Source organism: Antechinus flavipes, chromosome 3 (assembly GCF_016432865.1).
Source record: "Antechinus flavipes isolate AdamAnt ecotype Samford, QLD, Australia chromosome 3, AdamAnt_v2, whole genome shotgun sequence".
Lineage (NCBI taxonomy): Eukaryota > Metazoa > Chordata > Mammalia > Dasyuromorphia > Dasyuridae > Antechinus > Antechinus flavipes.
In genome coordinates this window covers 391,213,461-391,285,549 of record NC_067400.1, presented here as the reverse complement: position 1 = coordinate 391,285,549, position 72,089 = coordinate 391,213,461, and positions in this window count along the sequence as shown.

Here is a 72,089-nt window from a genome sequence, read left to right as displayed (position 1 = left end):
GTGTGGGTCCTTTCCCCTTCTTTATAATTTCCTTGGAATATAGACCCAGAAATGGCACTGCTGTGCCAAAGGAATGGACAGTTTGATAGACCTTTGGACATAATTCCACATTGTTCTCCAGGATGGTTACACCATTTCATAACTCCACCAACAATGCATGAGAGTTCCATTTTCCCCAATTCCCTCTAAAATTTATCATTATTTCCAGTCATGATAGACAGTCTGAGAACTGTGAGATAGTATCTCAGAGTTATTTTAATTTCCATTTCTCTAATCAAGAGGGATTTACAGCATTTTTATATGACTATAAATGGCTTTCATTTCAGCATCAGCAAATTATTTGCTCATACACTTTGACCATTTATTAATTGGGAAATTACTTGCATTCTTATAAATTTGGCACAGTTTCTTATATATTTTTGAAATGAGACCTTTATCAGAAATACTGCCTGTAAAGATATTTTCCTGAGTATTGTACTTCCCTTTTAATCTTGTTTCTGTGGTTTTTGTTTGTTCAAGAACTTTTTAATTTAAAGTTATCAAATTTCTCCATTTTACTTTTTATAATGTTCTCTAATTCTTCTTTGGTCATAAGTTCCTCCCTTTCCCAAAGATCTGATAGGTAAATTATCTCTGATTCTTCTGATTTCTTTATGGTATCATCCTTTATGCCCAAATTATGTGTCCACTTTGACCTTATTTTAGTTTGAGGTGTGAGATGTAGGTCTATGCCTATTTTCTAACACATTTTTCTCAGTTTTCCTAACAATTTTTTTGGTCAAATATGGAGATATTATTCCAGCAGCTGAAGTTTGGGAATTTATCAAATACTAGATTGTTTTATGGCTTTGATTATTATGTCATGTTTATTTAATCTATTCCACTGATACACCATTCAATTTCTTAGCCAGTACCAAAAGGTTTTGATGACTGCTGCTTTATAATATAGTTTTAGGTTTGGTACTGCTAAGCCACCAACGTTTGTCATTTTTTTTTTCATTAATTCCCTTGATATTCTTATTCTTTTGTTCTTCCAGATGAATTTTATTATTATTTTTTTCTAGTTCTACAAAATAACATTTTGACAGTTTGATTACTATGGCAATGAATGAGTAGATTAATTTAGGCAGAAATGTTATTTTTATTATATTAGTTTGGCCTATGCATGAACAATTGATATTTTTTTCTATTGCTTGGATTTGATTTTATTTGTATGACAAGTGTTTTGTAATTGTTTTCATATAATTCCTGGGTTCATCTTTGCAGGTAGACATCCAAGTATTTTATTGTGTCTACCATAATTTAAATGCAATTTATCTTTCTAGCTCTTGCTGATAGGCTTTGTCGTAGCCCATATATAGAAATGTTGATAATTTGTGTGGGTTTATTTTATATCCTGCAACTTTGCTAAAGCTGTTAGTTGTTTCCAGTAAGTACTTGGATCATTGTCTAGGATTTTCTAAGTATATCATCATATCATCCACAAAGAGTGATAGTTCTATTTCCTTATTGTAGTTGTAATTCTTTTAATTTCTTCTCCTTTTCCTTATTGCTAAGCATTGCTAATACAATGATGAATAATAATGGTGATGAGAGGTGTCCTTGTTTCACCTTTGATCTTACTGAGAAAGCATCCAGCTTCTCTCCATCACAAATAATCCTTGCTATAGATTTTAGACAGATACTTCTCATTATGTCAAGAATAGCTATCTTTACTCCTATGCTCTCTAGTGTTTTTTTTTTTTTTTATTGAAATGGGTGCTGTATTTTGTCCAAAGCTTTTTCTGCATCTATTGAAATTATCATATGATTTCTGTTGGTTTTGTTATTGATATGATTGATGATAGTAATAGTTTTCCTGATATTGAACCAGCCCTGCATCCCTAATATAAATCCCACTTGGTCATAATGTATTTTCCTGCTGATAAATTGCTTTAATCTTTTTGCTCATATTTTATTTACAATTTTTTACATCAATATTCATTTAGGAAATTAGGCTGTGATTTTATTTATTATTTTTGGCACTCCTGGTTTAGTTATTAATATCATATTCCTGTCATAGAAGGAATTTAGTCATCTTCCTTCTTTACCCATTTTTGCAAATAGTTTACAAAATATTGGAATTAATTGTTCTTTAAATGTTTGGTAGAATTCACTTGTGAATTCATATGACCATGGAGATTTTTTTTCTTTCCTATTAATTTCTTTGTTTTAAAATGGGACTATTTAAGTAATGTATTTCTTCTTCTGTTAACTTGAGAAATTTATATTTTTGTAAATAATGATTTGGAGGACCTTTTTATGTGACTACATATAGTTTTAATTTCTTCATCTGAAAATTGTTTGTTCAAATCCTTTGACCATTTATCAATTGGAGAATGGCTTGAACTATTATAATTTGAGGGAATTCTCTATATATTTTAGAAATGAGGCCTTTATCAGATGCTTTGGATGTAAAAGTATTTTCCAGTTTATCGCTTCCCTTCTAATCTTGTCTGCATTAGTTTTGTTTGTACAAAAACTTTTTAACTTAATATCTATTTTGTGATCAATAATGATCTCTAGTTCTTCTTTGGTCACAAATTCCTTCCTCCTCCACAAATCTGAGAGCTTCTTCTAATTCTCTAATTTGTTTATAATATCATTCTTTATGTCTAAAATCATGAACCCATTTCAATCTTACCTTGGTATATGGTGTTAGGTGTGGGTTTGTGCCTACTTTCTGCAATACTAGTTTCCAATATTGTCAAATAGTTATTTCTTATCCCAAAAGATGGGGCCTTTAGGTTTGCTAAATACTAGATTGCTATAGTCATTGACTATTTTCTCAATCACATTTCCAACTATTCAGTGATTGCCTGTGGTGATTTTCTTCTTTTAAAATATAATGGTTCTTTCTGGGTGAGAGCAGGTTTCTCGGGGAGGTTTTCTGGAGGCAGCCTTAGTTTCGGTTAAGAGTAATAATCACCCAAAATGCAACCAGCTGGTAAAAATGCAAACATTTATTTTCTCCTTCCAAAATAGCCTGTTTAGTTGAGGCCTATCTCTCTGCTTGGTTCTAAGAGCTCTTACAGCTTTGTCCTTTGTTTCTGCCTCTGCTTTCTTCAGTCTCCAATTCAGCTCCAAGTTGAATCTGTCTTGCTTCCGAGAGAGGGCTTCTGGCTCTCAATCTCCCAGAGTGCTCTGTGTCTGCACCAGAGCGCTCCTCTCCAATCTAATTCAGCTGAACTCTCTTGACTGGGCTCATATATGCTGTCTTCTGAGAGAATGGGATTATGGGTTTTCTCCCAGAGTGCTCTCTGGCCCTAAGAGCTTCAAGGGAGATGTGAATTCACAAAGTTACAAAGTTTACTTTGTGAATCTCCCATACTTGTGAACTCCAATGAGTAAAGGTGTGAACACAAGCATTGTATCAATTAGTCCTACTTAGTACCTTGTTTCAGGTTCTGGCCCAAAACATTTCCTCATAAGATCAGATCAATAATCTATCAACTCTAATAAGTTAGCAGTTTGTAAAGATTCCAACAATTTCCTATCCGGAAATGTTCATAAATGGTGTTGATAAAGTTGAATTGTACATATTTTCACAATATAATAACATTTTTTATTACAAATGTGGCAAATATTAATTTGGCACAAATAGAATACAAGTATATTTCAGTCATATTTAATAGTACATTATAATTTTATGTCTATATGAATATTAGAAATTAATATTATTTACCATTTTAATGGCGTGTTAGTATAATTTGTTGATTTCATGTACCAAAGTGAATTTCAGGAAAATAAGATAATGTACAACACTGAATCTCTTAAGAGTTTGACCTCTAATAATCAGACATATATCTTCTATTTGAAGCTGGGTTAGATGCAAAACTATGTAACATGTCATAAATTTTCTATAGTTTAGTTGTTATTTTGTTTCATTTCCTCAGGAATTTCCATTAAAAGATGAAATACAAAAACCACAGCAAATATTATAATGACCCATGGAATAGATAAGTTTAGAAAAACAAACTAAAACTCAAGTGCAATTGGGAACATAGATATACATTGAAATCTATATGAAGGACAAATAGATGGTGCAGTGAATAGAATACCGGCCTTGAAATCAGAAAGACCTCAGACACTTAAAATTTCCTAGCTGTTTAATCCCAGGCAAATCACTTAAACACAAAAATCTCGCATCCTATACCAAACTAAGGTCAAAATGAGTTAATGATTAAGATATAAATGGTGATACCATAAACAAATTAGGATAACAAAGGATAGTGTACCTATCAAATGTTTGTAGAGGGGTAGAATTAATATCCAAAGAAGAATTAGAATTATTATGAAATGAAAATTGAATAATTTTGATTACATTAATTTTAAAGGTTTTTGCAAAAACAAAATCAGCCAAGGTTAGAAGGGAAGAAGAAAGCTTGTAAAGAAATTTTATAGGCAGTGTTTTTGATAAAGGTCTTATTTTTAAAATAAATAAAGAATTGACTCAAATTTATAAGAAAACAAGTCATTGCCTAATTTATAAATGGTTAAAGGGTATGAAAATACAATTTCCAGATGGATAAATTAAAGCCATTTCTTGTGATATAAAATTTTAATTTTTGATTAGAGAAAAGAAAATTAAAATAACTCAGAAAACCATTTTATACCTATCAGATTGATTAAAATGACATCACAAGAAAATGGTTAATGATGATGGGGTTGTGGGAAAATTGGAACACTAATGAATTGTTGGTGGAGTTGCGAAATGATCCAACTTTTCTGGATAGCAAATTGGATCTATATCAAAGGACCATAAAACTGTGCATACTTTTTGACCCAGATGTTTCACCACTGGGTCTGTATCCCCAGGAAATTATAAAATAATGAAAAAGATCCACATGTTCAAAAAAATTTTGTAGCAATCCTTTTTATAGGGGCAAGGAACTTAGAAATATAGAAAATGCACATCAGTTGGGGAATGACTAAATAAGTCATGGAATATGAAAATAATGGCATGCTATTTTTTTAATAAGAAATGATGAACACGTCTATTTCAGAAAAACATAGGAATACTTACATGAAGTTATGCTAAATGAAGTCAGCAGAACCATGAATAAATTTTACATAGTAACAACAAGTTTTTTTTATGACCAATGACCATGAGATAGACTTGACTTTTCTCAACAAGGCAATATTTCAAAGCACTTTCAATAGAGTTAGGATAGGAAAAAATGGTAATAAAAATGAGAATAATGTCAAAGGAAGTACAAAAAGCTAATGAGGAGAAGACTTTCTTAAAAAGTAAAATTGGCTAAATGAAAAAGAAAATACAAAATTTCACTGAGAAAAACAATTAATTGAAAATTAGAATTAGCAAATTGAAGCTTATGACTTTATTAGAAATAAAGAAACAATCAAATCCAAAAGAATGAAAAATAGAATACAATGTGAAATATCTCATTGGAAGAACAATTGATATGAGAAAATAGATCCAGGAGATATAATTTAAAAATCATTGATCCACCTGAAAGTAATTATCAAAAAGGGAATTGTGATATCATTTTTCAAGATTTTATCAAGAAAAACTGCCCTGATATTCTAGAACTAGAGGGTGAAATAGAAATTGAAAGAATCCACCAATCATCTCGTGAAAGATGTCAAAATGAAAACTCCAAGGAATATTATAGCCAAATTGCAGAACTCACATTTAAAGGACAAAATTTTGAAAAAAATTCAGAAAGAAACAATTCAAGTATAGTGGAGCCAAAGTCAGAAATGATGTTTCAAATAGCAATGGATCTAGGATTACAACCCAAAATCATTTACCCAGAAGAACTGAGAATAATCTTTCTGGGGAAAAAAAAGTTGGATATTCAATGAAATAGAAGACTTCCCAGCATTAGTGATGAAAAAAAAAAAAAAAAAAGCAGAGATGAATAGAAAATTTGATTTTCCAGTACATAACTCAGGAGAAGTATAAGACAGTGATCAAGAAAGAGATGTCATAATGAATATAAGGTTTATCTGGGCCCATTTTTATATGGGAGGATGATATTTATAAGTCATTAGAACTTTCTCATTATGGCAGCTAGAAGGAATCTATCTATCTATCTATCTATCTATATCTATATCTATATCTATATATATATACACACACGCAAAGGAATAGTATTTTTTTCATATAAGAGATGAGAGAGAATTGTACTGGTAGAATAAGAAAGGGAGAGGTACAGTGACAAACAATTTTGAAATAAGTTTCTCTAATGAAGTCCTCATTTCTCAAAGTTATAGAAAAATGAGTCAAATTAAAAAAGATATTACCCAATTGATAAATGATGAAAAGATATGAACTATGCCAAAAAAGTTGTAACATCATGCATATCATTTGATCTAACAATACCACTATTAGGTATGACTTCCAAAAGATATTTTAAAAATTAAAAAAAGAAAAAGGACCTATATGTACAAATATATCTATAACAGCTCTCTTCTGTTAGCAAAGAACTAGAAACTGAGGGGATTCCTCTCAATAGGGGAATGGTGGAATAAATTGTGGTATGTGATGATGAGGGAATATTACTGTGTTTTGAGAAATGATGAGTAGGATCCTCTCAGGAAAACTTGGAAAGTCCTTCATGAATGCAAAGTGAATGTACTCAGTAGAAATGTTGTAGAATGATCAGCTGTGAATGACTTTGCTATTCTCAGCAATACAATGTTCAATTACTATTCCAAAGGATTTATGATGAAATATCTATACCCAAAGAAATAACTGATTGTGTTTGAATCACAATTCAAAGCATATACTTTTGTTTGAAGCATACTCTTCATTTTTCTTGAAGGTGTTATTTTTGTGGGGTGGGTGGGGAGGAGATCCATGCTATATTTCACAACATGACTTTAATGGAAATGTTTTGGATAACTTCACATATGCTTTCTTAATGGGGTATGCAGGTGGGAAGAAAGGCAAAGAATCTGCAACTCAAAATTTTAAGAACAAATGTAAAAATTGTCTTATATGTAACTGAGGAATATTAGCAAAAAAAATTTGTACATATTTAATTTCCCATTTTGGAGGGTGAGGATGGAGAAAAATTTGGAACATAGTCTTACAAAAATGAATGTTGAAAATCTCTCTCTCTCTCTCTCTCTCTCTCTCTCTCTTTTCTCTCTCTCTCTCTTTATACACACACACACACACACACACACACACACACACACACACACACACACATATATATATATATATATATATTTGGGGAAAAAATAGTATTGAAAAGTTAAAAAATATTCAGTCCAGGGAAAAATAAAAACTTCAGTTAAAGAGAGTTGAAAGATGTCTCTAAATATTTGATGAGCTGGCACATGAAAGATGAAATAGGCCTGTTCTCCTTGGTTACAGAAGGAATAGGAAAAGTAAAGTGAGTAGAAGTATCAATGGTGTTGACAAAAGTTGATGTGGGTGCCTGAGAAGAGAAAAGAAGAAGTAATGGCTACAGAATCACTTCAGAACCTTTAGAATTAGGTATTGTGAAAGGACCTATTTTAAATTTCCTTTTTTTCCTGAAGACTAAAGGGGGAAAATGTCAACAAAATAATTGCTAAATTATTTCATATCATTTCTGGTAGCGTAGTTTCTAACAAAGGCAACCATGCAATTTTGATGTTTCAGATTATAATTCTATCAATTCATTGTTACAGAGATATCAGAAGAGAATTAGGAACTGGGGTGAAAAGCATACTTATACATGATTTGAAAATAAGATTAATTATTTATATAATACTTTAAGATTTGCAAAATGTTTAGGAAACTTTAATCCATTTTGTTCTCATGAGAGCATTGGCAATAAAGTGTTATTCTTATCTGTTTTTCATAATTAAGAGAACTGAAGCACTTAACTATAAAGAGACTTGCCCAAGGTCAAACAGCTAGTAAATTTTTCTGTTAATAAATTATGGCTTCTTTTCTATACAAACAATGATTCAAAATGAATTTTTGAAGTACACCGATATTTTCTGATTTTGTGATCCTAAGCTAAAAGGCTGAATTTTTGTAAAAACTGAGGAAAATACAATTGATTTTTTTTTAGAATGAGTGTCTTTATATACAAAACAAAAATTAATAAAATAATTTGCATTTAGACAGAAACACTCAGGCTACTGTGACCTCAAACAGTCTTACTATCACCAGATTATATTCAATCAAATCAATAATCATTTATTAGATGATTACTATGTAATGTAGTACTATGTAAGGTAGTAAAGCACCTTGTACTAAAGACTAGAAATACAAATAGAAGCAGAGACAATCTTTTCCCTCAAAGAATTTAGAAAATAACAGGAAAAAAAGATAATCAGAGGCTAAAAAGGTAGGGAAAGGAAGAGGTATGAAGCAATGGTTTCATGACAGGGCAGGAATAAGGAAACATTATTTTGATGCCTTAAATTTTAGTAGGAGTGTTCCAATGATAGATTCTAGCATCTTTTCCTTTTCAAATTGTGTTTGGGTTGCCAATTACATTGATCCATGGGCAGGTAATGTTCATTATCAGCTGCCTCGCTTATTGTGGATCCACTTTTCCAATTAAACTTCTTAATAGTGTGTTTTTTCATAGGACAGAACACAAATAACTGATATGTTTAGAAGAGAAAGTAATACTAAAAAATGAACACAACAGAGCAAACATTACATGAAATGTTCTCTATTTAAACTGCCTCATTAAAAAAAAAAAACATATTCAAGTTCTTTTATTAAAATTTTCTTGAAGCAAAAAAAAAAAAAAAAAAACAACAACCCTCTACATATTGCATAAGGCAGGGCGACATTTAAAATACATTATTGTGCACTTAATAAAAGGCAATTCAAAGGTTTGGTTCCCTCAGCAACCACAAATGACACCTTGAAAATTCAATGATTAGGTAAATAAATGCTAGCAACAGGTATATTGAGTTTTCACATTTAATGAGGTGTTGGGTTATATGTGTTATGGGAGATCTGCTTTAAACTTCTTAACTTCCAGCTCATAAAATATTCAATATAATGCTTCAGAGATAAAGTACACATTGTAATTTGATATACAAGATTGATGGACTGAATTTCTTTAGCAATTTCTTATCTGAAATGCATGAAAACACATGCATGTGACCTTAATCTATCAATGTACTTGGTAAAAGAAAATAGTCATATGTAGATTATTATAGAAATAATAATGCAATGGTCATTGTTGAAGGCGTGATCACCTCCTTTTTGATGTTTTCACCTCACTTCCTGAGAAGTCAGGGAGGGCATGACCACCTGTGTTCTAAAAGTCATCCATCCAACTACAATGGGATAGAGGATTGATAAAGCAAGTTGGTACAGTTTATAGAACTCTGACCATAGATAAAGGATTCCCTGAGTTCCAGTTTTTCACTGTTTACATCAGTTTCCTCATCTGTAAAATGATCCAGAGAAGGAAATGGCAAACCATTCTACTATTTTATCTAAGAAAACCACAAATAAGGTCATAATGAATCAGACATGACTGAAACTACTGAACAGTAGCAAATGGTACTGCATTTATGAATCCATTTGGATAGGAAACTTCTGTGTAAAGAAATTCCTTTTGCTAAAATAGGTCCACATTATCGTTGCAATTCATATACATAGAGAGTGGATTACAGCAAAGATTTCTTTTTTTTTTTTTTAAATAACTTTTTATTGACAGAACCCATGCCAGGGTAATTTTTTACAGCATTATCCCTTGCACTCACTTCTGTTCTGATTTTTCACCTCCCTCCCTCCACCCCCTCCCCCAGATGGCAAGCAGTCCTTTACATGTTGAATAAGTTAGAGTATATCCTAGATATAATATATGTGTGCAGAACAGAACAGTTTTCTTGTTGCACAGGGAGAATTGGATTCAGAAGGTATAAATAACCTGGGAAGAAAAACAAAAATGCAAGCAGTTTATATTCATTTCCCAGTGTTCTTTCCTTGGATGTAGCTGCTTCTGTCCATCCTTGATCAATTGAAACTGAATTAGCTCTCTTTATCGAAGAGATCCACTTCCATCAGAATACATCCTCAAACAGTATCGTTATTGAGGTATATGATGATCTCCTGGTTCTGCTTATTTCACTTAGCATCAGTTCATGTAAGTCTTGCCAGTCCTCTCTGTATTCATCCTGCTAGTCATTCCTTACAGAACAATAGTATTCCATAACATTCATATATCACAATTTACTCAACCATTCTCCAATTGATGGGCATTGATTCATTTTCCAGCTTCTAGCCATTACAAACAGGGCTGCCACAAACATTTTGGCACATACAGGTCCCTTTCCCTTCTTTAGTATCTCTTTGGGGCATAAGCCCAGTAGAAACACTGTACAGCAAAGATGTGAAACAGTGAAACACCTGGCTTGCATATGCAACTTCACAGTACTGACCAAGAGTAAAATCTATTTGGGAGATATTTAACAAAATACATATATATATAAATACATATATATATATATATATATGTGTGTGTGTGTGTGTGTGTGTGTGTGTGTGTGTGTGTGTGTATAGAAAATCACATATTAGCATTATCTATGTCTTATGTATGGGCATCCAATCAATTTCCAGTTTATAGCCACTACAAACAGGGCTGCCACAAACATTTTGGCACATACAGGTCCCTTTCCCTTCTTTAGTATCTCTTTGGGATATAAGCCAATAGAAACACTGCTGGATCAAAGGGTATGCACAATTTGATAACTTTTTGGGCATAATTCCAGATTGCTCTCCAGAATGGTTGGATTTGTTCACAACTCCACCAACAATGCATCAGTGTCCCAGTTTTCCTGCATCCCCTCCAACATTCCTCATTATTTTTTCCTGTCATCTTAGCGAATCTGACAAGTGTATAGTGGTATCTCAGAGTTGTCTTAATTTGCATCTCTCTGATCAATAGTGATTTGGAACACTCTTTCATATGAGTGGTAATAGTTTCAATTTCATCATCTGAAAATTGTCTGTTCATATCCTTTGACCATTTATCAATTGGAGAATGGCTTGATTTCTTATAAATTAGAGTCAGTTCTCTATATATTTTGGAAATAAGGCCTTTATCAGAACCTTTAACTGTGAAGATGTTTTCCCAGTTTGTTGCTTTCTTTCTAATCTTGTTTGCATTAGTTTTGTTTGAACAAAGGCTTTTTAATTTGATATAATCAAAATTTTCTATTTTGTGATCAGTAATGGTCTCTAGTTCATCTTTGGTCACAAATTTCTTTCTCCTCCACAAATCTGAGAGATAAACTATCCTATGTTCCTCTAATTTATTTATAATCTCGTTCTTTATGGCTAGGTCATGGACCCATTTTGATCTTATCTTGGTATATGGTGTTAAGGGTGGGTCCATGCATTTTCCAGTTTTTAGCCACTACAAACATGGCTGCCACAAACATTTTAGCACATACAGGTCCCTTTCCCTTCTTTAGTATCTCTTTGGGATATAAGCCCAGTAGTAGCACTGCTGGATCAAAGGGTATGCACAGTTTGATAACTTTTGGAACATAATTCCAGATTGTGCTCCAGAATGGTTGGATTCATTCACAACTCCACCAACAATGCATCAGTGTCCCAGTTTTCCTGCATTCCCTCCAACATTCATCATTATTTTGTCCTTTCATCTTAGCAAATCTGACAGGCATGTAGTGGTATCTTAGAGTTGTCTTAATTTGCATTTCTCTGATCAATTGTGATTTGGAACACTCTTTCATATGAGTGGAAAGAATTTCAATTTCATCATCTGAAATTTGTCTGTTTATACCCTTTGACCATTTAAATTGATAGCTTTTTTAATATGACTATAGATGGCTTTAATTTATCCATCTGAAAACTCTATTCATATCCTTCAACAATTTTTATTTGGGGAATGACTTAGAGTCTTATAAATTTGATATAATTCTTAATACATTTTAGAAATGTGACCTTGATCAGAAACACTGATTTAAAGATTTTTTTCCCAGGGCAATAATTTCCTTTTAATCTTGTTTTTGTTGGTTTTGTTTATGCAAGAACTTTTAAATTTAAAGTAATCAAAGTTGTCCATTTGGAATTGCAAATTGATCCAAACATTCTGGAGGGCAATTTGAAACTATGCCCAAAGATATATAAAAATGTGCATACCCTTTCATAATGTTCTCTAGTTCTTCTTTGGTCATAATTTCCTTCCTTCCCCAAAGATCTGATAGGCAGATTATCTCTTATTTTCCAAATTTGTTTATATATTATCCTTATGCCCAAATCATGTGTCCATTTTGACTTTATTTTGGTATGAGGTGTGATATGTAGGTCTATGTTGAGTTTCTAATATGTTATTTTCTAGTTTTCTGAGATATTTTTGTCAAATAGTGAGTTCATTTTCCAAAAAACTGGAGTTTGGGAATTTATCAAATACTAGATTACTTTGACCTTGATTTTTTCATCATACATATTTAATCTATTCCACTGATCCACCTCTCTATTTTTAGCCAGTACTACATAGTTTTGATGAGTGATACTTTATAATAAAGTTTTAAGTTTGATACTGCTAAGATATAATCCTTGTATTTTTTTATTATTCCCTTGATGTTCTTAATCTTCTATTCTTCCAGATTAACTTTTTTATTATTTTTTCTAATTCTGTAAAAATAACTTTTTGGCAGTTTGATTAGCATGGCACTGAGTAAGTAAACCAATATCATTGTCGTTATTATATTAGCTCAACATTCCCATGAGCAATTAATATTTTCCCAACTGGATAGATCTGACTTTTTTCTGTGAGAAGTAATTTGCAATTGTGTTCATATAGTTCCTGGGTTTTTCTTGTCAGGTAAATATCCAAATATTTTATTTTGTTCATAGTTCTTTTAAGTGGAATTTCTCTTTCTCTCTCTTGTAGATGGGCTTTGTCATTAAAATATAGAAATATATATAATTTGTGTGGATTTATTTTATATCCTGCAACTTTGCTATATCTGTTAATTGCTTTAATGAGGTTTTTGGATTATTTAATATGATTCTCTAGGCATATTATCATATTATACAAAAGTGATGGATTTATTTGCTCATTGCCTATTATAATTCCTTCATTTGTTTATTTATTTATTTTTCTTTTCTTATTGTTAAAGCCAGCATTTTGGGTATAAATTTGAATAATAGTGGTGATAATGAACATGTTTGTTGGGAATGCTTCCAGCTTCTCTCCATTACAAATAATGTTTGCTGTAAGTTCTCTCTCTCTCTTTCTCTCTCTCTCTCTCTCTCTCTCTCTCTCTCTCTCTCTCTCTCTCTCTTTCTCTCTTTCTCTCTTTCTCTCTCTTTCTCCTTTCTCTCTCCCTCTTTTTGTTGTTGTTGTTGAGGAAACTGGGATTAAGTGACTTGCTCAACATCACTTATCTAGAAAGTGTTAAGTGTCTGAGATCTAATTTGAACTCAGGTCCTCCTGACTTCAGGGCTGGTACTCTATCCACTGCACCACTTAGCTGTCCCACTGTGGTAAGTTTTAGGTAGATACTGCTTATTATTTTAAGAAAAACTCCCTTTATGTCATTGTTCTTCGTATTTTTTAACAGGAATGGGTGCTATATTTTGTCAAATACTTTTTTGGTATTTAGTAGAGATTGACATATGATTTCTATTCATTTTGTAATTAATATGATTGGTAATGGTAATGTTTTTCCTGATATTGAACCAGTTCTGTATTTCTGGTATAAATCCCACTTGGTCATATTGAATTACCCAGATGACAAGTTGCTGTAATCTTTGCTAATGTTTTATTTAAAATTTTTGCTTATTAATCATTAGGAAAATAGGTCTGTAATTTTCTTTCTCTGTTTTGGCTCTTCCTGGTTTAGGTATCAGTACCATATTTCTGTCATAAAAATAAGTTGGCCTTTTATGCCTATTTTCCTAACAATTTACATAATATTATGAAATTAATAGTTCTTTACATATTTGGGTAGAATTAACTTGTAAATCCATCTTCCTCTAGAGATTTTCACTTAGGGATTTCATTAATGGCTTGTTCAATTGATTTTTCTAAAATGGATCTATTTAAATAATGATTTCCCTTTTCTGTTAATCTGGGCATTTTATGTTTTTGTTAATATTTACCTATTTCATTTAAATTGGTGGATTTGCTGCCATACAATTGAGCAAAGTAGCTCCTAATTTTTCTTTAATTTCTTTTTCATTGTGGTAAATTTACCCCTTTCACTTTTGATACTGATAATTTGTTTTTTGTTTTTGTTTTTTTCTTTCCTTTTTTTCTAATAAAATTAAATAAAAGTTTATGTTGTTTTCTTTTTCATAAAACCAACTCTCATTTTTATTAATTAGTTCAATAGTTGTATTAGTTTCTATTTTATTAATCTCCTATTTGCATTTCTAATTTGGTATTTAATAAGGAGGTTTTAATTTGTTCTTTCTCTATTTTTTGTTAATTTTCAGGTCCAATATATTGATCTCTGCTTTTTTCTTTCATTCATGTAGCTATTTAGATATATAAAATTTCCCCTAAGGACTGCTTTGGCTGCATCCCTTAAATTTCAACATTTTGTCTCCTCGTTTTCATTCTCTTAGATAAAATTCTGGATTGTTTCTGTTATTTGTTTTTTGACCCACTCATTCTTTAGAATTAGATAATTTAATTTTCAATCCATTTTTAGTCTATCTTCCTCTGGGCCTTCATTAAATATATTATTTATTGCACTGTGGTCTGAAAAGGAACATTTACTATTTCTACCTTTCTGCAGTTGATTGAGAGGTTTTTATGCCCTAATACATGGTCAATTTTTTTGTGTACATTCCATGCATTTCAGAGAAAAAGGTGTTTTCTTTTTGTCTCAATGCAATTTTCTCCAGAGATCTATCATATCTATGTTTTCCAGAATCCTATTAATCTCTATAGTTTCTTTCTTTTTTGTTTTCTGTTAAGATTTGTCTATTTCTGAGAAGATAAATTTGAGTCCCCCATTAAGATAATTTTGCTGTCTATTTCTTCCTTTAACTGGCTTAATATTTCAATTTGTATGCTCTGCCATTTAGTGCATAGAGCTTTTTCCACCCTTCATGTCTTTTTCATTGATTTCATCACATCAGAATTCATTCACAACCACACCTTCAGTCCATGTGATACCCTCCTCTGTCTGCCTGCATGTAACAGATATCATTTTCCCATCTAGGAAAGTAAAATTTAAATGATACATATTTTCCTCTGTTTAACTTTATATGCTTCTTTTGAATCCTGTTTGTAGTTTAAAATTTCTATTTAGCTTTGATATTTTTCAATAGAAATGATTGAAAATCTCTTACATTAATGAAATTCTATCTCCTCCATTGAAAGATGTTGCTCTCTTTCACTGGGTAGTTAATTCTTAGTTGTAATCATAAATTTTTGCCTTCTGGAATATAGACCTTTTCCCAGAACTTTTCATCCTTTATTGTAGAAACTGCCAAACCCTACATAATCCTGATTGTTGCTCCTTGTAATTTGAACTGTTTTTATGTGGCAGATTGTAGAATTTTTTTTTTTCCCTTGAGATTGTAGTTCTGGAGTTCTACAACAATATTCCTGATGGTGGATTCTACCAATGACTATTTTCCACTCTGTTTCTAGAATACTGGGACAGTTTTCCTTAATGATCTCTTGAAAATACTATCCAGGCTTGGTTTTGGTCATGACCTTCAGGTTGACCAATAATTTTTAAGTTGTTTCTTTTGTATTTTTTACAAGTCAGCTGTTTTTTTTTTTTTTTTCCCAATGATATCTTTCACATTTTTCCCTCCATTTCTTCATTTTTTAGTTTGTTTCACTAGTTCCTCTTTTCTCACAAAGACATCAGCTTCCATTTGCTCAGTTCTTCTTCTTTTTTATACCTTTTTATTTACAAGATATATACATGGGTAATTTTTCAGCACTGACAATCGCAAATCCTTTTGTTCCAACTTTTCCCCTCTTTCCCCCCACCCCTTCCTCCAGATGGCAGGTTGACCAGTACATGTTAAATATGTTAAAGTATAAGTTAATTACAATATGTGTATACATATCCATGCAGTTATTTTGCTGTACAAAAAGAATCAGACTTTGAAATAGTGTACAATTAGCCTGTGAAAGAAATTTAAAAAAAAAAAAAAACACAGGCAGACAAAAATAGAGGGATTGGGAATTCTATGTAGTGGTTCATAGTCATTTCCTAGAGTTCTTTCATTGGGTGTAACTGGTTCAATTCATTACTGTTCTATCAGAACTGATTTGGTTCATCTCATTGTTGAAGAGGGCCACATCCATCAGAATTGATCATCATATAGTATTGTTGTTGAAGTATATAATGATCTCCTGGTCCTGCTCATTTCACTCAGCATCAGTTCATGTAAGTCTCTACAGGCCTTTCTGAAATCATCCTGTTGGTCATGTCTTACAGAACAATAATATTTGATAATATTCATATACCACAATTTATTCAGCCTTTCTCCAATTGATGGGCATCCACTCAGTTTCCAGTTTCTGGCCACTACAAAGAGAGCTGCAACAAATATTCTTGCACATACAGGTCCCATTCCCTTATTTAGGATCTCTTTGGGATATAAGCCCAGTAGTAGATCAAAGGATATGTACAGTTTGATAACTTCTGCTCAGTTATTAATGTATGATTTTCTTCAGTTAGATTTTTGTATCTCTGACTCTTAAAGGTGGTATTTTCTTCAGTGGATTTTTTTTTTTTTTTTTGCAATTGACCAATTGTGTTTAATTGTGTAATCTGTTCTAAGCTGTTGATTCTTTTATACACATCTTTTTTGTCGTTTTTTCCTTTTACTTCTCTTATTTGCCTTTTAAAATCTTTTATGAGCACTTCCAAGAAGATTTTAATTGGCCTTGAGATCAATTCATATCTGTCTTTGGGATTTCCTCTGTGGAAATTTTATTCTCATCTGAGTTGGGGTTTTTGTCTTCCCTGTCAACATAGTATGTTCTATGGCTAAGATTCTTTTCTGTTTTTGCTCATTTTTTTTTCCTTTTCTTTTCTTACTTCCTCCTACTCTTTATAATATAGATTTATTTCTGGTATAGTAGGCCACCTTCATTTGTATTTTTTTTAATTTATTCTCTTAAAATTCTTGATATTTAATTCTTCCAGATGAACTTTGTTATTATTTTTTCTAGATGTGTGAAATAATTTCTTTGGAATTTTATTGGTATGGCAGTGAATAAGGAAATAAATTTAGATAGTATTGTTATTGTTATTATATTCATTTGGCCTACCCATGAGCATTTGACATTTTTCCAATTGATTATATCTGATTTTGTGTGGAAAATGTTCTGAAATTGTGTTCATATATTGTAACAATTGCGCTAGCACCCAGGACACCCCAGAATCAGCTGGAGTCAGGATAAGCAAAAGTCTTTAATCTTAATTTTTGGTCCCCAGATGCAGTATTGAACAGAATGGAAGCAGATTCTCTGTGACTGCCTTCCCTCTCCTGTACTGCTGAGAGTGTGTCCCTGGCTAGCTTTACTCCATCCCCTAGTCCCTCCTACAATCCTCTATATACCAATCATTGAGCCAGTATGGATAGTAGAAAGGACCATTTTCCAAGCATATGCCCATAGAGTATCGTCCAATCAGCAGTTAGCCTCAAGCGCTCAGCAGTCCTGACCTCAGTGCATTGATTCAATAGTTTTAGCCCTCTACAATTAGTTCATGAGTTTGCTTTGGAAGGTAGACTCCCAACTATTTTATATTACCTACAGTTATTTTAAATGAAATTTCTCTTTGTATCTCTTGCTATTGGACATTGTTGGTAATATTAAAAAATCCTGATTATTTATGTGGATTTATCTTGTATCCTGCACCTTGCTAAAATTGTGAATGGTTTCTAGAAGTTTTTTAGTTTGTTCTCTAGGATTCTCTAAGTATACCATCATATCATCTTCAAAGAGTAAAAATGTGATTTCCTCATTGACTACTCTAATTTCTTTAATTTTTTTCTTCTCTTATTGCCAAAGCTAACATTTCTAATAAAATTTGAATAGTAATTATGATAGTGGGTAACCTTTTTTCACTCTTGATCTTATTGGAAATGATTCTAGTTTGTCATCATTACATATGATGTTTGCTGATGCTTTCAATAGATGCTACTGAGCATTTTAAGGAAAACTCCATTTATTCCTGTGCTCTCTAATGTTTCTGATATGAATGAGTGTTGATTCTGTCAAGTTATTGGATATTAATGTATTCATTTATGTTAACATTTTTCTTGCTATTGAACCAGCCCTGCACAACTGGTATGAATCCTTCTTGATCCTGATGTATTACTCTGAGGATGACTTGCTGTATTCTCTTTGATAATATTTTATTTCAGATTTTTCCATCAAAATTCATTAGGGAAATTAGTCATAACTTCCTTTCTCTATTTTTGAACTCACCTGCTTTCACCATATCTGTGTCATAAAAAGAATTCGGTAGGAATCCTTTTCCTGTTTATGTTGGTATGTTGTCTCATTATTGTCATTTTCTTGGATGAAATTATCTATTATGTTTATATTGTTGTTTCACCCATTTATTCTTTTGGATTAAATTATTTAGTTTCCAAATAATTTTTAGTCTATATTCCCTTGCTTTTTTCTTACATGTTATTTTTTTTTACATCATGATGTGGAAAAAATGCATTTGCTATTTCTGCCTATTTGCATTGGATTTTGAGGGTTTTATGCACTAATACATTGTCACTTTTTGTATAGTTTCCATGTACTGCCAAGAAAAATATATTCTTTCTGTCTTTATTCATTTTTCTCCAATGGTAGATCACACCTAACTATTCTAGAATTCTATTTACTGCAACTTCTTTCTTATTTATTTTGTGATTTGATTTATCTAATTCTGAGAGAGGAAGTTTGAGATCCCCCACTAGTTTAGGTTTGTTGTCTAATAATTTTTGCAGTTCTCTTAACTTCTCCTATAGGAATCTGGATGCTTTACCACTTGGTGAATTTATGATTGGTATTGATATTACTTAATTTTGTATGGTATCTTTTAGTAGGATATTGTTTCATTTTTTTATCTCTTTTAATTAAATATATTTTTGCTTTTGCTTGATCTGACATCAGGATTGCTACCCCAGTTTTTTTTTTTTTATTTGTTTGTTTGTTTGTTTTTACTTCAGCTGAAGTATAACAGATTCTGTGCCAGTCTTTTGCCTTTACTCTGAATGTATCACTCTTGCTTTCAATGTGTTTCTTGTAAACAACAAATTGTAGAATTCTGAATTTTAATCCATCTGTTATCCACTTCTGTTTTATGTGAAAGTCCATGCCATTAACATTCACAGTTAAAATGTTTAACTCTATTTCCTACCCTCTTGTTTTCTTCCAGTTATACTTTTCTCATTACTTTCCACCTTTTCATTTTCCCAATATTTTGCTTCTGACCATCCCTTTCCTCAAACAGCCCTCTTTTATAGCCCCTTCCCCTTTCTTATATATTCCTCTTACTACTTTGGCTCTCTCTTCAATCAATCTCCCACATTCCTTTCTCCTTTCCCTCCTACTCCCCTATAGGATGAGACAATCTTGTTTATGTAGCTAAATGTGTCTCATAATCTCTCTTTGAGCAAAATTTGATGAGAGTTAAGATTCACACAATGCTCTTTCCCCTATCCCTTCTTTCCCTCAGTTGTAATTGGTCATTTTTTACCTCTTCATGAAAGTAATTTATACCATTTTGAGTCCATTTTCTTTTTCTTCCAGAATCAGATTTTCTCCTCTATTTTTTTAAATCATCACAACAAAATCAAATTAAACCTGCACCCTTTAAATATAGCCATAACAAAGATACAGATCTCAAAAGTTAAACATATAATCTTCCCATAAAGGAATATAAGCTTTTTAACTTTTAAATATTTTTTTTTCTTTTTGCCTCTTTATGCTTCTCTTGACTTCTTTATTCGAAGATCAAATTTGTGGTCAGTTCTGGTCTTTTCATCAGAAATAAATGAAATCCACCTGTTTCATTGAATGTTCATTTTTCCCCTCAAAGACAATATTTAATTTTGCTGGATTGTTGATTCTTGGCTGCAGTACAAGTTCCTTTGCCATCTGTAATATTAGATTCTAAGCTCTTTGATTTTTTAAAGTGGAAGTTGTTAGGTCCTGGGTAATCCTGATTATGACTCTTTGATATTTTAATTCTTTCATTCTGGCTATTTGAAATATTTTCTCTTTGATTTAATAATTCTGAAATTTAGCTTCAATGTACCTTGGCATTTTCATTTTGGAATTTTTTTCAGGAGGTTACTTGTGAATTCTTCCAATGATAATTTTGCCCTCTGTTTCTTGGGCATCAGGGCATTTTTCATTGATGATTTCTTAAAAATCATGTCTAGGCAATTTTTTCATGATTTTCAGGAAGTCCCATAATCCTTAGATTGTCTCTCCTAGATCTAATTTCAGGTCAGTTTTTTTTTTTTTAATTAGGTATTTTATATTTTCTTCTTTTTTTTCTATTTTTTAGTTATATTTGACTGATTACTGAAATCTCATTGACTCATTCACTTCCATTTGTTCAATTCACATTTTTAGTTAATTATTTTTTTCAGTTATCTTTTTTTTTAATTTCCTTTTGCTTTTAGCCTATCAAACTTTTAAATGAGGTGTGTTGGTCACTGCATTTTTTCCCATTTCACAAATTTAGTTTTTCAATGAATTGGTTTCTTGTTCATATCAATTTCATAAGGAGTTACATATGCTTTTTTCTTCCCATTTAGGAGTTATATGCTTTTTCCATTTTTAAAACTTTCTTTTAAGATTCTTTTTGAATTCTTCCAAGAGAGCTTTGTGGAATAGGGACCAACTCATAACACCCTTTGGGGTTTCATCTGGAAATAATTTGCTATTAGTATCCATAGGATTTGAGATCTGTTCTTCATAAATGTTATTTATGATCAAAGTTCTTTTTTTTTTTGCTCATTTTTAAAGGTTGAGATCTGCTTTTAACTCAAAGACTACAGCCTAAAAAACTTTAAAAAACTAAAGTTTGTACTGGGGCTGGTGTTGCTGACTAATTTCTGGTGCTGGGTAGGCATTGAAAGGTCCCTCATTTGAATCACAGAAATCCTGATGCAATAAAATTGTTATTGTATCACGATGCTGTAAAAATTACAAGCAATAAAAAGCAAAGAAAAATAAACTAGAAATTAATTGGAAACTAGATAATCAAAATCTAAAGAATGAATGGGTGAAAAAACAAATCATAGACACAATCAATAATTTCATCCAAGAGAATGACAATAATGAGACAACATACCAAAAATTGTGGGATGCAATCAAAGGAGTTATTAGGGGAAATTTCAAATTTCTAGCTGCTTCCTGCATAACTTAGAGAAAGAGAAGATCAATAAATTGGGCTTGCAACTAAAAAAGTAAGAGAAATCACAAATTAAATTCCCCCCATTAAATGCCAAATATGAAATTCTGAAAATAAAAGGGGAGATTAATAAAATTGAAAGTAAGATAACAATTGAATTAATAATTAAAACTGAGTTGGTTTTATAAAAACCAAATACAACAACAAAAAAACAGCAAAATAGATAAAACTTTAGTTAATTTGATTAGAAAAAGGGAAGAAGAAAATCAAAATGTTAGTCTCTAAAATGAAACCGGAAAACTTTTCAACAAATGAAGAGGAAATTAGAGCAATAATTGGGAGTTATTTTGCCCAATTATATGTCAATAAATTTGATAATAGTTATATGTAAGAATACTTAAAATATACATTACCCAGATTAACAAAAGAGGATACAAATTATTTAAATAGCCCCATTTTAGAAAAAGAAATAGAACTAGCTATTAATCAACTCCCTAAGAAAACATCTCCAGGGCCAGTTGGATTTACATACGAATTCTAAGAAACATTTAAAGAACAACTAATTTCAATACTATGAAACTATTTGAAAAATTAGGGAAAGTGAGAGTTTTAGCAAGTTTCTTTTATTATACAGACATGGTACTGATATGTAAACTAGGTAGGGTAAAAACAGAGAAAGAAACTATAGACCAATTTCACTAAAGCATATTGAGGCAAAAATCTTAAGTAAAATACTAGCAAAGAGATTTCAGAAAATCATCCCCAGGATAATATACTATGCCCATGTGGGATGTATTCCAGATATGCACTATTAGCATAACTAACAATATCAATAACAAAGCTAATAAAATTCATATGATTATCTTAATAGATACAGAAAAAGCATTTGATAAACCAGTACTCACTCCTATTACATATGTTAGCTATGTGATTCCAAGTAAATCACTGAGTATCTCAGTATGAACAGGAAACTCTTTGAGACTATAAGTGGCAGTTAACTATCTACAGTGGTACAAAGACTGTCTTATATTATTGAAATGGGGCAATGAAGAAGGAGAGAAGTAGGATAGAAAGAAGGGAGAATAGGAAGGGGAAGAAGAATGGGAACCCAGGAATGAGGGAGGTTGTCAAAGAGAAAAGGTAGGAAAGGAAGTACAGAAGAAAAGAAGGGAGGAAGATGGGAAGATAAACGAAAGGAAGGGAGAGTTGAAGGAAATAAGGATGGAGAAAAAAGGAAGGTAGGTAGACAGGCAAGAAGGCAGTCAAGAAGGAAAGCAGGAAGGAAGGAAGGAAAGAAAGAATGAAGGAACAAAGGAAGAAACTAAGGAAGAAATTTTAAAAGTACTTATTAAGAACCTGCTATGTGGGCAGAATCCAGGTGGCAGAAAGTAGATGCATATTTATCTGAGCTTTTCATATTGTCTCTCAGATCAACACCAGATCTGTCCTCTGAACTGGTTTTAGAGTGACAGAACCCTCAAATATTTGGAGTACAACAAATTTCCAGAAGAATATACTTTGGAAGAAATTAAGACAAGATCTGTTTGAATCAAGCAGAGAGGAGGTGGTTGAGCTCAAGTGAAATGCAGGGAGCTGGGGCAGGGAATGGGTATATTGCAGCTTTTGGCACAGGGGAATCTACAGGAAAGCTCTTAGGCTATCCTTTCCTGGTTACAAGACAGTGGTTTATCAAGTTGACTGTGAGACATCAAAAGAAAATACAAAATACAAAAATACTACTTCTGTTTTCCCTTCTATTACCCTCCCCTTTTCCTTTCCCCTTTCCTCTCCCACTTTCTTATAAAGTGAGACAAGTTTCTCTGTGAAACAAAATATGTCTAATATTCCCTTTTTGAGACAAATTTGATTAGAGTAATGTTGGAATCCTTACTAACTGCTAAGTAATTAGAGTTGATCTAATCTTACAAGAAGTTGTTTTGGCCAGAACCTGAAACAAGGTACTAAGTAGAACTAATCAAGACAAGGCTTGTGTTCCCACCTTTACTCAAAGTCCACACCTTAAAGCTCTTTGGGCCAGAGAGCACTATGGGAGAAAACCCATAATCCCATTCTCTCAGAAGGTTCAGATATAAGGCGAAACAGCCATTCCAGAATACATATTTTCCTCTTGGCTGGCTGATCGCGCTAGACTCGAGAGAAACGTCTCTGCTGCAGAGAACACTTTTGACGGACTTCAGTGGAGCTACGCCAGAAGCCCTCTCTCCGCGGCAAGTGTGGCTGGGCTCCCCAGAAGGAGATAAGAGAGATCTTCCATCTCTGTTGGAGGCAGAAGAAGGCAGAGGCAGAGGCTGAAGGACAGAACCTTTGGCTTTGGAGACATCCGAAGGGCTCTAAGCCTCTAAACCGGCTGTCCTCTGAGAACAAACTCCAACATTTGAACTCTAACATTTGGCGCCCAAGCGTGGGAACCAAGGACCCTACTTTCACTGAAGAAGTCTCCAGTGACCAGGAACTGAGTGAGTACAACCTTTTTTGGCTGAAATGGGACAGATCCTAGGTAAAGATTCTCCATCCCCCACCCCAACCCCCCCAACCCCAGACCCACCCAGGAGTGGTGCTATAGAAAGCCTGCTTAAGCTGATAGAAGATCAAGGGCTACTTGTAACTTGGGGACAGGCAGCTAGACTTCTGGCTACATTAAAACGCACCTCCCCTTGGCTCTTAGAGGAAGAGAAAATCTCTCTAAAAAACTGGGCATTGGTTGGTCAACAGCTCTCCGCATATTACAATGAAAACGGTCCTCGTTCAGTTTCCATTGAAGTATTTTTTTTATATAATACGATACAGATAGCCTTAAAATACCGTACTTGTTCTAGGAAAAAAGAAAAAACTCTAGGAATAGCCAAAGGGGGAAGCCTGAGATAAAGGAGGAAGACAAAGAACAGATTAATGGCCATATCCCCACAGGGCAGGGAGACTTAAGTGAGGCTCAAGGGTGGGGTGAATCTGAGGCAGCCTCAGCCCCACCTGAGGAGCAGGTAATTGACTTTCCTTCATCAACTCCACCCTCCTGGATGGAGGGAGGAGGGGTAGTGGGGGGGGCAGTGACAGCAACAGCACCTCCCCCCCAGCATCCAGCACCTCCCCCCCAGTATCCAGCACCTCCCCCCCAGTATCCAGCACCTCCTCCCCAGCATCCAGCACCTCCCCCCGGCATCCAGCACCTCCCCCCCAGCATCCAGCTGCTCCTTTGACTAGATTGCAAAAGGGACTAATTAAGGCCAGAGAAGAAGGGAAAAATGTAGCAGAATTTCAACATCACATTTTTCCTGTAATTCAACAGTTTAATTCTTCAGGTCAAGAAAGTAGAAGATACTCACCTTTTGATATAGAAATCCTCAAAGACCTGAAAAAAGCTTGCACTCTTTATGGGGCTACATCAGCTTATGTTAAGATGCTATTGCAAAATTTGTCTTTTGAAATCTTGACCCCTAATGACTGGAAATCGATAGCAAAAATATGCCTAGAACCTGGACAGAACTACTTGTGGCTTTCTGAATATAGTGAGCTCTGTAGGATACAAGCCCAACAAAATATTCAAAGTGGAGTTCATACTGCAATCACCTGTGACCTACTAACAGGTACAGGTCCTTATGCAGATGTCGCAGCACAAATTGGTTATTCTGTAGCAGCATATCAGCAAATTGCTGATAATGCTATCAAAGCGTGGGCTTCTCTTCACAATAAAGACGACAAAGGGGGGGCCTTCACAAAAATAACACAAGGGCCAAATGAACCCTTCGCTGACTTTGTGGGACGCTTGCAGACAGCTATCATAAGAACAAATGGAGAAAATGCAATAACAGACATCTTGATAAGGCAACTTGCTAAGGAAAATGCTAATGAGGTTTGCAGAAGAATTATACTAGGACTGCGCAAGGATGCTCCTTTAGAGGAACTCATAAGACGCTGTGCCACAGTGGACACAGGTGCCTTTTATAGCCAGGCTATGATGCAGACTTCCCAAAATCCAAACATGAGAAGACAGAATCCCTCTTGGCAAGGGACTTCCAGAGAGACTCGTAGATGCTTTCAGTGTGGAAAAGTAGGACATCTGAAAGCTCAATGTTGGTATAGAGATAGAATGGGAAGACAAGGTGGGAGAACAAGACCCCAAACCCCATGTCCAAAATGCAACAGAGGCTTCCATTGGGCCTCAGAATGCAGACAGATTCAGGGAAACGGGATGAGGGGCCCAGCCCCAGGGCCCAAGGCAAAAAACACTTGGGGCATGATGGCAGCCAATGGTGCACCCAGAGAGTGCCTAGAAGTCCAGTACCCAGACATGACCAATCAACCAGAAAGCCATATGATGGGAGAAGGGGATTACACAGTCAACCAGCCAGGAAGCAACCTGATGGCAGAAGGGAATTACAATTGGGGAGAATAGAGCTGTATGCAGCTGGGACAACTGAGATACCCCCTGGAGAGGTGAAATCTGTTCCTCTCCAGCCTATGGATCCCTTACCTCCAGGCACAGTAGGCTTGACCATTTCACCTTCTTGTATGTACAAAACAGTGTCCATCCACACACTGATGTGGGAAACTGGGGAATGTGTAGATAATATCCCAGTCACTAATACAGGTAGTCAATGTGTGACTTATCACCCAGGAGACGTAGTAGCATCAGGGTTACTCATACAGAATCCTAATAAGCAGCCTCGTGATAGTCACCCAGGTTCTGACTCCAGACCACAAAAACCAGAAATATACTGGACAGCAGCAGTAACGGCTGACCGACCTATGCTCACTATCTATATAAATGGCCTACCATTGGAAGGATTGGTAGACACAGGTGCGGATCGTACAGTTATTAGAGGTGCCAGTTGGCCCAGTCACTGGCCAAAGATTAAAGCAGATACCTATATGTCTGGAGTAGGAGGATCAATAGCAGCTGAAGTTAGTGCTGCCCCTATGAGATGGACTTTTGAAGGCAAAACAGGAGTTTTTACTCCTTTTATAGTTGAAAAAATCCCCATCAATCTGTGGGGAAGAGACGTTTTACAACAATTGGGGTTAAAAATGAGTACTTCGGTTTTTTAAGCAGGGCTGCTGTTGAAGGCCAGCCAACACAGAAGAGCCACGGGTAACCCTAGAGAACTTCTAAATTTAGTTCTCTATACCATTAATTTTTTAATCTTTGATAAAGATGCACTGGCTCCAGCAGACAGGTTTTATAACCCACCAGAAGAGCAGTGTCCAGTGCGAGCAGCTCCACTATCTTTAGATAATCGCCAGGTGATGTGGAGAGACCCAGAAAGTGGTGAATGGAAGGGACCAGATAGACTAACTGCTTGGGGGAGAGGATTTGCTTGCATCTCTACAGGTGGAGAAGGAATCAAATGGGTGCCTACAAGCCGCATTCGCCTTGTCCATCGCAGAAAGATGGAGCAGACCCTTGAAACAAAGGAGAAGACCCAAGAAATATCGGGTGGTTCTGTTGCTGATTGTGCTCATAAGAATTATTAGATTCCTGGCCCATGAACTAATGGACAATGGAATCCTATTGGACTGTTTCTAGGAGTTATGGACATGTGTAAATTTTCAGATTGATTCTTGTTATTTGTTACATTACTACTAGCCTGTGTTATATTGCTATGTGCTCATGTAAATTATGTATAATGCCTCCCATATTGATGGATTTATGTATACCATGTATATCTGTTACAAAGTTCTGGCCCATATTGATGGATTTATGTGTACCCCCTCAGAAACCCCCTATGTTTTAAAACAAAAGAAAGGGGGAGATGTTGGAATCCTTACTAACTGCTAAGTAATTAGAGTTGATCTAATCTTACAAGAAGTTGTTTTGGCCAGAACCTGAAACAAGGTACTAAGTAGAACTAATCAAGACAAGGCTTGTGTTCCCACCTTTACTCAAAGTCCACACCTTAAAGCTCTTTGGGCCAGAGAGCACTATGGGAGAAAACCCATAATCCCATTCTCTCAGAAGGTTCAGATATAAGGCGAAACAGCCATTCCAGAATACATATTTTCCTCTTGGCTGGCTGATCGCGCTAGACTCGAGAGAAACGTCTCTGCTGCAGAGAACACTTTTGACGGACTTCAGTGGAGCTACGCCAGAAGCCCTCTCTCCGCGGCAAGTGTGGCTGGGCTCCCCAGAAGGAGATAAGAGAGATCTTCCATCTCTGTTGGAGGCAGAAGAAGGCAGAGGCAGAGGCTGAAGGACAGAACCTTTGGCTTTGGAGACATCCGAAGGGCTCTAAGCCTCTAAACCGGCTGTCCTCTGAGAACAAACTCCAACATTTGAACTCTAACAGAGTAAGATTCACATAATGTTCATTCCCTCCTTTTTTTTACCTTATTGATAATAGGTCTTTTTTGCCTCTTTGTGATGTAATTAACCTTCATTTTACCTCCATTTTCTTCTTTTTCCAAAACAATCAATCCCCTTTCTACTTGTAGGCTCTTTTTCATATTATCACAATTAAATCAAAATTTACATGCACCCATAACAGAGATATAGTTCTCAAGAGTTCTTTCCTTTTTACCTTTTTGTGTTTTTCTTGAGTTCTGTATTTGGGGATCAAATTTTTGGTTCTGCTCTGCTTTTTTTTTTTTAACAGAAATAAATGAAATTCATCTGTATCATTGAATGTCCATCTTCTTCCCCAAAAGATTATGCTCAGTTTATCTGGATAACTAATTCTTGGCTGCAATCCAAATTCTTTTGCATTTCAGACTATCAGCTTTCAGGCCCTTTTGGTCAAATCTATTTTGTAAGGAGTTATATGCTTTTTCTATTTCACTAAATCTATTTTGTAAGGAGTTTTCTTCAGATAATTTCTGCATTTCCTTTTCCAAACCCTCTTGCAAAGTTTTCATTTCCTTTCCCTATTTTTTCTTTTAATTATCTCTTAAGATCATTTTTCTTTCTTTTTTAATTAAAGCTTTGTATTTTTCAAAACATATGCATGGACAATTACTTAGGCCTTTCTTATAGAACAATAATTTTCCATAGCATTCATATACCACAATTCATTCAGCCATTTTCCAATTGATAGGCATCCATTCAGTTTCCAGTTTCTTGCCAATACAAAAAGGGCTGCCACAAACATTTTTTGCATATGTGTTTTTTTTCCCCCTCCTTGAAGATCTCTTTGGGATATAAGTCTAGTAGAAACACTGCTGGGTCAAAGGGTATGCACAGTTTGATAACTTTTTGAGTACAGTTCCAAATTGCTTTCCAGAATGGTTGGATCCATTCACAGTTCCACCAACAATGTATCAGTGTCCCAGTTTTCCGACATCCCCTCCAACATTCCGCAATATCTTTTCCTGTCATCTCAGCCAATCTGAGAGGTATGTAGTGGTATCTGAGAGTTGTGTTAATTTGAATTTCTCTGATAAATTGTGATTTAGAGCACCTTCTCATATGATTAGGAATAGTTTTAATTTCTTCATCTGAAAATTATCTGTTCATATCCTCTGTTCATTTATCAATTGGAGAATAGCTTGAATTCTTATAAAGGTGAGCCAATTGTATATTTTTAGAAATGAGACCTTTATCAGAACCTTTGTATATAAAAATGTATTCCCAGTTCATTGCTTCCCTTCTAATCTTCTCTGCATTATTTTTGTTTGTATAAAAACTTTTTAATTTGATATAATCAAAATTATCTATTTTGTAATCAATAATATTCTCTAATTCTTCTTTGGTCACAAATTCCTTCCTCTTCCACAGATCTTAGAGGTAAACTATCCTATGTTCTTCTAATTTATTTATAATATCATTTTAATGATGTTTTTCAATTTTTCCAAGAGAGCCGTGGGAGATGGCTTCATCTGTAGATGATCTGTTTTTAGTGTCCTCAGATTTTGAAATCTGTTCCTCTCTTTCCCCAGAAAAACTATCTAGGATGAGAGTTCTTTTTGCTTTTTTACTCTTTTTTTTTAAGTTGAAGTCTGCTTTTAGGGCCAAGGGGAAATTGTCTAAATTTCTCAGCAGGTGACAGTGGCTGCACCGGGTCTGTGCTAGTTAACTTCTGGTACTGAATGTGTAACCAGATCCAGATATTCTGGGAGTTTGATACTCACTATTTGCCCTTTGTATTTGTGATGGATGTCTTACAGCTAATTTGCTGATCTACTGGCTTGCATACAGGACAGAGTTGCCAACACTGCTGTAGATTTCTATCAGTAGATTCCCTGGCATGAGGAGTCCAAAACACCCTTGTTCTCAATACTGCCTGTGATCAGGAACCTGTTCTCAGCCTGCCTCCCTCCGTGCCTGATAAAACAGACCTTTTTTGAAGATTTTCCAAATTATCTTGTGCTAGAAATTTGTTATACTCTGAACATTTGTGGGTTTTGTCACTCCAAAACCAGTTCAGAGGCCCAATTTGCTGAGGGCTATGGGGAAAGTTCAGAAAAAAATATGTCTCCTCTCCATCATCTTGGCTTTACCCTCCTGAATTTTTAATAGAATGGAATTGAGCCTGCAAATAGATATTCAGAATATTCTTAACATTTCCCAATGAAATTATTATCCTCCCATAGCCTCATTGAATCCTATTCCTAATTCTGATTTCACAATTTCCAAGTGTACTACCATTCAATCTCTTATGTTTTGAACCTCAATTCATTTGTTTATGTTCTTCTCCCACATGCAATATGACTTCTTTTCCACTCTAGATCCCCATTTTCTCCCCAGGGCTCTGACACTCCTGAAGGGGTGAGAATTTTTTCTCAACTTTTAGCTACAGATCCATCAATTCAGTTTTCCAAACATCTTTAGCATAAGTCTCAGTCAGACTTAGTCAAATCAAAGCTCTTATTGCTGGAAGTGATATGTCAAGCATATGCCTTATGTATTCATTTATATTTCTGTAACTTCCTATTTTACAACATCAATTTCTGGTTATCAATCCTTTATATGTACCATTTTTCCTTACCAAATATAAAGATTTTTGAGGTGAAGCTTCTTTCTTTCTGTGTAGTTATTTCTGACATTTAATATACTGCCTGGTATATATTATACACTCAATAAATCATTTCAGTTATTTATTTGCTGAGGCAATTGGAATTAAGTGACTTGCCCAGGGTCACATAGCTAGGAAGTATTAAGTGTCTAAGGCTGGATTTGAACTCAGATCCTGCTGATTTCTGGGCCAGCACTCTATCCACTGCATCATCTGGCTACTCCGCAATAAATGATTTTAGTTTGATTCTCCCTTGCATCTGTATCAACTTTCTTTATCCCTTTTTTAGTCTAGATTTGCCTATGAGCATATTATCTCCTATGTGAAAGAAGCAAGAAATAATGCCAAATTTTCTGACCAAATCTAAGACTCTTTTATTTCTCCAAGTTGCTTCTCTATTAAATTTATTTTCTTCCATTCACTTATACTCTCAGTACATGCTTCACAACTAGCTATCTTTGTTATGTATAAGGTTATGTTACTCTTTCAACAAAAATTGTCACTGTTTCCTATAGAGTATATAGTGCCTAACTAGAGCTTTTCTAACTTTTTGTTGCCTGGGATTCTAGATTCTCCATAATATATTGGCAATTATTTCTATTTTATCTTATAATATTTTCTCTTGCAAGGTATTAGCAATGCTCACTAACCTTTTTGCTCCCCCCCTTTTTTTAATATCCCTTGCACTTAGTATACTGTTGGCTCAAAGTGGGCACTTAACAAACAATTATTGATCAGTTGATTAGAGATATTACTAGTAAATTTTGGTTCCTGAAGCAAGTATAAAAGTTTGATTCAGGGCAAGAGATATAAAATCCACCTTCAGTTTAAGGGTCAAAGGCAGAGAAGGAATACTGCCTTATAATTTGAGGGAGACAGATCCTAGAAAACCAACAGCAAAATTGCCACTGGAAAGTTGGACAGCATAAAGATGAGGAAGAAACAAGCAGGATAAGGCAGGAAACAACCTTACTAAAGCCCATGGCATCTGGTTGCTTCCTACTTTATCTAATTATTCTTACTAACTAGGTGCTAAACTCAATTGTTTCTATGTTGCTGAAATACTGTCAGCAGATTCCAAATTTGGCTTCTTCAGGCTGCCTTCATGCTGTTGTTCTAGGGTTTGGCTCAGAATGTCTGCCCTTCTCTTTGTCTGCCAAATTCCTTCCCATTATCAAAATTCTAATCAAAAACTGCATTGTATAAGCATTTCTTTTTTCCATATTCATTTTTACTTATTTTTTATCTGCTCCAATCTAGTACATATTCTATACTATAATGGCAAAGGGAGCTTTATCAGAGTCAGGAAATTCTTATTAAAGTCTTGTTATATACTAGCTGTATGACCCTAAGCAAGTAAGTTAGCCTTTAAGTGTCCCTAGGAAATTATAAATATAAATGTTTCAAAACAGGTATTAATTTTTTTTTGGGGGGGGGGGCAGAGAAAATATACTTACTGAGAGCTTCTCATAATGAGGAAATAGCTTTTCTATCCAAAAATTATATTTGAATTTTATTACCTTATAAGAAAATAAGCCCTATTAAAATTGATACTTTGTTTTATCTAAACTCTTAACTTTCTATCCAAACCTAGCATAGTACTCTACATATAAATAGGTGCTTAATACATGTTTTGAGATGAATGGAATAATTTCATTCAGTAAAAATTTATTAAGCACATACTATGTTCCAAACACCATGCTAAGCACTAGGGATATAAAAAAGAAAAAGAAACACTATCTCTGTTCTTAAGAAGTTTACAATCTAATGGGAAAGAAAATATGCAAAAAGAAACTAAAAAGTTAGGTAGTGGTGGAGGTAGATTCCAGTAGGTACCTTTTTTGAGGACATAATGTTTTGTGGAGTTAAAACCACCCAGAGTTGCTGATAGCAAATGAAGAGTTACTTGAACAAGTGAACAAATCTCTCTCTATTTCTCGCCCTTCTTCTCTCTTCCTTTCCTCCCTCTCTCACTCTTTCACTCTCACTCTATGTGTCTCTCTGTCTCTATCTATCTATCTATCTATCTATCTATCTATCACCTATCTACCTACCTACCTATCTATCTATCTATCCATTCATCTACTTTCTATCTATTTATCTTCATCTATCAGAATTTGGCACAATATCCTAAAGCTGTACTTACTTAAAATCCTATACAATGATTATGAGCTGCTGGAATGTCAAAAACTGTGAAAACTTGTGAAAACTCTGATTAATAATCTATTCGTATTCACATATATTAAAGGTATACTTCAATGTATCTAAATAAAGCAAACTATTCTTAAGTAGAAACCTGGGGTTTTGTGTTAAGGAATTATCTTTATATGAGGTTCCATTTAGAGGTTCCATTTTACACTTGAGACTTCCATTCTTTTTTATTACTCAGTTTTTAAATTTTAAGAGTGCTGCTACATGCAAAATTAACTACATTATTTTTTTTCTTCTCTGATTTAAGCTTTTCTATGGATTTAGATATATTCCATCCTTCCAATTGTAGTTGGGCCAGCATGCTTTTTTTCCCACTTGGACATCATTATAGAAATGAATCCCATCCTGGAAGAATAGGTAACTCCAACTGACTGTATCGGCCAAATGATTCATCCAATTTTTGCTCAATCAGTGATTCTGCAACCTAATATGCCATGTGTAACTCATGAATGTTTGGAAGTGAGCTATTATACCTTTCACTGTTTATTAAATTCTGGCATATTCGTACACCTGTCAACATAGAGCTAGTGATATTTACAAGCTCTCTAGCTGATATTCTTAAAGAATAGTATCTGAACTTGCAACATAATTACATATACACAATTAAACATGCAAAAAGACATAAATAAAGGGGTATACATATGAACATAGCTTTAAAGTCTGATTTAGAGGAAGAATAAAATGTAGCATATCAGTAATACCATAAGCTTATTATTATTATTTTTTAGGAAGTCTCTGATAGTGATACTGAAATTAAATAAATCATACCTGACTGGAAGATTGCAGTGAAGGGAGTGCTACATTAATTTCAACCTCTACTTTTCAGTCTTGTCTACCTCAACAAGCATCATAAACGACTTTTTTTAAAAAGAGAGAACAATGAAACAATAAAAATTCAATGCTAACAGAATCTGTCAAGTGTAAAACAATAAAAAATTCAGTGCAAGGAAGGCAGTTGCCTGCCATTGGTAAGGTATGGAGGAGGGAAATCAATATTTATTTCTCTGAGAGTGCCTACCCTGGCATGTGGTATTGATGTTTTCAACAGGATGGAAAAGCTTTTCACAGCAAGACTTTTACTTTTTTCACAGCTAAAGAGTGATCTATGCATTAGCCAGATTATTATCTGATGGCAATAGGCATTTAAAAAGAATAGGAATGATTCTGATATTAACTGTGAAAGATCTGGCTCCTTAACATTGCATAGAATTGGTTATTGTTCCATTATAGAAAGTGATCAATCATAAGCCTGTGTATTTACTACATCAGGCAGTGTTAAATAGAACTTTCTTTTCCTTTGAGCTCAGAACAAAGAAAGCATCTTATCCTCAGCCCTGGGCCTGAGATGCTTGCTGATCATAGCACATCTTGTTGGCATCTTTAACAATTCTCTATTTTCTTCTTTGGACTGGAGCCCTTAGAGACACATCTATGGATTAGAGAGACACTGCTGTGGATGACTTTTAGTTGTTATTTAACTTTAATGCAGCTGAGACTTCTTTAAGTAATGCTAGCTTTCTGATCTTTGCCTCCAAGTTGGAGGAAAAAAAATGAAAATGAAATTCATCTTGGACCAGTCCTTTATGTTAGACCCTTGATCTACAAATAAATTGTTGTCTGTTATCCTTAACTTTTGGTTTTCAGCATATTGTGTGATGACAGTGTTTTGATAGTTACCATTTCCGCCTATGAGCAATTCTATGTTGAAAATAAGTGAATAAAATAAATGCTTTTTTTATTAATTTAACTGTGACATTATATACAGGGGTCATCAGTGACAGTAATTTGTAATTTTTTGGGAGAAGGAATATTTGTATTTAAGATTTCATAGCTGTAAGGATTTACTTCTGAAAAAATATCTGCATTGAAAAAGTATTACTGTATTATTTATAGGGTATTTGCTTGGACTACTGCAACTGCTCATGGTCACAAATCCAATATGTGACAGAAACAGTATTTAAACACAGGTCGTCCTTTTGGCAAAGCCTGATCTCTCATTACTATGAATGCTGGCTTTCTAAATACATCAATATTAAGTACATATGTACAGATAAGTAGAAGAAAGAAAAGGGCAAATAGAAGAAACACAAAAGGAAAAGGTTAAGTAGCATTCTACCTCAAATTCCATATAAATAGTAAATGGCTTACATTTAAATATTGATATTGATGTCACTTCTTTTATTTTACATTACTTCTTTGTTCTAATAAAGACAAAGCTATAAGAAAAAAAAAATATTAGTAATTTATTGTTCCCTTTTGGCATGTGAATTACTAATGGAAAACCACTTGTTGGCTGGAAAGTTTCAAATTATATGGAGGGGAAACATTTTTTTTTTCATTAAAATGTCCAGAAAAATGAACAAGTATTTCTCATTTGAGGAAACAATTAAATAACTTAATCAAGATGAACTTTTTTTCTAACCAAATTTTGGAAATAATTTTCTCAGTCTGTTCTCCTGATTTCTTATACCTTTTAAGTTTCATAATTGAGAATAGTTCCTTGGATTTAGAAACTCCCTTTAAGTTTGAAAATCTGTCCACAAGTTATCAGTTTAATACACTTATAGTTTAACATATTAGTTATCATTCATCAGAGAATGGTCAGAGAAGTCCTCTTATAGTTAATAAGAAAGTTTATTATTGAATATAAACAAGCAGAGTGTATTTCTAAGTTGTGGCTTAAAATCTTGTCATATTCCAATGGACTATTTTTTTAAATGTCATTTTATTTTTCCTTCAGTTATATGCCAAAAATATTTTAGCATTCATTTCTACAGGATTTTGATTTCCACATTTTTCTTTTTCCCCTTCTCTTTTCCAAAGATGGTAGGCTATTTGATATATTTTATACTTGTGCTATCATGTGAAATGTATTTCCAATTAGTCACAATTGTGAAAGAAGGAACACATCAAAAAGAAAAAAAAAAGAAAGAATAAAGAAAATGAAAAAAAAATATGCTTCCATCTGCATTCATAATCTAAGAGTTCTTTATCTAGATATAGGCAGCGCTTTCCTTCATGAGTTCTTTGTATTTTTCTTGGATCATTATATTGCTGAGCAGAGTCAACTCAGTCATAGTTAATCATCACACAATGTTGCTAATACTGTGAATTATGTTTTCCTGGTTCTGCTCATTTCACTTTTTATCAGTTTGTCCAAATATTTTCACATCTCCCCTCCCCCCCAAAAATCTGCCTTTTAATCATTTCTTATTGCACAATACTATTCCATTAGATGCATATACCAGTTCTTGTTCAGCCATTCCCCAACTGATAGGCACCCCCTCAATTTCCACTATTTTACCACCATAAAAAGATCTGATATAAATACTTTTTGTACATGTAGGGATTTTCCCCTGTTCTACAATCTCTGATACACAAACTTTTTTTTCTTGATTAAAGAATGTGTATCGTTTGTCCTTTGTTCATATTTTCAAATTGCTCTTGAGAATGGTTGAAACAGTTCACATCTTCACCAATATTCTGTTTTTATGACATTCTCTCCAAGATTTATCACTTTATTTTTTTTTCATATTAGTCAATTTGGTAGGTGTGAGTTGGCACTTCAGAGTTGTATTAATTTGAATTTTTGTAGTTGAAAGTATTTTTTACACTTCATCATATGCCAATAGAATCATTTGATTTCTTCATTCAAAAATTTACCTGTAATATACATTTAACAATTGAGGAATGGCCTGTATCTTTATAAATTTATATAATTAAGAAATGAAGCCTTTTTATCAGAGACACATGTGAAGATTATTTTCCCCCAGGTTTCTGCTCTCCTTCTAATTTTGGTAGCATTATTTTTGTTTCTGCAAAAAGCTTTTTAATATAATTGTAATTAACTTTTTTATTTTGTGAAACTTTATTCTCTTTTTTTGATCATTAATTCTTCCCCTCCCTATAGAATTGACAAGTAGATTCCTTACTCTTCTTGTTTGCTTATGATATCTCCATTTATGTCTAAATCATGCACTTTATCTTAGTACACAGTGTGAGATGTTGTTCTATAGCTAGTTTGTATCCTAGTGTTTTCCAGTTTTCACAGCAGTTTTTGTCATATAATGAGTACTTATCTCAAAAGCTGGGTTTTGGGGAGTTTTCAAACTGCAGTTAGTGTGATCATTAACTACTGTATCTTGGATACCTTTTTTATTCCACTGACCAACTATTCTACTTCTTAGCCAATACTAGATAGTTTTGAGGATTTCCACTTTATAATATTGCTTGACATCAAGTATTAGTAGGCCATCTTTCATCATATTTTTTCATTAATTCCCTTTATTTACTCCCTTGATCTTTTGTTCCTCCAAATGAATTTTGTTGCTATTTTTTCTAATTGCATAATAAAGGCTTATTATTATTATTATTTGGAATTTGCTTGGTATGGCACTGAGTAAGTGAATAAGTTTCTGACACACCCTACCCATGAGTAACTAGTTTATATTTCCAATTGTTTAGATCTGGCTTTATTTGTGTGAAAAGTGTAATTGTCTTCATTTATTTCCTGGATTGTCTTGGCAATGAGACTCCTAAATACTGTATACTGTTTACAGTTGTTTTGAATGGAAGTTTTCTTTGTATTTCTTGCTGCTGAATTTGTTGTTTATATAAAGAAATGTTGATGATTTGTGTGGATTTATTTTATATCCAGCAACTTTGTTCATTATCTCAAGGAATTTTTTAAATTAATCCTATAGGGTTCTCTAAGTACACCATCATATCATTTGCAAATAGAGATAAAATAGTTTCTTCATTACCTATTCTAATTCCTTTGATTTCTTTTTTCATCTTTGGTTAACTGGAAGCTAAATTTTCCAGTACTATACTGAATAATGGTGATAATGGGCATCCTTCATTCCTGACCCTATTGCAAAGGCTTTTACCTTATCTATCTAAAGTCATCAGGAAACATATTAGATAGATAGATAGATAGATAGATAATGTTTATCATTATATGGAACAATCCATTCTTTCTTATGCTCTTTGGTCTTTTTAATAGGAATGGGGACTATATTTTATCAGATACTTCTTCAAAATCTATAGACATAATCATTTGATTTCTGTTGATTTTGTTACTGATTGGTCAATTTTATTGATAGCTTTCCTAATATAAAATCAACGTGGCATCCCTGGTATAAACCCCATCTGATCCTACCATATAATCCTTGTGATATATTTCTGTGATTGTCTTGCTAGTATTTTGTTAAAAGTTTTTTGTATCAATATATATTAGGAAAATTGGTCTAAATTTTTATCTTTATCTGACCCTTCCTAGTTTAGGTTTTAGCAACATATTTGTCTTCTAAAAGTAATTTGGTAAAACTCCTTCTTCACTTATTTTAAAATACATTTTATACTGTATTTGAATTAATTGTTTTCTAAAAGTTCAGTTGAATTCATGTGTAAATCCATCTGATCCTGAGTTTCTCCCCTCCCTTCTTCCCTGGGAAGTTCTCCAATGTACTACTTTAACATTTTCTAGCACAATTCAAAGCATAGGAAGGAGAGTTCAAAGCTTTTTATTATCTGTGTGAATTCACACTAATTTTTTCCACCAAAATCTTTGACACCACCACAGAATTCAACACCAGAAACTGATATGATTCTATCCCTGGAAATTACCTTAAACAGAAATTACCATTTTGGCTTTTTATCAGTACAACTTAAGGGCATTCATTTGAATCTATCAAATATAAGTTTTCCATTCATGTTATCTCCTCCATTAGAATAAAATTTCTTTAAGAAAACTCTTTCTTTTTTTATTTGACTTTCCTGTTCTTAGCAAAATGTTTTGACCATAATAAGTTGAATAACAAAATTATTTCTTTCTTTCATAATGCCCTTAACTTCAAAAGGATAAAAATATTTTAATCTCCAAAAACAATGACAAAAAATGAAGGAATTGAAAGATTTTTTTAAATGATATTCTTATGTATTTTGTATGAAATGGAATCACAAAATGGATCACAAGAAACATTTCACTGCTTCTGTATTTTTAAACACAAACATTAAGCAATAAATTAATGTTTTTAGTCCAGCTTGTCATAAAAATAGGAAACATGTACAAAATGTATGTGCCAAGTATCAAAATCTAATTTAATGCATGTAAAAGTAACCCAAAAATGTTTCTGGAAGCAGATGTCTCACATTCCAGGCGGTTTTAACTCAGAGTATAGCATCTTAAAAAGCACATTACTAACTCTTGCTTTATTATATCTTATATTCCACAGAAGAAAATTATCCGCATGACTACAAAAATATATTAGGAGTTAAATTTTCCTAACGTAACTCTGTAAAATAAGGTCAATATCAGAGCAATTACCAAGGTAAGTTTCAAATTATGTCTTTCTGGTTTTAAATGAAAATCGAAGAGAGATAGTAACTATTATAATAATCTATGGGAAGCTGAATTATGAAACACTGTATCATATTATATTATGCTGAGGTTGTTGTCTTTGAGCAGGAAAAAAAATCTACTAGGGAAAAGGGAGCTTTAGAAAATCATGATTGCATTTTATATTTTTATTAGGAAAATAAAAAATAACTTGAATTATATAAAGTTGAAAAACTTTTTTACAATCAGGAAGACCAATTTCACCATATAGCAATACATTAATATCATTCATGGGATGCCATTTCTGATTTAAGTCCAATAAATTCATTTATTCTCCTCCAAAATAAGATAAAAGAAACAAATATTTTAATGCTATTTAAAAATATCTTGTTTTTAAATGTGTCTGTTAGACCAGCTTTCTCATATGTTTTGGAAATAAATCACGGAGACAAAGGGTAAAGATCTAAGTATAATAAAGGATGATCATTAAAAAAGAAATGTTATTCCCCTAGTTACAAGGAAATGCATCATTTATTGTATGGACAGCTAGGTGGAAATGTAAATAAAATTCTGGATTTGAAGAAGACTTGTCTTTGAAAACTCCCAGAGAAAGTTAATGACTTTGTTACCTTGGACAAGACTGACAGCTTTAGTTCTTTCATCTTAAATACATATAATAATATCATGTTCTTACCCAGGGTGACTTTGAGGATAAAATTAGACAACATACATGAACATAAGTTTGTAAATCTCAGAAAATTATATAAATGATATATTGTTATTTATAATTACTACCATCATTATCATTACATTCTGATGTATCTTTTATCCAAATACACAAAAGTTTTTCCTCTATTTACATTTTTAAAAATTAAAGCAGAGTTGCTTTTCTTGGTTATATTTTCATATTTTGAAAAGCTAAATATATAAAGAAGACTAAGCACTTTGGTCATTTTGGTGATTCTAAGCCCACATAATCTTGTCTAGAAATTAAAACAACCCTTTATTTTTCCCTAGCTTAGTGGAGTTTTTATTTCATGTTTATTGAAGTTTTAGTTCATATAAGTTAGTGACATAAAGTTATGGTTTTTCCTTTGTTTTTGAAGTGGACAAATGTTCTGATTTGCATGTGAATTAAATTTAAGTTAGGCAGAGCTGCACAAAGTCCTTAGTCTCTCTATGAATTATCTAAGGGAAGTGATAAAATAAAAGCCAGATGACTGGTGATAGTATATAATGCAGTGGGTGTGGCGGATTTTCTTATCTGATTAAGTTCTAAACTCTTTATAGACCTTGTTTTAGCCTCCTTCATCACTAATGGAACAAATTGTTCTCATCTACCCATTCCACCAGAGGAGTGTTCACATACTTAGGTTAGGTATTTCTCTAGCTCTCTGATGTGTTTGAAGCCTTTCTTTTACCCCTAATTTGGTTTATCCTATCTTCTGTGATTTCTCCTACAGGTCCTTGGAACCAAAGATAAAAATGTGTAAGTACATGAAAGAATTAGTTACACATCTGATCTAGTTCCATGCAATCTCCAATAATCTAGAAAAGACTAAAGGGGTGTATTAGTTTCTAGACAAAATTATGTAGGCTTAGAATCACTGAAATGCCACACCTAAGTGCTGCATCTTCATATATTTGGCTTTTCAATATATGAAAATATATCCAAGAAAAACAGCTCTCCCTTAATTTTTTAGATGTAAAATTTATGCAGAAGTACTATAATTATTTTTCTTAATCAGTTAATGCATTAAATTTAATTATATGTCCATGATCAAAATATAATTTGTTGGAATAAGTTGATGGTTACCAGATCTTCTATCACTTATTCAGAGAACAGCAAGTTGTCCATATCAAAACAGAAATGAAGAATTGATATAAATATCCATTTCTTTCAAATTTCAAAGGATAATTACCTTCCAGTTTTTATTATTTTTTCCAACAGAAGCTAGTTGCAAATTTAAGAAATCTGCTCCTCTCAAAAGATTACTAAACACAAGACTTTGCCAAAAATATTGATAACTTGCAAAAAAAGAATAATAATTACAACATTGCTTTACAGCTAAATAAATTAAATAAATATATTTATATACAATGTGCTAGCACTTTTTTTTTCACTTAAGCTACTGTATGTATCCCAGTGTGTGATTAAAAGGCCAATAGACCAACTATATATACATGAAAAATAATTATTGTTGGTGCTCTTTGTGACAGTTTAATTTGTGAATGTGCTTGCTTAAACTGAGGAGTCTTTAGTGTATGTGGGGGTGGGGATACATATTAGACCATTGACTACTATGACTATCATTTAAAATTAGCTAATTTTATAAAATGTATAAAAATGTATAATTCTGCTCATTTTATAAATTATAATTTATAATAAATTTATTTAACTCTTCAAATATTAAAAAATGATTTTTAGGCATGTGGTCTAATCTATATAATGGCTTTATGAAGTACATACATTTTACATATGAGAAAACTGATTCTCAGTGTCATTAACCATTTGCCTATAGTCAAAAAATTGTATGAAAGAGATATTTCCAACCAAGTTTCACTGAATTCCAAATTTAATATGTATTTGGTATTACTATTGTTCAATAATTGGTTCAATACTCCAAAGAAAACATGATCTCACTATTATAAATGTTCCTTCCACAAACATATATCACAATTCATCATGTGTTCTCAATTTTTTGAACTGTGTATGACACTGCAAATTTAAAAAAAAAAAAAAAAAAAGAAAAGAAAAATCTGGAGTTGGAGCCACGAATTTGCTTGAGTTGTAAACCTATCTCAGACACTACTTTATGACCTTGAACAAGTAACTTAATCTCCAAATTTTATTTTCTCTATGTGTAAAATATAGACAATAAAATTCATTTGTCACAGGATTGTTGTAATGATAAAAATGATATATAATATATTGCAGTTGGTAAACCCTAAAGTGCTATATAAATGCTAGTTATTGTTATTTTTTATTATTTCATAGAACTTTCACTTGATTATTTTAATATTTTGTGGGTACTAAAAGCACTTATATTAGCCATCTATTTTCCTACATTCTTAATATGCCTCAGTCACTTTCCTTTTAATAGCTTTGATAATGACTTAAACTGCTATATTAAAGGCATCAGTGGCAACATTTTTCAGAGGATTCATACCTACAATATCCGGCAGTAACTTTGATTGTCTGGTGATTCATGAATACTAGTGATTCTTCTGAGCACGTGATGTTCATGGAACAGTCATATAACAGTAATTGGATTTTACTGGTAACAAACAGTGGTGTTATTAGACAACAAGGCCTTAAGATAATTGAAAGGAAGGGCTCAGTTTTGTTTTCCCCTAAGGACAATTTCACTCAATTGCTGTCTACTATTCAATTATATATCTATATCAATGCCTCTCTCTGCTGATTCCCCAGCCATATTAACTATTGACAGTTTGCTGATTTAACAGCTTGTCAAATTAGGGCAACTTTCACTCCTCATCCATTTCAATTTTACAGTGTGAATAGTTAGACTTCTGTTACCTGTGAGAAACTGAAAATATATTGATGAGATCCTAAAGTGCTTTGGAGGTCAATGAAATTGGCATTTTCAGATAGAACCATTTGTAGAAACTCTCTAAAAAAAGAGAAATGTCACTTTTGTTGCCACTACAAAAAGGGCTGCCACAAACATTTTTGCACATGTGGGTTTCTTCCCCTCCATTAAGATCTTTTTTTGGGATATAAGCTTAGTAGAAACACTGCTGGGTCAAAGGGTATTCCCAGTTCCATAACTTTTTGAGCATAGTTCCAAATTGCTCTCTAGAATGGCTGGATCTGGTCACAGTTTCACAAACAACAGTGTCCCATTTTTCCCTCATCCTCTCCAACATTTGTCATTATCTTTTCATGACATCTTAGCCAATCTGAGAGCTGTGTAATGGGATCTGAGAGTAGTCTTAATTTGCATTTCTCTAATTAATAATGATTTGGAGCACCATTTCATATGACTAGAATGTTTCATTTTTTTTATCTGAAAATTGTTCATATCCTTTGACCATTTATCAATTGGAGAATGACTTGAACTATTATAAATTTGAGTCAATTATCTATATATTTTAGAAATGAAGCCTTCATCAGGTTCTTCATGGGATATAAAAAGTGTTTTCCCATTTTATTGCTTCCCTTCTAATCTTGTCTGCATTAGTTTTGTTTGTACAAAACCTTTTTAATGTAATACAATCAAAATTATTTATTTTGTGATTAGTAATGGTCTCTAGTTCTTCTTTGGTCACAAATTCCTTCCTCCTCCACAAATCTGAAAGGTAAGCTATATTATATTCTTCTAATTTTCTATAACATCATTTTTTATGTCTAGATCATGAACCCATTTTGACCTTATCTTGGTATGTGATGTTAAGTGTTGTTATGCCACAGTTCTCTTTAACTGTCCTGACTCAGTTACCCTGCACTACTTTCCCTTGTCTCAGTTTCTTTATCTGTTCTGTGTCAATCCCCTAAGCTATAAACCCCCCTCTGGCCCATTAAGACTGAGGACTATTTGCTCTAAGGTTATAAATTAGCAAGATAAACAAGAGAGTAGACCTCCTGACTCTTTTCTGTCCTCAAGAATTTACAATATCCCTCTAAAATATTTCAAGATATTTCACTGACCTCTTTATCTCTGTGTATTCAGACATCCTGTTTCTGTTTTTTTTTTTTTTTTTTTTTTTGGGGGGGGGGCGGTTTATGGCCTCCCCTATCCTGACCAAGGCTTTCCCACCTTTTCCCTCTTCTTTGTCTCCAAAAGGTACTTAAAGGTTTGAGATGCTCCCATTCATTGCTGGAGGCTGGAGGCTGGATGCTGGATTCTGGACGCTGGATTTTTTGAGATGACAGTCTCCTCCAGCTCTGGGACCAACATGGATTCCTTGGCCCCAGTATATTTATCTCTGTCTGACTGGATAATTTGAGATGAGAGTCCTGTCCAGTCAATTTTACTCTTCCATTAATAAAATATTAAAAACTCTCTAATCTCTCTCCTGCCTCAGTTTCTCCAGCATTACAGTGTGGGTCTATGCCTACTTTCTGCCATGCTAGTTTCCAATTTTCCCAGCAGTTTTTGTCAAATAGTGAATTCATATTCCAAAAGGTGGGGTTTTAGGATTTGTCAAACCCTAGATTGCTATTGTTATAGACTATTTTGTCCTATGAATATAACCTAATCCACTGATCAACTAATTTATTTCTTAGCCAGTACCAAATGGTTTTGATAACCATTGCTTTACAATATAATTTTAGATCTGTACAGTTAGACCCACCTACATTTGCTTTTTTAAAATTAATTCCCTTGAAATTCTTAACCTTTTCTTCTTCCAGATGATTTTTGTTGTTATTTTTTCTATGTCATTAAAATAGTTTCTTGGGAGTTTGATTGGTATAGCACTAAATAAATAGATTTGTTTAGGTAGTATTGTCATCTTTATTATATTCACTCGACTTATACAAGAGCACTTAATATTTTTCCAATTGTTTAAATCTGACTTTATTTGTGTGGAAAGTATTTTGTAATTTTGTTCATGTAGTTTCTGCCTTTCCCTTGGCAGATAGATTCCCAAATATTTTATATTTTTGACAATTATTTTAAATGGAATTTCTCTTTGTATTTCTTGTTGTGGGATTTTGTTAGTGGTATATAAAAATCTGATAATTTATTTGCATTTATTTTGTGGATTATTTCTAATAGATTTTTGGTTGATTCTGTAGGGTTCTCTAAGTATATCATGTCATCTGCAAAGAGTGATAATTTGGTTTCATCATTAACTATAATTCCTTTAATCTCTTTTTCTTCTCTTATTGCCAAAGCTATCATTTATTAATAGTTACTTCATCTATTGTTTAGTGACTCCTCCCTTTCCTGCTTCCTTCTTCTTCCTTCCTTTATTGCTTCTTTCCTTCCCTCCATTTTTCCATTTTCCCCTACCTTCTTTTCCTTCTTTCTTCTTTCTCTTTTCTTCTTTCACTCCTTTCTTCCTTTCCACTTTCCTTTCCTCCTTTCTTTTCCTTCTTCTTTCCACATAGTGTGTCATAACCTTACGAGAAGATGTTTTTAAAAACATTTTTTGCACTTCTGAATTCTCCCAAGATTGAGATTTACTGGTTAATTTTCTTTCTTAAGGGCCAGGCCTTAAACCAAAACCAATCTGATTCTAATTGGCTACCAATAGGTCTTAGGTTGATTCCCATTTGGTCATTGTTTGGATCCTAATGGACTCAGATTGAGTATAAAAAGAAGTCATTTTAGCTTTGACCAGAAACCCTGAGGGTTCTGCCCTCTGAATTTCATTCATTCCTTTATTTATTTACATTTTGTTGGTGAGGACTAGGTGAAAGGGAAGGGTTTTTTTTTTTTTTTTTTTGCCTCAATTACTACAAAGCCTTAATTATTTAATGGATTTGGCCTCAGTCAAATTGAGACCTCTGGAAGACCTTAACTTAAAAAGGTCAAGGTCTCCCACTCTGTCCAGGGCAATCTCTAATCATTTTGATTTATACTTTCCACTGGACCCAAATGGCTCTGAAGGAGAAAGTGAGGTAAGTGATCTTTCACAGCCTTCCCTCACTTAAGACCAATCACTTGCATGTTATGACATCATCTCCCTCTTATCATGGTTTTCTTTGAGAACAAAAAACAAACACCATCATCAATTTATCAAATTCATCAAAAATTAACCAAAAAAAGTCCATTTTTGAATAAATGAATGCCATTATTCTGAACTCCAATATTGCTTTTCTGTTCAGTTTTCTCCCTTGAAAATTTTCCTTTCCTCTTCTTTGAAAACATTCTATCATACCCACCATACCACCACACCCTCAGGAATAATGTTCTTGTTTTTTTATTACTCTGACACTATACTTATTGCAAGTGTAGAGATATCAGTATTTCAGCCCAAGAAATAACAAAGTTTCTTGTTTTTTACTAGATTTAACAAAAAACATGTATCTGTTAGGAGTCCTACCTTATCTTTCCCCCTTTGAAACTAATTGATAGCAGGGTTTATTCATTTTTGTCTTTGTATGCTCATGCTGCTACAAAAAAATATTTTTATCAAGTAGACAATAAATACATTGAATTAAATTCCCTGAATCCATTTCAAAATATAAAATAAATAAATAAGTAGTAATGAATTTATAAATTAATGAATGAAATTGCAGGGGCAAACATAATAATTGTTACGCAAAAATTAAATATTTACAATTCCTCTTAACTAAAATAATGACAGTTTAAAACTCTGGTGTACTTACTATCTTATAGAATTTGATAAGAAAACATATTAGCTTTGTATTTCTCTCCAAGACAAATATCTAAGTCATTGATCTACAAGTACTATGTTATTTATATCTATTATAGTCATATAACTTCCTTTCCAAATTATATTATTAAGTGAATAGTGATTAAGTTTCAGGAAATAGTGAAAAAGCAAACTAAATGAAGCAAGGTACTTGGTGGAATATTTGAGTAGTCATCTCTTAAACTTCTTTTAATTTGTCAGCCTCTTAGTGAGAAGCATTTGACCAATTTTCTGAAATGCAATCAATGCACTACTTGACTTTTCAAAGGGTATATGTAGAATTTTTTAGAGCATAATTCACAAAAGTCAAGTATGCTTGAATTTCATTTGAGTTAATTAGTTGGCTTAGATGAAAACTAGCTATAATTAGAAAAGTATAATTTGATTTTAATTGTATACTGAGAATATGTTCCTTTAAAAAAATATTGCTCACTTTTTCTAGGTAGGTAAGTAGAAAGCACAGTTGTATCTGTTTTCTTATTGGTGTCATTTCTTAGATTTCTTTGACTCTTTAAAGTCAATTTAAATTACTCTTCTTTACTACATGTAATATCTTATTAACCTTTACTTTTTATGACAATGTGGCTCTGTTGGTTTTGGAATTATAAAGTCTTGCTTTTGACAAATCCTAACTCTATCACTATGGGATAGTCACTAGGTTCTTAGTGCTCAGTTAATTTTCTGAAGCTGTAACTTATAAGAGTTTTTGATTTGAGTTAGTGGGAGGAATTTCCACAATAAATATTTCTATATCAGTTAAATCACAGATCTAGATCCATAAACACTTTTGATTACATTAAAAATCCAAAGATGCTAAGTTTTAGCCAGATTAATAATGACTATAGTCATTATCTTAAATATAGCATAACAGTCTAATGTAAATATAGAGCATTGCATTTAACTCAAACTATATAGTGAATTTAAATTTGTTATTCAGCTTTATACGACATTAATATATATGTGCTCATTTTATGATTTAAGCTACATATCTGGAAAGGATTTTAGAAAGCTTATAAATTAATATGACATAAAACAGAATAATATAAAAAGAAAACAAGGGAAAAAGTTCAATGAATTGGAAAATAGTCCTTTTCTGACATCTATGACAAATTAGTTATTGAATTTGAGCATTCAGATTATCTTTGGATTTTCTGGAAGCTTAGGCAAAAAAAGAGATGTTAAATTTCAAAATTCCTAATGTTTGATAAAGTGAAGCCTCTATGTTTTATTGAAATTCATTGCTTTTCCTTTACCAAAAAAAATATATTACATGACAGCTAGAGAGAACTATAACATTCTTTCTCCATTATTTCTTATAATGAATAGTTAATAGATGCTTTTTTGATTTGAATGGATAATTTTCTTTTCATATCAGCAATTTATAGCTGCAAAGGAAACAATATTGTTTTAACTCAGAAAAGTTATTTCTAAGTGTAGATGATAAATACTGACCTATTAAGTTACTTTCTTAATATCAAACAATATAAAATAAAGTTTTAAGGACCAAAGAATTAGTCAATATTTAATGGGCATATTAAACTATCTTCCTTGATTATGATATGTTAAGCAAGACTTTGGAAAATATTTCTTTGGCATCAATGTTCAAATTATATGAAAAGTATATAGTTTTTATTATTGATTTTAGAAAGACTACATGTGTTAATGGCATTCTATTTTAGAAATTAAGAATTCCATATATAACTTTGTCTAGATATAAGGCCACTTTGCTTCTTGTGAAAAATATATTTCTTACAGAGAGAGGTCATTGTTTGTTGTTGTTGTTTTTTTCTTTTCTTTTTAAATAAAGTTTTGAATTTTCCTAGTTCTTTGAACTATTCCAATCAAAGCTTGAGAATCTGTTTGAAAATATTAAGCCTATATTTTCCAAACTAATCAATTTGCATTTATTAAGCACCTTCTATATTCAGTATTTTGCAAGGTACTGAGTAATACTAAAAATCAATCATTCTTTACTCTCCAAAAGTTTATCTTCCAAGAAATAAAAAAAAAAACATAAAAGAATCTTAGAATGAGTTTTGTAGAACATTTGATTTTAATGGTATTTTAACTTGGCCCTTTCTTACTTTAGAAATCTTACAGCTGATTTGATTTCACATGCTTTATAATTCTGCTATATTGGCCTGCATACTCTACTTCCTATCTCTAAAACTGTTATAATCTCTATTCTCAATGGCTCACATATTTTCTCTCCTCCTTTTTTGCCTTTTAGGATTTTTGGCCTTAAGATGCTTTTTAAGTGTACCCTCTTATAGGAGCTATTTCCCATATTTCAAAGCAGCTTGAGACTTTTTCTTTAATGATACTTTTCAAATAATAGTTATGCATCTTGCATGTTCCTTTTTATTTACATATTGCCTCCCAGAATAGAATTTAAGGCTCAATGATAGCAGGAACATTTTTTTTTAATTTTTTTTTAATACTCCTGGTGTTTAGTATAGTGCCCAGTATATAGTAAGAACTAAATGTATGCTTGATGGTTACATACTTTAATACAAAATCAAACAATAGTATCCAAAGAATCTAATGAAATCAAAAGTCATACAATAAATCAATAAACATTTAATTATTAAGTGCCTATAATGTTCCAGGCAGGGCAGTTAGGAGGTAAAGTGAATAAAACACTAGACCTAGAATCAGTTAGACTCATCTTCCTGAGTTCAAATATGGTCTCAGACATTTACTAGCTTTTTGACCTGGCCAAGTCACTTAACACTACTTGCCTCAGTTTCTTCATCAATAAAATGAACTTGAGAAGAAAATGGCAAAATACTCCAGTACATTTGCTAAGAAACTGAAAATGAGGTCACAAAGAGGTGAATACAACTGAAATGATTGGATAACAAGAACAACAGATTGTGTCTGACCTTTTACTAATTCCAGGAATACAAAAAGAATTAAAAGATGATCCCTGACTTTAAATAGCTCACAATCTAATGAGGAAGATAGCATACACCAAAATATACAAAGCAAGTAATATACAAGATAAATAGGCAATTATTAACAAAAGTAAGGCATTAAAATTAGAACAGGCTAGTGAAGACTTCTAGTAAAAGATGTGAATTTAGTTGCTACTTGGAGGAAACCAAGGAGATGAGTAGGCAGAATGAAGGAGAGAAAGCGTTTCAGGCATGATGGCTGAGCTGAGAGATGGAGTGTCTTGTTTAAAGAAGAGTAAGGAGACAATTGTCACTGGATGAAAAAGCACAGTGTGTACAGTAACAGCAATATTGTTTAATGAACAACTGTTGATGACTAAGTTATTTTAAATATTATAAAGACAGAAATCAACTACAAAAGAGCCATGAAGGAAAATTCTACCCATTTCCAGGAGAAAACAAAACAAAAAATTGAAACATAATACATACACACACAAATATTTCCCCAGCACCCTCCCATCTATCTATCTATCTATCTATCTATGTATCTATCTATCTAGATATAGCTATTGATATAGATATGGAAACATAATATGTTTACATATACACATGTATATATGTGTGTGTAAAACATGTAAAACATATCTATATCTCTATAAATCATACATGTCTCTGTGCTTCTAAACAATACCATACAGTTGTACATTTGTTTGTATTTATGGGCGTGTGTGTGTGTGTTCATGCATGTGTGTGTATTTTTGAGTATGTGCCTGTGTATGTAATCTGCTTCAAATGGTGCTCGTTTTAAATGCAGAAAAAAGGAAATAAGGGTCCACAGTTTGGAATATAAACTGTAACAAAATAATAGATAGATGGGTGTGCATGTATATATGTGTGTGTCTATTTTTTAAGAATACATAGTGGACAGTGAAGTTTAAGAAAACTATAAAGTCAAGCAGGAGCTTAAGTTATGAGTGGTTTTGAATGCCAAACAGAACATTTTGTATTTGTTCTTAGAGACAAGAGGATCTCGTGGATATTTACTGAGTAAGGTTGATCAGTTCTGTGCATTCAGAAAATCACTTTATTAGCTGAATAGAGAATGGATTAAATTGGGGAGTGACTCGAAGCAGACAGATTTGTCAGCAGGCTATTGAAATAGATGTGGTTTTAAGGGGCTACAGTAGACTGGTAGCAGTATTAGAAGAGTGAAAGGTGACAAATTTACAATATGTTGCAAAGTTGAAAGTGGTAAATCATGGCAACAGATTGAATATAGGAAATGATGACTTTTTTATATAATTTATGATGACTCTTGGGCTGAAAACCTGAGGAACTGGGATGATTGTGTTGTATTCTGTAGGAATAGGAAAGATAGGAGGGGTAAAGTTTTGGGGGAAAATAATGATTTCTCTCATTAGACATATCGAGTCAAAGATTTCTGCTGGATAGCTAATTTAATTAAAATGTTTGAAAACAATTGGAGATGTGAGTTGAAATTCATCAGAGATTTTGGGGCAGCACAAAGATAGTAATTAAATACATAAGAAATGATGAGATTACTAAATGAAATACAGGTTGAAGTAAAGAGATTTCAGGACCAAAACCTATGGGACATTTATGGTTAGAGGCAGTCAGCAAAGTAGACAGAAAAAGTACAGTAAGTCAGGAGGAAAGTGAAGAGTCATATTACAAAAAATACTAGAAAGGAGTAATCAATAAGCTCAAAGGCTACAAACAGGTCAAGGAGAATGAAAATTGAGAAAAGATCATGGGGTTTGGAAAGTAAAAGGCCATTAATCATTTTGGGATAGCAGTTTCAATGGAATAATTAAGTCTGAAGCTGAATTGCAATGGGTTAAGAAGAGAATGAGAAAAGAGAAAGTGAGAATACTTATTTAGACATTGTTTCTCAGTAGTTTAACTATGGGATAGAAGTAATCTAGGTTTTTTTCAGGGCTGAGGGGAGACATGGGCATATTTGTAAGCAGGAGGGAATGAAGCAGAAGAAAAAGAAGGAGATTGAAAATAAATGAAAAATATGAGGCTGAAAGAGAAAACAAATTTTTGGAGGAGATAGGATGCAATGGGTTCACTTCAGTAAGGAGAAGATTTAACATAAAAAGAAAGTTTCTTTATCATGCTTGTGAAACAAAGGTGAAGTAAAAGGTAGTGACAAGTCATCTAAGTAATAAGAAGGAATAAGAGGAGAAAAGAGGGAGATCAATGCAATGCTCTTTTTTCTCTGTAAAAAATGAAGGAAGTTTCTTAGGTGAGAGACAGGGTGCAGAGGAGAGTGGAAAAATATTGCAAAAGCCACCATGTAGACTAGGATAATGAACTGATGCAAGAGATATGGTTGAATTGCTTAGAAGTAGTGAGGAGTCAGTTGAGATGGTGTAACAAAATTTTAGTTGATTCAGTCAGAATAATTACATGATTTTCATCTTTGTTAGGTATCATATGTGTGATAGTGAAGGTAGGAGTGATCCAAGACTGAAGCTTGGATAGTATGATTTGGCAATATGGTAAATGGGCTAGGGATTCAAGAAAGGTTGTTGGTGTAGAATTGAAATCATTCACCAAGGGGTGAAGATAGGGAGAAATGGAGAAAGAATGAGTGAAGAGAAGATGGCAAAGGATAGAATTGAGGAGTCAAAGGATTGGAGGTCACATTGTGATTCACTTTGCCACTCATAATGTGAAGATGAAGAATAAGATCTCATAAGGGAATGTAGAAGGAGATGTGAAAAACCAAGAAATCATCACTGGAAAGGGGGATTTGGGAATTTGGAGAGATGGAGATGGTACTTTTTGGGTGATGGCAAAATCAATATGTGTGGCTGAGATTAGGTGAAATAACTTAGGGGGAGTGAGTAGATTGAGGAATTCAGTAGTTAGGGGATTTAAGAGAAATCATTACTTATGTTGAAGTCCACCAGTATCAAGGCAGAAATTGTGGAAAAAAAAGTTTGTGAGAAAGTGGGAAATTCACTGAGGAAGGAAGGAAGATGACCTGGGGAATCTGTTTACAATAACTACTGAGATTTTGATTGTTTGGGAGATGTAAATAGCAAGGATATCAAAGAAAGAGAAGTTACTGAGTGATGGAAGTAGAGAGAAAATCTGAAAGTGTCAATGAGGAGCAAGGAGTATTCCAGCTCCCTCATCTTAAAAGAGTGAGTAAAAATACAACCAGTATGTGAAAGGGTGGTCAGGGAGGTAGTGTCATCAAGAAGGATTCAGATCTCTATAATAGCAAATACATATAGGGGTAGAAGAGGAAAAGACTTAAGATGAAAGGAAGTTTTCTGAACATGGAACAAGCAACTCTGAGGAGATATGGAATGACTTAATGGTATTTGAAATTTTGGGGTGAGAAGCTTCAGGAGCATGAGAATGAAGAATGTGTTATGAGGAAGAGAGAATATGATTTGCTTGATGATCTAAAAGAATGAAGAAGCATTGGAATATGAAGGATACGATCAGATCTTAGAATAATTATCTTTTTTTTAAAATTTTTATTTAATAATTACTTTATATTGACACTCGTTTCTGTTCCAATTTTTTTCCCCTCCCTCCCTCCACCCCCTACCCTAGATGGCAAGCAGTCCTTTATATGTTGGATATGTTGCAGTATATCCTAGATACAATATGTGTTTGCAGAACTGAACAGTTCTCTTGTTGCATAGGGAGAATTGGATTCAGAAGGTATAAATAACCCGGGAAGAAAAACAAAAATGCAGATAGTTCACATTCGTTTCCCAGTGTTCTTTCTTTGGGTGTAGTTGCTTTTGTCCGTCATTTATCAATTGAAACTCAGGTCTCTTTGTCAAAGAAATCCACTTCTATCAAAATATGTCCTCATACAATATCGTTGTCGAAGTGTATAATGATCTCCTGGTTCTACTCATTTCACTTAGCATCAGTTCATGTAAGTCTCGCCAGTCCTCTTTGTATTCATCCTGCTGGTCATTTCTTACAGAACAATAATATTCCATAACATTCATATACCACAATTTATCCAGCCATTCTCCAATTGATGGGCATCCATTCATTTTCCAGTTTCTAGCCACTACAAACAGGGCTGCTACAAACATTTTGGCACATACAGGTCCCTTTCCCTTCTTTAGTATTTCTTTGGGATATAAGTCCAGTAGAAACACTGCTGGATCAAAGGGTATTCACAGTTTGATAACTTTTTGGGCATAATTCCAGATTGCTCTCCAGAATGGTTGGATTCGTTCACAACTCCACCAACAATGCATTAGTGTCCCAGTTTTCCCGCATCCCCTCCAACATTCATCATTATTTTTTCCTGTCATCTTAGCCAATCTGACAGGTGTGTAGTGGTATCTCAGAGTTGTCTTAATTTGCATTTCTCTGATCAATAATGATTTGGAACACTCTTTCATATGAGTGGTAATAGTTTCAATTTCATCCTCTGAAAATTGTCTGTTCATATCCTTTGACCATTTATCGATTGGAGAATGGCTTGATTTCTTATAAATTAGAGTCAGTTCTCTATATATTTTGGAAATGAGGCCTTTATCAGAACCTTTAACTGTGAAGATGTTTTCCCAGTTTGTTGCTTCCCTTCTAATCTTGTTTGCATTAGTTTTATTTGTACAAAGGCTTTTTAATTTGATATAATCAAAATTTTCTATTTTGTGATCAGTAATGGTCTCTAGTTCATCTTTGGTCACAAATTTCTTTCTCCTCCACAAGTCTGAGAGATAAACTATCCTATGTTCCTCTAATTTATTTATAATCTCGTTCTTTATGCCTAGGTCATAGATCCATTTTGATCTTATCTTGGTATATGGTGTTAAGTGTGGGTCCATGCCTAATTTCTGCCATACTAATTTCCAATTATCCCAGCAGTTTTTATCAAATAATGAATTCTTTTCCCAGAAGTTAGGGGCTTTGGGTTTGTCAAACACTAGATTACTATAGTTGACTATTCTGTCTTGTGAGCCTAGCCTTTTCCACTGATCCACTAATCTATTTCTTAGCCAATACCAAATGGTTTTGGTGACTGCTTCTTTATAATATAATTTTAGATCAGGTACAGCTATGCCACCTTCATTTGATTTTTTTTTTCCATTAATTCCGTTGAGATTCTCGACTTTTTATTGTTTCATATGAATTTTGTTGTTATTTTTTCTAGATCATTAAAATATTTTTCTTGGAAGTCTGATTGGTATAGCACTAAATAAATAGATTAGTTTAGGGAGTATTGTCATCTTTATTATGTTCGCTCGGCCGATCCAAGAGCACTTAATATTTTTCCAATTATTTAAGTCTTACTTTATTTGTGTGGAGACTTTTTTATAATTTTGCTCATATAATTCTTGACTTTCCTTTGGTAGATAGATTCCCAAATATTTTATGGTATCAACAGTTATTCTGAATGGAATTTCTCTTTGTATCTCTTGCTGTTGGGTTTTGTTGGTGATGTATAAAAATGCTGAGGATTTATGGGGATTTATTTTGTAGCCAGCTACTTTGCTAAAATTATGAATTATTTCCAATAGCTTTTTAGTAGAATCTCTGGGGTTCTCTAGGTATATCATCATATCATCTGCAAAGAGTGATAGTTTGGTTTCCTCATTGCCTACTCTAATTCCTTTAATCTCTTTCTTGACTCTTATTGCAGAGGCTAGTGTTTCTAATACGATATTAAATAATAATGGTAATAGTGGGCAACCTTGCTTCACTCCAGATCTTACTGGGAAAGGTTCCAGTTTTTCCCCATTGCATATGATGCTTACTGATGGTTTTAAATATATGCTCCTGACTATTTTAAGGAAAAGTCCATTTATTCCTATGCTCTCAAGTGTTTTTATTAGGAATGGATGTTGGATTTTATCAAATGCTTTTTCTGCATCTATTGAGATGATCATATGGTTTTTGTTTGTTTGGTTATTGATATAGTCAATTATGCTAATAGTTTTCCTAATATTGAACCAGCCCTGCATTCCTGGTATAAATCCTACTTGGTCATAGTGTATTATCCTGGTGACAATTTTCTGTAATCTTTTTGCTAATATTTTATTTAAGATTTTAGCAGCAATATTCATTAGGGAGATTGGTCTATAATTTTCTTTCTCTGTTTTCAGCCTACCTGGTTTAGGTATCAGTACTGTTAAGAGTTCAAAATGTTGGAGTTTGTTCTCAGAGGACAGCCGGTTTAGAGGCTTAGAGCCCTTCGGATGTCTCCAAATCCAAAGGTTCTGTCCTTCAGCCTCTGCCTCTGCCTTCTTCTGCCTCCAACAGAGATGGAAGATCTCTCTTATCTCCTTCTGGGGAGCCCAGCACCAACTTGCCGCGGGGAGAGGGCTTCTGGCGTAGCTCCACTGAAATCCCAAAAGTGTTCTCTGCAGCAGAATCGTTTCTCTCGAGTCTAGCGCGATCAGCCAGCCAAGAGGAAAATATGTGTATTCTGGAATGGCTGCCTCGCTTTATATGTGAACCTTCTGAGAGAATGGGATTATGGGTTTTCTCCCATAGTGCTCTCTGGCCCAAAGAGCTTTTAAGGTGTGGCATAGAAAGTGTACTTTTTGAAGCTAGCATACTTGTGGAGTCCAATGAGTAAAGGTGGGAACACAAGCCTTGTCTTGATTAGTTCTACTTAGTACCTTGTTTCAGGTTCTGGCCAAAACAACTTCTTGTAAGATTAGATCAACTCTAATTACTTAGCAGTTAGTAAGGATTCCAACAAGTACCATGTCTGTGTCATAAAAGGAGTTTGGTAGGACTCCTTCAATCCCTATTTTTTCAAATAGTTTATATAACATTGGAGTTAATTGTTCTTTAAATGTTTGGTAGAATTCACATGTAAATCCATCTGGTCCTGGGGATTTTTTCTTAGGGAGTTGATTGATAGTTTGTTCTATTTCTTTTTCTGAGATGGGACTATTTAGGATATTTACTTCTTCCTCTGTTAGTTTGGGCAAGCTATATTTTTGGAGGTATTTTTCTATTTCTTTTAAGTTGTCGAATTTATTGGCATAAAGTTGGGCAAAGTAACTCCTAATTATTGCTATAATTTCCTCTTCATTAGTGGCGAGTTCTCCCTTTTCATTTTTAAGACTAACAATTTGATTTTCCTCTTTCCTTTTTTTAATCAGATTTACTAAGGGTTTGTCTATTTTGTTGGTTTTTTCATAGAACCAACTCTTAGTTTTATTAATTCAATAGTTTTTTTTACTTTCAATTTTATTGATCTCTCCTTTTATTTTTAGAATTTCAAGTTTAGTGTTTGACTGGGGGTTTTTAATTTGTTCCTTTTCTAGCATTTTTAGTTGCAAACCCAATTCATTGACCTTCTCTTTCTCTATTTTATACAAATAGGCCTCTAGAGATATGAAATTTCCCCTTATTACCGCTTTGGCTGCATCCCATACATTTTGGTATGATGTCTCATTAGGATAATCATCTTTCAATAGAAGTTATGACTTCACTTTCCAATGGATATTAAAGAACCAACTGGAGGCATCTGCAATATGAGATGGGAGGTACATTGTCAGATGATCCGATGATCAGGTGAGAGATTTTGCTTCACAACTCTTCTTTCTTCCAAAGGCTTGAGATTGATTGAAAGAAAAACCTACATAGTTGGAGAAAGAAGTCCTATTTCCCATCAACTTTCCTTTTCCTCCTTCAAAGGACAGATTTACCAGGAGACAGAAGGCCTCCAGGCAAAGGGTGAATTCATTGTCTTTGCAGTAGTGATTCTTCACATTTCCAGTGGAAATTGGGCTAATAGAAGGAAAAAGATATTACTTTTGCTGGCACAGATTGAGGTTATAGTTTTAGGTCTGTTTCCCAGGAGACATGTGGTACACAACAGGACATGGAAGGCACACAGTTATAGAAAAATGTAAGATTATCTCAGATATAAAATTCATTAAGAGATTCTTAGAAAGATGAGTTTTATTTTTTTAGATGAAAAGTGTTTTCAATATAACCTTTTTCATGTAGATGAGAAAAAGGAGGTCCTAGAAAGGGTATGGTCTTACACAAAAACATATAAGTAGCAAGGGAAAGGTCCTGGTTTTGAAACCAAGACATCTTTTTTTTTTTTTTTTAATAAATCCAACACTTTCAACTGCATCATACAGTCTCTCTCTTTATGTGTGCCTTTATTTAAAGATATGCTTTTGGTGTGACAGTTCTAGGTACTTTTGAGACTATGTTATGTTCTTTCCAAAATTACCTTCATTGTCTGATTATGTCTTGAATTTCAATAGAATTTCATTTATTTAAATAGTTTCACAGGTCACTTTTAATTAGTACATAGCAGTTATTCATTTGGTTTTTACACCTTTTTATCTGTTTAATCATTTTGCATTTTTATGAGATACACTGCTACTTTTACTGTTTGGCAACTAGATTTATCCTCATGTACTTTCATACACACTTCCCCTCTTCTTCCCTTTCCTTTTTGATCAATTAGCATTATGTTAAGTTTTCACAACAATTTCCTCTTTCTTCCCCTGCCCTCTGCACTATCACACAATTTTTAAACCACCAGAGTTCAACATCTTCAAAGTCTGCTTCAAACTGATAAATGCTACATGGCAGCAAGCCCTATGGGGTGGAGGGTATGAGATGTGGGGTGTGGATTATGCACTTGGGGTCTGTTTGTGTGAATGTGTGAAGACAAGGAGAAAGAAAGACAGTGACAGAGGGAGGCTTAACTGTGTTTATCCTTTGAATGACTGTGCACAATGAATTTGTACCCTTATTAAAGTTAGGAGTAATAAATTTAGTCAATGCTAAGAAAAGAGATATGAAGATCATCAAAACCAAAGTTCATAATAGAGACCAATCCTTATAGTTATGTTGGGTTTGAGTGAAAAGGCAGCAGAGAAGTTAGTCCATGCAGCCCTTCATTGTTATTTTAGTAACATTTCCATTTTGTGAAGCTTTTTATTGTTGAGATGAAAGATTTTGAAAGAAATTTATTTGGTTACCCCAATTACTTGCTTCTTCAGAACTAGCTACCTTACTTCTCTCTCCCAGAATTTTGATTCAGAAAGTTGTAAGATTTTCACTTATATGATACAATTGGAGTAAAATGCTTTATTTTTCTCCATTTTGTTTTAATTTTTTTATAATAAATACTTTCTGTATTACATTATATAGCAGTGAGTGAATTCATAATATTGTAGACCTTGATATAATCAATATTATGTCATGTCTGATTAGAATAATTTGGAGAATATCACCAATCAATAGGTGATATTTTTGTGGGTGTTTAAAGCTCACAAAGAATACTTCTATAATTGTAAAAAGAGGTTTTGGTGACTATGTACATGTTGAATATTTCACTTAGAAATTGACACCTAATTGATTATTTAATAAATTAATTTCTATAGATGACTATATCTTAATTTCTTTAATGTATTTGGTTATTTTTGTTTTGTTTCATTTTGTTTTAGTATGAGTTTAAGGTAACTTTGGCGATTGGGCAATTAGACAGCCTAATGGATAGAGTCCAGGGTCTGGAGGCAGGAAGATTAAATTTTCTGAGTTAAAATCCCATCTCAGAACTTTGCTTGCTGTGTGATGCTTACTTTAGTCACAATCTTATATGCCTTACTTTTGTCATGTGTAAAATGAACTGTAAAAAATGACAAACCACTCCCATATTTTTGTCAAGAAAATTCAAGCAAAAAGTCAGACATGACTGAAAATAACTGAATAATAGGAATTTTAGTAATGCTTTGAAAATATTAAGATTTATTTTGCTCTAGTTAGTCAAACATTTCTTGAAATGAATAATTAAATAGCAAACTGATTGGGGGAATCATTGATGTTGTTGTTATTTCTTCCTGAAATCATTGTATAAATGTAGACAAAAAATAATCTGATCACTAGGATATTTCCAAAGCAAATCTACCTGATTCAACCTCATATTTTCATCAATGACACCTTTTCTGTGTTTGTAAATCATTACTCTTAATATTTTCTAAGATCAGCAAAAAAGTGGTTGTGAATTGCATTTTCTCTTTTATTTTTTGTTGAAAATGCTCTAAATCATTGATATTTTTCCCTATTATTTTATACCATTCTGTTCTGGTAAGTCTTGAGCATAAGGCATTCCTTGAAACTTTTAGAAATCCTGTTTCCTCTAGCACTTACATTCTTTATATACTTGGTCAGTTCTAGCTTCTCTTTTTGGCAAATTTCTTAAGTATCATTTTTATTTCCTTTAAAATATTAAGTACAGAGGTGAGAGGCTTCATATGTGGCTGTTCCAAAATTGTTGCTATTAAACATAAATCACTATAATTGATAGAAACAAATTTCCTTACTTTATTTGATATTACCTACTTTCCAGTTTCATTTATAAGTACTCTTAAAATAATTTTCTTTGCTGCTTTTTATCAACTATTTAACAACTTATTTTTTTCTATAGACTAGCTATTTCCTGTACCTTTTCTATTCTTTGCCTTGCAAGTCCATTCTTGCTACATATCCACTTATAGAAAAGGTTAAGTATAATCAGACATATTATGAGATGAATTAGATTATGAACATGTGAATTTTATGAACAAAACATGAGTAGCATAATGGATGAGTGGACAATGAATTTGAATACCAAATATCTTAATGGTTTCCATTCATAATATCTATGTTTATTAGTAAAAACTTTTCCATTTTTATGGTACCGTTCTACTAGATGCACCTTTTGCTTTGAAATATATCCTTTAATTAATAGCTTACTTATATACTGAGTAAGAATATCCTGAGTAAGAAATCAGAGTATATTACAAAGAGCACTGGACTTGGAATTAGGAAAGAACAGGGTTACAATATTTTATCTGGCACAAATTGGTGGTCATGAGCAATTCTTGCTGAACTTTCATTTCCCTGTTTGTAAAATTGCAGTAATATTTCCTTGTCCCACAGAGAGAACCACAGGGTAATTGTCAGGATCAAAGACCTAGTATAGAAAAAAAATGTTTTGTAAATATTAAAGCACAACATAAATGTCCTTATTATTATTATTATCATTTATTTATTTATTTATTTACATTTTTATAGTGAAAAACCATAGACAAATATTTCTTCAATTCAAATGTCTAAGTGAAATGTTATAGAAAATGTCACTCACAAAAAGGCACAAAAAGGCTAATGAAAGATTAGCACTTATTGTCCTTTTTAGCCCTAAGATATGAAAACCATTAGTGATGATTTAGGTAACTACAGTAAGGAACATTTCTTATATTCTTTTTGAAGATTTTTATCAGAGAATTTTCCTAGTGGTTGGAGAGACAGTATATTTCAATTTTCTCTGTATATATTTGGATGCTTCTTGTTTAAATGAATAGATTTTTAATTTTTGAAAACAGCAAGCTTTGTAGTGCTTATTTTTTCTCCCTATATCCCCAAAATAAATTATTGTGCATACATGCACAATGCAATCCATGAAAGTTTACAAAATAATTAGCATCTTTGAATAAAAATAATTTATTCATATGACCATGTTAATAGTATTAATGCAAATATGTTTGTTGTAATTTTTTTTTAAATAGTATTTTTAAGGTTAATTTCTAAAGTAAAAACTTTTTTGGGGGACAAAAGAGTCCTGGTCGACTATAAGATCACTTAACCACACTTTAAATGCTTCATGTATTCATAACAATTTAAAAGTTATATTTCACATATCCTTTCTCAGGAGAATCATAGGAATCATTTACATTCATTATTTAGAACTATTTTAATAGGGCAAGTTAGGTAAAATGAAGAGATTATTAGAAGTCTTTTTAGTTGTCTTTAGTGTTCTATTCACAGCTTTTTTTTTTCCTATGACATTTTTGGTGTTTGCATTTACTATAAGAGAAATATGAATTAATGACTGCTGGTACTTATTTTTAATAATTAAGCATTCAAAAGTTTTACCATATATTTTGTGTTATTCAAAACTTATTGAGCAAAATAATAGTTCTGTGAATTTCAGATGGCACATTCATCTTATTTTTTTTTTTAATTTTATTTTATTTAGTAATAACTTTGTATTGACAGAATCCATGCCAGGATAATTTTTACACGACATTATCCCTTGCAATCACTTATGTTTCGTTTTTTTCCCCTCCCTCCCTCCTCCCCCCCGCAAGATGGCAAGCAGTCCTATATATGTTAAATATGTTGCAGTATATCCTAGATACAATACATATTTGCAGAACTGAACAGTTCTCCCGCTGCACAGGGAGAATTGGATTCAGAAGTAAAAATAACTCGGGAAGAAAATCAAAAATGCAAATAGTTCACATTCATTTCCCAGTATTCCTTCTTTGGGTGTAGCTGTTTCTGTCCATCATTTCTCCAATGAAACTCAGTTAAGTCTCTTTGTCAGAGAAATCCACTTCCATCAGAATACATCCTCATACAATATCATTGTCGAAGTGTATAATGATCTCCTGGTTCTGCTCATCTCACTTAGCATCAGTTCATGTAGGTCTCTCCAAGCCTCTCTGTATTCATCCTTCTGGTCATTTCTTACAGAGCAATAATATTCCATAACATTCATATACCACAATTTATCCAGCCATTCTCCAATTGATGGGCATCCATTCATTTTCCAGTTTCTAGCCACTACAAACAGGGCTGCTACAAACATTTTGGCACATACAGGTCCCCTTCCCTTTTTTAGTATCTCTTTGGGGTATAAGCCCAATAGAAACACTGCTGGATCAAAGGGTATGCACAATTTGATAACTTTTTGGGCATAATTCCAGATTGCTCTCCAGAATGGCTGGATTCGTTCACAACTCCACCAACAATGCATCAGTGTCCCCGTTTTCCCGCATCCCCTCCAACATTCCTCATTATTTTTTCCTGTCATCTTAGCCAATCTGACAGGTGTGTAGTGATATCTCAGAGTTGTCTTAATTTGCATTTCTCTGATCAAAAGTGATTTGGAACACTCTTTCATGTGAGTGGTAATAGTTTCAATTTCTTCCTCTGAAAATTGTCTGTTCATATCCTTTGACCATTTATCAATTGGAGAATGGCTTGATTTTTTATAAATTTGAGTCAGTTCTCTATATATTTTGGAAATGAGGCCTTTATCAGAACCTTTAATTGTAAAGATGTTTTCCCAGTTTGTTACTTCCCTACTAATCTTGTTTGCATTCGTTCTGTTTGTACAAAGGCTTTTTAATTTGATATAATCAAAATTTTCTATTTTGTGATCGGTAATGGTCTCTAGTTCATCTTTGGTCACAAATTTCTTTCTCCTCCACAAGTCTGAGAGATAAACTATCCTATGTTCCTCTAATTTATTTATAATCTCGTTCTTTATGCCTAGGTCATGGACCCATTTTGATCTTATCTTGGTATGTGGTGTTAAGTGTGGGTCCTTGGCACATTCATCTTAGAAAAAAATTGTTTTAATATGATTGAAATATGGTAATGATTTGTCTCTTTCTTTGTGTGTTTTCTTTGAAATCAATACATATTAAATGCTAAAATGACTCCAAAAAGAATGATATCCTACTAATTGAGTTATATTACAAAACTTTCTTTACCTACCTGATAGGAAGGGCAAGATACACTAAATGTATCACACATGGTGAGAAATCATTTACCCAATAATTGAGACTAGTGGGCTCACTTAAACTCAGTCATTCCAATCATATTCTATACTACTGATAAGCTAGAAGAATGGCAACAATCATGATTAACAACAATCAGAGAAGAGAAGGAATCTTGAGGAAAGAAATGAAATTATCTATCTTCTAGATAGTCTTTATATATAAATCTTTTCTAAATATTTACTGCATGAACACGTGTTCTTTAAAAGATTTTTTTTCCTCATGAGGAGTTTTGTGGGTACATTGTTTGTATAAAAGATGCCCTATTGTGCCTACCATCAGGTCTAAGCTCAGACAGTCTCCAGTTGCTGCTGCAATCCCCTTTCCAGAAATAAATTATCCTCAATGGAAGAAAGCCTTTTGGTTTGCTCCAGAGAGTTATTAATGAGTATTTTTCTCATTTCCTTCTTGATCTTATCAATATTCTCTGGTTTCTAGGCATATGGAGATGGTGAGACATGAAAAAAACTATATATCCTAAAGTTCCTAATAAACTATTTTCCTCCTACTTTAGCATACATTGCATAAAAGATTGGTTGCGCATTATTCCCAAAGAGGAAACCAAATTAGACAAAATTGGTGCCTTGTTCTGCAATTGATATTATATAAAACAAGGAAAAAAAGGTTGTTCATTGTTTTTATTTTTTCCCATTTATCAGTTACTTCTATTATAAGTAGAAATTGGACTATATCCTATGTAAGTAAAGTTTCCTATTATCCACAAAAAGATTTGGCCATATAACTATACCTATAGGCAATGTAATGGACAAAAATTATTGTCTTAAAATGTTTGCAACATATATAATTTAATATAATGCTGCAAACATTGCAAAAGTATAAGTTTTGTTCCATTTAATTCAATTTATATTCATTAACTGGTCTTGTCATTAAGCTTTAAAGTAAATTAAATGCTCATGAAATCAATGGGCTTATGAAAATATGAGTAAATATTCAGTAATATAAAATTCACTTAGCATTAGATTAATTAAACAAACATTTCTTAGCAGATACTTGTTTTATGTTACAAAAATGTTTTTCCACAGGCAAATAATGTTGCCATAAATGATGCTTTCTTTTGGTAAATTATTTTTATTTCAGAAAGGATTTGGAGAGGCTGCTGTGTGTATGTATATATATATATATATATATATATAGAGAGAGAGAGAGAGAGAGAGAAAGAGAGAGAGAGAGAGAGAGAAATGATGATTTCTGTGATATTTTCCATTTCCTATGTTCACTTTAATTTTTTCAGGCAATAAATAATTTCAAATAGACAATATGTATTTATTTACATGAGAATTTGTTAAGAAACTGGTTTTTGACAGAATGGGAACTTCCCTTTTTTAAAAACCAATTTTATAAAGGAAAATTCCATGCTGTAAAAACAACAAAAATCATACCAGTTGAAATACCTAAAATTCCAAAAAAAATTGTTTTTTTTTCATGAAAATCATTTCCTTGTAACCAATAATAACCACCAATATTCTTGATGCCCACTAGATTTTTTTGTTTTTCAAACAAGTAGTTTAGAATTAGATTAAGGAATGCATTAAAATATTGATTCATTTTAACAATTCTTCTCTGGCAACATGTAATAGGTAAAACAGAAACATAGTTTTTAAATATCTAAATATCATCATAATCAGTACTGACCACTGAAGCCATGCAGTGCTCCTCACTAATTGTTCAGATAAGTCAAGGCAACAGAGAGAGGAGGGTGCTGCAAATAGTATTTGGCCAAATTACCTGCCTGGAAAGAGAGAAAAATGAGACTGGATTCTGTTTCTCAGGTTCCTCTGCAAAATAACAACCTAGAATACTCCTTTAGAAGAGCAAGCTGTAATAAAAATGATATCAGTAATGTTAAAATTGCTTTTGTAACTAATCAAAGAACTAGTACTTTTTAAAAAGTCACCTTGTCAGGACCTCTTCCTTCTCTCCCTCCTTCCCTCCCTCCCTCCTTCTGTCCTTCCTTCCTTCCTATCTTTCTTCCTTCCTTCCTTCCTATCTTTCTTTCTTTCTCTTTTTCTCTTTCTTTCTTTTTTGTTCTTTCCTTCCTTCCTTCCTTCCTTCCTTCCTTCCTTCCTTCCTTCCTTCCTTCCCTCCTTCCTTCCTTTCTTCCCTCCTTCCTTCCTTCCCTCCTTTGTTCCTTCTTTCCTTGCATCTATTCTAATTTTTAGAGTTCTGTTATATGCTATTATCTAACACCCACAATTTAAAAAATCCAATTAACTTTAACAGGCATAATTACATTTTCCCAAAATTGTGCATTATTAAAGCAAACTAGATTGCTTTCTTTTAAAAAAAAATTCTTTTTCCTTTTATCACAGTAAAATTTCTATCAAAAATCACTCACATCAGATTATCACCCTCCTCAGAGCTTTGATTTTTTATTCTACTATTCAAATCTTTATTTTTCTTAAATATTCTACATTAGATTTAAAGTATTTACATTTTTAAAGAACAATTATCTAAACACTATTTATAAAAATACAACCGTGTGTGTTTCAGAACTGCTGTTTTGAAAGCATTGAGTACATTTCCAAATTAGCTTTTTTGGAAGGACTCTACCCCCTCCCCCATTCACATTTCAAACTCATCATGATTTTGAAAGGGAATATCATCACTTCTGCATAGCCATATCTAAGTACTAGTTAAGCTTCACCAATCCCTCTTTTCAGGGGATTGTCTTTTTGGACAAGGGAAAGGTACTCTTGCACTTTTGTTTTCAAAAATAATTTCTCTGTTATATGGTATCTGCATCTTCCTTATTATTTATTAAATGCAGGGAACCATTTTACATGTAGTTATATATCTATAAGTTTTTTAGTAGATAATCTGGTGTTTTTTTTCCCCACTACTTGGTATTGTCCAAATGAGAAAGAAGTCAGTCCTTCCATGAGTGCTGAGTCAGTAATGAAACAGCCTTTCACACACAACTTTATCTGAATTTCAAATCCAAAGATTGTTCTAAAGTTTCATCCTGCATGTGTTTTGCATACAGGTTAACCATGGGAATCATTAAATAAGCAATTAAAAAATACCTATAATGTGTCAGAAACTAATTTAAGTGGTGGGTTGCAAAAAGTTAGTCTTTGACCTTGAGAAATATATAGTGTATCAGTTGAAATGCACAAAAAGATGTGAGAATGTATGTTTATTTGTACATTTGTACATATGTGTGTATATATGCTGATGCATACATTCAGAGAGACAAGAGAGAAAAAAGGAGGAAGAGTTCTGTATAATAAGAAAATTTTTTTAAATTCATAAATTCTGGCTCCCCAATTAAAGAATGAAAACGCTAATGATAATCTTGGGGTTTGGATTTCCAACCCTACATATGAAATGTCTGTGCTATATGGTTCTCAGAGGTATTTCAGGACCTTGTGATGTGAACAGCAGGGCACATCAAATTTTATAGACTAGGTCAAGCACATGCTTATATGAGAAGCAAAACAGTAAAATCTTGTCAGTTAGATGAAGTTTTTCTTGGTGGTGTTGGTGTTTGTTTTGTTTTTGCTTTTTTTATTTATCTTATTTATTTATTTTAGCAGAATAAGGAAGGCTAGGAACAGATGCTAATTGAACCTACCTGATGATGTGATGGGCTAGAAGTTGTAAGAAGCAGCAATACGTACAGTATGTCTTTTTTCTTAGTGCTCCAGCTCCACATGCCACCCCAATTCCCTCCATGTACATATTTGCATAATCTCTAAACTGTTAACTTGTTTACATTTCCTAGGCTTTTTTTTTTAGAAGATTTAATTTCAGTAAGTAAAGTGCAGATGTTTCTGAAATTGATCTAAGCTGCTTTGCTCCTTCCTGTATGGAGAAGGTGATTCTGACATCCTTTCTCCATATGTCCTCCAAAATTCTTATTATTGACCAAAAACATCACCTTGCAGACCTGATATCTTAGTTTCCTCTATTCCCAAGGTGGGAAGAAATACAAATCCCAAGATCATTAGGTATTCAAGTTGGCTTGTAGAAAGCCAGAAGAAGCCTTTCTCATGAACTGTTAGAAATAAATTCAATTTAATTTTGATATTAAGGTCAATAAAAGCTATGGATAGAGGGATCAGGAAAGGTCTCCTTTAAGAGATAGGGCATGGGACTTCTGGCCGAGATGATGGAGAAGAGGCACACAGCTATAAAAGCTCCGCATTTTCTCTCAGAATTCATTTCATGACAAGCCTCTGAATTAATGCTTGACTGAAAAAAAAAAAAAAAAAACACAAATAGTTACCAAGAGAAGACATCATTGAAATTTGCCAGGAAAGGTCTGTTTTTGCTCTAGGGCGGGGAAGGTTTTAGATCAGGCACAGGCTGAGGGCAAATGGCAGCAGTGGGAGCACAGCAGGCAGCTCATAGCCGAGCAGACCAGAGCGGGGTGGGGTGTGATCTAAGCTGTCTCTCTGGAAGGGGGGGGGAGCTTTGCTACAGGATTGGATACTTTGCTCTGGCAGCAAGTCAAAAAGCCAGCAGAGAAACTAAAAACACGGGGGGTGGAGGGGAAGGGGCAAGTGGGGGAAGTGGGGGGGTGAAGAATACAACCCCAAAATCCTAAACAGATGGAGTCTCTCGGGATCTGGCCACTCCTCCCCCACAGTGTCTCAGCATGCTCTCAGAGTCTCAGAGCACAGGCACAGCACAGTCTGCCTAGTGCCTCACTGCTGCCCCTGCAGTCTGTAGAGGAAGCTGAGTAACAACACCCAGCCCCTCCCCCCAAAAAAGCAGACTTCATTTAAAGTTTTTTTTTTCTTTTTTTCTTTGCTAGTTTGTCTTTGATTCTTCTCTGACAAAATGAGCAAACAATTGAAAAGGACCTTAACACTTGACAGCTTCTATATGGATAGAGAGCAGACTCTAAACCCTGAGGAGAATAAAAACAGACTGTCTCCAGGTGAATCCCCAAAGGAGGAGGTCATCTGTTCCTCAGCACAGATGAATCTCATAGAAGAAATTTAAAAAGCTCTCACAAGAGAGCTAGAAGAAAACTGGGAAAAGGAGAGGCTTGGCAAGAGAGTCTGGAGAAGTCATCCCACTCATTTAAAGACAGAGTGGATAAAGTAATCAAATCCTTGAAAAATAGGATTAGTGAACTGAAAACAGGAAACAGCTCTCTAAAAAATAAAATTGGTGAAGTGGAAAAAATTTCATAGAACAAAAGAACTCAATTGGACAATTAGAAAAAGATATTTAAAAAGTGAGTGAAGAAAATACTTCATTGAAAATCAGAATTGAACAAATGGAATTGATTGACTCGAGGAGACAAGAAGAATCAGTCAAGAAAAACCAAAAAAATCAAACAATGGAAAAGAATGAGAAATACCTTCTTGGGAAAACAACAGACCTGGGAAATAGATCCAGGAGAGACAATCTGAGAATTATTGGACTCCCAGAAAAGTATGATGAAAAAAAGAGCCTGGATACTATTTTCCAGGAAATTATCAAAGAAAACTGCCCAGAAGTCATAGAAACAGAGGGTAAAATAGACATTGAAAGAATTCATCAATCACCTACTGAAAGGGATCCTAAAAATCAAAACACCAAGAAATATAGTGGCCAAATGCCAGAACCCTCAGATGAAGGAAAAAAAAATTGCAAGCAGTTAGAAAAACCCAATTCAAGTATCGAGGAGCCACAATAAGAATCACCCAGGATCTAGCAGTATCCATATTAAAGGATCGAAGGGCCAGGAATATGATATTCCGAAAGACTAAGGAACTAGGTATGCAACTAAAAATAACTTATCCAGCCAGAATGAGCATCTTTTTCCTGGGAAGAAGATGGACATTCAATGAAATAAGCGAATTTCACCTATTTTTGATGAAAAAAACAGAACTTAACAAAAAGTTTGATCTACAAATATAGAACTCAAGAGAAACCTAAAAAGGTAAAAATAAATCTTGGGAACTATATTTCGGCTATAAAGACATAGAAAGAATACATGTATACCTTGTTCTAGAAACTAGATGTGGAAAGGACATTGTACCAGGAAAAGGGTAAAGTGGGGGTACTACATCTCATGAAGAAGCAAAGGAAACCTATTATATCTGAAAGAAAAAATGGAGGGGGATGAATATAGTGGGTATCTTACTGCCTTCAGAATTGGCTTTAAAAGAAAAATTTTAGACATATTCAATTTATGGTGAAACTTCTTCCACTTCATTGAAAAGGGAGAAGGGAAAGGTGAAAAGGGAAGGAATAAGCTAAGTGGAAGGGAATGCGGAAACTGTGAGGGAAAGGGATAAGATGGGGAAGGAACACTAAGGCAGAGGGAGGGATAGTAAAAAGTGAGGGCTGTAAGAAGCAAGTGGTACTCACAAGCTTAAAACTGGGAAGGAGGGTAAGGGGGAAAGAAGGGAGAAAAGCATAAACCGGGGTTAACAAGATGGCAAGTAATATGGAATAGGTAATTTTAACCATAAATGTGAATGGGATAAACTCCCCCAGAAAGAGGAAGCGGTTAGCAGAATGGATTAAAAGCCAGAACCCAACAATATGTTGTTTACAGGAAACACACCTGAAGCAGGGAGATGCATGCAGGTTAAAGGTAAAGGGTTGAAGCAAAATCTACTATGCTTCAGGTGAAGTCAAAAAAGCAGGGGTAACCATCCTGATCTCAGAGCAAGCTAAAGCAAAAATTGATATAATTAAAAGACATAAGGAAAGGCACTATATCTTGCTAAAGGATAGCATAGATAATGAAGCAATATCAATATTAAACATATATGCACCAAGTGGTGTAGCATCTAAATTCTTAAAAGAGAAATTAAGAGAGCTGCAAGAAGAAATCGACAGCAAAACTATAATAGTGGGAGATCTCAACCTTGCACTCTCAGAATTAGATAAATCAAACCACAAAATAAATAAGAAATAAATGAAAGGGGTGAATAGAATACTAGAAAAAATAGATATGATAGATCTCTGGAGAAAACGTAATGGAGACAGAAAGGAGTATGCTTTTTCAGCAATTCATGGAACCTATACAAAAACTGACCATATATTAGGACATAAAAACCTCAAACTCAAATGCAGTAAGGCAGAAATAGAAAATGCATCTTTTTTCTGACCACGATGCAATGAAAATTACATTCAACAAAAAGCCAGGGGAAAGTAGAACAAAAAATAATTGGAAACTAAATAATCTCATACTAAAGAATGATTGGGCAAAACAGCAAATCATAGACATAATTAATAACTTCACCCAAGAAAACAATAATAATGAGACATCATACCAAAATGTATGGGATGTAGCCAAAGCAGTAATAAGAGGAAATTTCATATCTCTAGAGGCCTATTTGCATAAAATAGAGAAAGAGAAGATTAATGACTTGGGCTTGCAACGAAAAATGCTAGAAAAGGAACAAATTAAAAAAACCCCAGTCAAACACTAAACTTGAAATTCTAAAAATAAAAGGAGAGATCAATAAAATTGAAAGTAAAAAAAAAAAAAAAAAACTATTGAATCAATTAATAAAACTAAGAGTTGGTTCTATGAAAAAACCAACAAAATAGACAAACCCTTAGTAAATCTCATTAAAAAAGGGAAAGAGGAAAATCAAATTATTTGTCTTAAAAATGAAAAGGGAGAACTTGCCACTAACGAAGAGGAAATTAGAGCAATAATTAGGAATTACTTTGCCCAACTTTATGCCAATAAATTCGATAACTTAAATAAAATGGAAGAATACCTCCAAAAATATAGTTTGCCCAAACTAACAGAGGAAGAAGTAAATATCCTAAACAGTCCCATCTCAGAAAAAGACATAGAATAAGCTATTAACCAACTCCCTAAGAAAAAATCCCCAGGACCAGATGGATTTATATGTAAATTCTACCAAACATTTAAAGAACAATTAACTCCAATGCTAAATAAACTATTTGAAAAAATAGGGATTGAAGGAGTCCTATCAAATTCCTTTTACAACACAGACATGCTACTGATATCTAAACCAGGTAGGTTGAAAACAGAGAAAGAAAATTATAGACCAATCTCCCTAATGAATATTGATACTAAAATTGTAAATAAAATATTAGTAAAAAGATTACAGAAAATCATCCCCAGGATAATACACTATGACCAAGTAAGATTTATACCAGGAATGCAGGGCTGGTTCAATATTAGGAAAACTGTTAGCATAATTGACTATATCAATAACCAAACAAACAAAAACCATATGATCATCTCAATAGATGCAGAAAAAGCATTTGATAAAATCCAACATCCATTCCTAATAAAAACATTTGAGAGCCTAGGAATAAATGGACTTGTCCTTAAAATAGTCAGGAACATATATTTAAAACCTCAGTAAGCATCATATGCAATGGGGAAAAACTGGAACCTTTCCAAGGAAGATCTGGAGAGAAGCAAGGTTGCCCACTATCACCATTATTATTCAATATTGTATTAGAAACACTAGCCTCTGCAATAAGAGTCGAGAAAGAGATTAAAGGAATTAGAGTAGGCAATGAGGAAACCAAACTATCACTCTTTGCAGATGATATGATGGTATACCTAGAGAACCCCAGAGATTCTACTAAAAAACTATTAGATATAATTCATAACTTTAGCAAAGTAGCTGGATACAAAATAAATCCCCATAAATCCTCAGCATTTTTATACATCACCAACAAAACCCAACAGCAAGAAATACAAAGAGAAATTCCATTCAGAATAACTGTTGATACTATAAAATATTTGGGAATCTATCTACCAAAGGAAAGTCAGGAATTATATGAGCAAAATTACAAAAAAGTTTCCACACAAATAAAGTCAGACAAATAATTGGAAAAATATTAAGTGCTCTTGGATAGGCCGAGCAAATATAATAAAGATGACAATACTCCCTAAACTAATTTGTTTATTTACTGCTATGCCAATCAGACTTCCAAGAAAATATTTTAATGATCTAGAAAAAATAACAACAAAATTCATATGGAACAATAAAAAGTCGAGAATCTCAAGGGAATTAATGAAAAAAAATCAAATGAAGGTGGCCTAGCTGTACCTGATCTAAAATTATATTATAAAGCAGCAGTCACCAAAACCATTTGGTATTGGCTAAGAAATAGATTAGTTGATCAGTGGAATAGGTTAGGTTCACAAGACAGAATAATCAACTATAGCAATCTAGTGCTTGACAAACACAAAGATCCTAATTTTGGGGATAAGAATTCACTATTTGATAAAAACTGCTGGGATAACTGGAAATTAGTATGGCAGAAATTAGCCATGGACCCACACTTAACACCGTATGCCAAGATAAGATCAAAATGGGTCCATGATCTAGGCATAAAGAAGGAGATTATAAATAAATTAGAGAAACATAGGATAGTTGATCTCTCAGAC